The 69,833-nt window shown below is 46.6% G+C and overlaps 5 protein-coding genes, 3 long non-coding RNA genes and 1 pseudogene across 11 annotated transcripts; 3 read left to right on the plus strand and 6 right to left on the minus strand.

Moving 5' to 3' along the window:
* Positions 1-10,060: 10,060 nt before the first annotated feature.
* LOC133927407 (uncharacterized) lies at positions 10,061-11,134 on the plus strand. Its single transcript, XR_009911333.1, has 4 exons — positions 10,061-10,241; positions 10,621-10,716; positions 10,814-10,883; positions 10,973-11,134. It is a non-coding gene; the product is annotated as an uncharacterized LOC133927407 (long non-coding RNA).
* Positions 11,135-11,411: 277 nt separating this feature from the next.
* Positions 11,412-13,119, plus strand: LOC133927408 (uncharacterized). The gene is made up of 2 exons (XR_009911334.1): positions 11,412-12,372; positions 12,929-13,119. It is a non-coding gene; the product is annotated as an uncharacterized LOC133927408 (long non-coding RNA).
* Positions 13,120-18,126: 5,007 nt separating this feature from the next.
* On the plus strand, positions 18,127-19,834 carry LOC133927409 (uncharacterized). Its single transcript, XR_009911335.1, has 2 exons — positions 18,127-19,087; positions 19,644-19,834. It is a non-coding gene; the product is annotated as an uncharacterized LOC133927409 (long non-coding RNA).
* A 7,160-nt stretch (positions 19,835-26,994) lies between these two features.
* On the minus strand, positions 26,995-32,718 carry LOC133927410 (endoplasmin homolog). Its single transcript, XM_062373868.1, has 15 exons — positions 32,573-32,718; positions 31,687-31,807; positions 31,444-31,597; positions 31,285-31,365; positions 31,077-31,188; positions 30,784-30,910; positions 30,549-30,687; positions 29,787-29,904; positions 29,514-29,695; positions 29,191-29,406; positions 28,943-29,108; positions 28,719-28,857; positions 28,479-28,629; positions 27,534-27,938; positions 26,995-27,435 (listed from the first exon to the last, which is right to left on the minus strand). The coding sequence occupies exons 1-15, from the start codon at positions 32,637-32,639 to the stop codon at positions 27,187-27,189; spliced, it is 2,427 nt and encodes an 808-aa protein (XP_062229852.1). The 5' UTR covers positions 32,640-32,718; the 3' UTR covers positions 26,995-27,186.
* Positions 32,719-35,869: 3,151 nt separating this feature from the next.
* LOC133927411 (basic leucine zipper 19-like) lies at positions 35,870-39,636 on the minus strand. Of its 3 annotated transcripts, XM_062373871.1 has the most exons (4): positions 39,397-39,636; positions 38,254-39,086; positions 36,508-36,544; positions 35,870-36,361 (listed from the first exon to the last, which is right to left on the minus strand). In XM_062373871.1, exon 2 carries the CDS (start codon positions 39,057-39,059, stop codon positions 38,256-38,258), a length of 804 nt encoding a protein of 267 aa, XP_062229855.1. In that variant the 5' UTR covers positions 39,060-39,086; positions 39,397-39,636; the 3' UTR covers positions 35,870-36,361; positions 36,508-36,544; positions 38,254-38,255. The 3 variants fall into 3 exon arrangements, with proteins under 3 accessions (XP_062229855.1, XP_062229854.1, XP_062229853.1); XM_062373870.1 differs by lacking the exon at positions 36,508-36,544 and having other exon boundaries at positions 39,472-39,634; XM_062373869.1 differs by lacking the exon at positions 36,508-36,544 and having other exon boundaries at positions 39,397-39,634.
* A 1,457-nt stretch (positions 39,637-41,093) lies between these two features.
* Positions 41,094-44,514, minus strand: LOC133927813 (protein EARLY-RESPONSIVE TO DEHYDRATION 7, chloroplastic-like; annotated as a pseudogene).
* A 6,396-nt stretch (positions 44,515-50,910) lies between these two features.
* Positions 50,911-51,864, minus strand: LOC133927815 (uncharacterized). Its single transcript, XM_062374200.1, has one exon. It carries the CDS (start codon positions 51,862-51,864, stop codon positions 50,911-50,913), a length of 954 nt encoding a protein of 317 aa, XP_062230184.1.
* Positions 51,865-56,893: 5,029 nt separating this feature from the next.
* LOC133927816 (leucine-rich repeat receptor-like kinase protein FLORAL ORGAN NUMBER1) lies at positions 56,894-59,134 on the minus strand. The gene has a single exon (XM_062374201.1). It carries the CDS (start codon positions 59,132-59,134, stop codon positions 56,894-56,896), a length of 2,241 nt encoding a protein of 746 aa, XP_062230185.1.
* A 4,862-nt stretch (positions 59,135-63,996) lies between these two features.
* Positions 63,997-67,187, minus strand: LOC133927412 (RNA pseudouridine synthase 2, chloroplastic-like). 2 transcript variants are annotated; one of them, XM_062373873.1, is made up of 6 exons: positions 66,786-67,175; positions 66,042-66,449; positions 65,659-65,858; positions 65,056-65,134; positions 64,615-64,790; positions 63,997-64,543 (listed from the first exon to the last, which is right to left on the minus strand). In XM_062373873.1, exons 1-6 carry the CDS (start codon positions 67,092-67,094, stop codon positions 64,411-64,413), a joined length of 1,305 nt encoding a protein of 434 aa, XP_062229857.1. In that variant the 5' UTR covers positions 67,095-67,175; the 3' UTR covers positions 63,997-64,410. The 2 variants fall into 2 exon arrangements, with proteins under 2 accessions (XP_062229857.1, XP_062229858.1); XM_062373874.1 differs by lacking the exon at positions 63,997-64,543 and having other exon boundaries at positions 64,643-64,874; positions 66,786-67,187.
* Positions 67,188-69,833: the final 2,646 nt, after the last annotated feature.

The following is a 69,833-nucleotide window of genomic DNA, read 5'->3' on the forward strand; positions in this document are numbered from 1 at the left end:
CGTCGAGAGATAGACAGCACTGATATTGTCGCAGAAAACAATAGTGGCGCGCTGGAGAGGAATATGCAACTCCTGAAGAAGCTGGCGTAACCAAGTCGTCTCGGCAACAGCATTAGCAACCGCACGATACTCAGCCTCAGCACTGGAACGAGAGACAGTAGGTTGGCGCTTCGAAGACCAGGAGACGAGATTATTACCAAGAAAAACTGCGTACCCAGAAGTAGAGCGGCGAGTGTCAGGACAACCAGCCCAATCTGCGTCAGAGTAAGCAACCAGATTGGAGACATCTGTGCGACGAAGCTGTAAGCCATGATCCAATGTGCCGTGCAGATAACGAAGAATGCGCTTGATGAGAGCATAGTGTGGCTCCCGGGGGTCATGCATGTGAAGACACACCTGCTGGACAGCATAAGAAATATCTGGACGAGTGAAGGTGAGGTACTGTAAGGCACCGGCCAGCCCGCGATAGTGAGTCGGATCAGCAACGGGATTCCCCTCGGTGCCAGAAACCTTGTTGCATGTGTCAACAGGGGTGGAGCATGGTTTGCAATCGGCCATACCGGCGCGCTCAAGAATCTCAAGAATATACTGGCGCTGAGAAAGATGAAATCCATCGTCCTGACGAGTAACGGTAAGGCCTAAAAAATGGTGCAGAGGACCAAGATCCTTCATAGAAAACTCATGCTGTAGTGCTGCAATAACCCGCTGAAGGAGAGACACTGAGGAAGCCGTCAGAACAATATCATCAACATAGAGGAGCAAGTAGACTGTATCACTGCCACGCTGATATATGAATAGGGATGTGTCGGACTTGGCACTCACGAAACCAAGCGAGAAAAGATGAGTGGCAAAGCGACTGTACCAGGCACGGGGAGCTTGCTTCAAACCATAGAGGGATTTGTTCAGGCGGCATACGTGGTCAGGGCGAGAAGTGTCAACAAAACCAGCAGGCTGCACACAATAAACAGTCTCATCAAGAGTGCCATGCAAGAACGCATTCTTCACATCGAGCTGATGAACGGGCCAGATATGAGAGAGAGCAACTGTGAGCACGGTGCGAATAGTGGCGGGTTTAACCACCGGGCTGAAGGTCTCATCAAAATCAAACCCAGGGCGTTGTGTGAAGCCACGAAGGACCCAACGGGCCTTGTATCGCTCAAGCGAACCATCTGGACGAAGCTTGTGACGATAAACCCATTTTCCAGTCACGATATTGGTGCCAGAAGGACGAGGAACCAAGTCCCAAGTGTTATTATCCAGTAGAGCAGAGAACTCCTCAGACATAGCCGCCCTCCAATTTGGATCTGCCAAGGCCCCACGATAGGACTTTGGTATTGGAGACAGGGCAGCAGTGTGTAGATCAAACGGCACCTTTGGTTGACGAAAACCGCGCTTCCCGCGCGTTATCATGACGTGCTCATTGTCCTCAGGTGGAACAAGCACGGCATTGGGAGGCGGTGGACGTTCAGTAAGCGGAGGGGAGGACGCGCCAGACGGTGGCGCGGGCATTCCGGGCGCGCCGGCTGTGCGAAGCCCACTGCTGGAGGCGGGGCCCAGCCTAGCAGTACTGAGCCCAGGAGACAGGACGGCACCAGTCCTGCCCGCGTGGGCCACGCCAGGGTCAGGAGAAGCAGCGCCAAGCCTGCCTGCGTGGGCCGTGCCAGGCCTGCCTGCCTGGGCCGCGCCAGGTCCAGGGGAAGCAGCCGCGCAGGGAGCTCCGCAGGCCGCGCTAGGCCCAGAGGAGGAGGCTGCGCTGGGAGCCTCACAGGCCGTGGCAAGCCCAGGAGTCACGGGTATTGTGCTGGAGATGGGCGTCGAGGCACCGCTGGCAGCAACCTGTGGCGAGGTGCCAACAGGGGCAGCGGTGCGAGCGTCAGTACCTGGAGCACATGAGGGACCAATAGGAATAATAGGTGCAACATTAAACTCCGATAAGAACTCAAAGTCGGATGAAGGGGGTGAGGAAACCTCGGAGAAAGGAAATGAGGTCTCATCGAAGGTCACATGACGGGAGATGATGATCCTATTAGTGGAGAGATCAAGACAGCGATACCCCTTGTGCTCAGAGGGATACCCAAGAAATACACAGGCAACAGAACGAGGAGCCAATTTATGATCCGTAGTCGAGGAGAGATTGGGGTAACAACGGCACCCAAAGACTCGAAGGTGGGTATATGATGGTTGGGTCTTGTAGAGCGCATAGAAAGGCGTGGAAGAAGCTAAGGTCTTAGTGGGGTGGCGGTTGAGGAGGTAGGTGGCTGTGTGAAGGGCCTCAACCCAGTAAGACGAGGGCATGCTAGCCTGAAAAAGGAGGGAGCGAATGATATTGTTTGTGGTACGAATGATGCGCTCGGCTTTACCGTTCTGTGGCGAGGTGTATGGGCAGGACATGCGAAGGGTAGCACCATGGGTGAGAAAGAGCGTGCGGGTGGAGGAGTTGTCAAACTCACGTCCATTGTCGCACTGAACACTCTTAATGGTGGCACCAAACTGAGTGGAGACATAAGTAAAGAATTGAGTGAGGGTAGAGAAAGTGTCAGATTTTAGGCGTAAAGGAAAAGTCCAAAGGTAATGGGAGCAATCATCAAGAATGACTAAATAATATTTGTAACCAGAGATGCTAAGAACTGGAGAGGTCCAAAGGTCACAATGTATTAAATCAAAAATATTGGTTGCTCGCGAACTAGAAGTACTAAAGGGGAGACGCACGTGGCGGCCCAACTGACAAGCATGACACAAATGTTCAGACTCGCTCTTAATACAAGAAATAGCAGATGATGAAACCAAACGAGATAAAGCCTCATGACCGGGATGTCCAAGACGCCGATGCCAAAGAGTGGGGGTGATGCCGGCTGCGAGGGCCAAAGGTCGAAAGACCGATGGCAGGAGGGGGTATAGCGGGCCGGAACTATTGCACCTGACGATCACGCTCTGGGTTTTGAGGTCCTTTACAGAGAAACCATAAGGGTCAAATTCAACAGAACATCTATTTTCAATGGTGAATTGACGAACGGAAACAAGGTTTTTAATAAGTTGTGGAGAGACAAGAACATTATTTAAGTGAAGTGAACCCTGAGCGGTGGGAAAGGTTACGGAGCCAGTGTGAGTAACAGGTAAAAGAGAACCATCACCGACAACAATGTTGGATGGGGTAGAAAAAGAGGGTGGTTGGGAAGCACAAAGATTACCGGAGTTTGATGTCATGTGAGTCTCAGCACCAGTATCCATGTACCATTCAGAGGTCGGCGGCGGTTGCAGTGTCATCGTGTGGAAGGTGGAGGCCAAAGTATTCGGGTCCCACGAAATGCCACCAGGATGGCTGACCCAGCCAAGAGGAGAAGACGGGCCAGTGAGACTCGGTGAGGGCTGCTGAAGTGGAGCAGCAGGCGGCAGCATGCCGTGGGCTGGTCCGGGGAGCGGAGCCAGCGGGGGCAGCCCAGGAACCGGAGTCAGCGGGGGCGGCCCAGGCAGCGGGGGCTGGCCTGCGTAGAAGGCTTGCGGCCGCTGTGGGCCGGGCGCGCGCTGGGGAGCACCTGGTGGGCCGGCCCAGTACGCCTGAAAGGTGCCGAAGGCAGGCTGCCACCCCGGCGGTGCAGTAGCGGGCCGCGACGGGAAGCCGGCCCAGGGAGCGCTCGGGGGCGTCGGACCAGAGGCGCCGCCGCCGTTCTTCTTGCCACCGCGCCGGGTTTGCTTGCGACCAAAGTTGGCCCCGGCGGTAGGATTGTAGGGTGGTGGCGTGGGAGCGCGAGGAGCCGAGGCGGCGAGGGCCTGGGGCGAGTGTCCCTGCTTGGCATTCATGTTGATCTCGACAAGGCGGAGGTCAGACTTCACCTCGGCGAACGTCGGGAATGGCCGTTGACGCTGGATCAGGGCGCCCATGTAGGCGAACCGATCGTTGAGACCGCGGAGGACGTTGAGAACCAGTGTGCGATCACGAACAGGTTCACCGAGGTCGGCGAGTTGGTCGGCCATGGATTTAAGACGGTGACAATAGTCGGAGATCGACAAACTGCCTTGGACGAAGGTGCGAAATTCGGCGTCGAGAAGGAGAGCACGGGTCTCCTTGTTCCCGAGGAACTGCTGCTCGAGCCCCAGCCATACAATGCGAGCGGTGGGAGGGCCTTCCTCACGGTTCATGACGACCTCAAGGAGCTCCGGGGTGATAGTGCCATAGAGCCACGAGAGGACGGTGCAGTTCATGCGCTTCCACGAGGCATCGTTGGAGCGATCGTCGTCCGAGAGCACGTGATCGGCGAGCGCATAACGCTCGAGAGTGTTGAGGAAGAGACCGCGCCATCTGTTGAAGTAGGGCGACGTGAAGTCGAGGATGATGGGTACGAGAGACTTGATGTTGAGAATCGCCGCCGCTTGAGCGTGGAGGGCGGCGGTGGCCGCAGCAACCTCACCGGCAACGATCAAGGCACGGGCGTTGGCATCACGACGTTCTTGCTCCAGGCGCTCAGCCTCCAGGCGCTCAGCCTCGATGTGCGCGGCCTCCAGGCGCGCAGCTTCTTGGCGAGCAGCCTCGCGGCGCTCTTCGGGAGTAAACGCAGCGACGCGCTGCTCCAGGGTGAGGCGGGCGACGTCGTCGGCCATGAGGTGGGGCGGCGCAGCTAGAAGATGCGGAAGCGGTGGTTTGGATCGAGCCAAACTGATACCATGATAGACGATAATAATCGTTGTTGTATTGATCGGAGGATCGACCGTTTACATATAAGGGCGAGCCTCCCTTCCGTATCTAAACTGACTCATGGAAACAACGTTCGGCAAAATAGGAAGGAGATCAACCGATCAGGACTATCCAAACATTAGCATGCATGGCTAAGAGCAAGGATAACTATCCATCTAATAATAGCAGTCTAACACCCCCCCCCGCAGTCGGAGCGTGACTAGCCGCAAGGAAGAACGTTCAGACTGAACCTGAACTCAGTGAATATCGACGACGGTAGTCCCTTGGTGAAGATATCAGCATACTGGGAGGAGGTAGGAACATGCAACACTCGAACCGCTCCAGCTGCTACTCGTTCTCGGACAAAGTGAAGATCAATCTCGATGTGTTTGGTGCGCTGATGCTGCACCGGGTTCGTCGAGAGATAGACAGCACTGATATTGTCGCAGAAAACAATAGTGGCGCGCTGGAGAGGAATATGCAACTCCTGAAGAAGCTGGCGTAACCAAGTCGTCTCGGCAACAGCATTAGCAACCGCACGATACTCAGCCTCAGCACTAGAACGAGAGACAGTAGGTTGGCGCTTCGAAGACCAGGAGACGAGATTATTACCAAGAAAAACTGCGTACCCAGAAGTAGAGCGGCGAGTGTCAGGACAACCAGCCCAATCTGCGTCAGAGTAAGCAACCAGATTGGAGACATCTGTGCGATGAAGCTGTAAGCCATGATCCAATGTGCCGTGCAGATAACGAAGAATGCGCTTGATGAGAGCATAGTGTGGCTCCCGGGGGTCATGCATGTGAAGACACACCTGCTGGACAGCATAAGAAATATCTGGACGAGTGAAGGTGAGGTACTGTAAGGCACCGGCCAGCCCGCGATAGTGAGTCGGATCAGCAACGGGATTCCCCTCGGTGCCAGAAACCTTGTTGCATGTGTCAACAGGGGTGGAGCATGGTTTGCAATCGGCCATACCGGCGCGCTCAAGAATCTCAAGAATATACTGGCGCTGAGAAAGATGAAATCCATCGTCCTGACGAGTAACGGTAAGGCCTAAAAAATGGTGCAGAGGACCAAGATCCTTCATAGAAAACTCATGCTGTAGTGCTGCAATAACCCGCTGAAGGAGAGACACTGAGGAAGCCGTCAGAACAATATCATCAACATAGAGGAGCAAGTAGACTGTATCACTGCCACGCTGATATATGAATAGGGATGTGTCGGACTTGGCACTCACGAAACCAAGCGAGAAAAGATGAGTGGCAAAGCGACTGTACCAGGCACGGGGAGCTTGCTTCAAACCATAGAGGGATTTGTTCAGGCGGCATACGTGGTCAGGGCGAGAAGTGTCAACAAAACCAGCAGGCTGCACACAATAAACAGTCTCATCAAGAGTGCCATGCAAGAACGCATTCTTCACATCGAGCTGATGAACGGGCCAGATATGAGAGAGAGCAACTGTGAGCACGGTGCGAATAGTGGCGGGTTTAACCACCGGGCTGAAGGTCTCATCAAAATCAAACCCAGGGCGTTGTGTGAAGCCACGAAGGACCCAACGGGCCTTGTATCGCTCAAGCGAACCATCTGGACGAAGCTTGTGACGATAAACCCATTTTCCAGTCACGATATTGGTGCCAGAAGGACGAGGAACCAAGTCCCAAGTGTTATTATCCAGTAGAGCAGAGAACTCCTCAGACATAGCCGCCCTCCAATTTGGATCTGCCAAGGCCCCACGATAGGACTTTGGTATTGGAGACAGGGCAGCAGTGTGTAGATCAAACGGCACCTTTGGTTGACGAAAACCGCGCTTCCCGCGCGTTATCATGACGTGCTCATTGTCCTCAGGTGGAACAAGCACGGCATTGGGAGGCGGTGGACGTTCAGTAAGCGGAGGGGAGGACGCGCCAGACGGTGGCGCGGGCATTCCGGGCGCGCCGGCTGTGCGAAGCCCACTGCTGGAGGCGGGGCCCAGCCTAGCAGTACTGAGCCCAGGAGACAGGACGGCACCAGTCCTGCCCGCGTGGGCCACGCCAGGGTCAGGAGAAGCAGCGCCAAGCCTGCCTGCGTGGGCCGTGCCAGGCCTGCCTGCCTGGGCCGCGCCAGGTCCAGGGGAAGCAGCCGCGCAGGGAGCTCCGCAGGCCGCGCTAGGCCCAGAGGAGGAGGCTGCGCTGGGAGCCTCACAGGCCGTGGCAAGCCCAGGAGTCACGGGTATTGTGCTGGAGATGGGCGTCGAGGCACCGCTGGCAGCAACCTGTGGCGAGGTGCCAACAGGGGCAGCGGTGCGAGCGTCAGTACCTGGAGCACATGAGGGACCAATAGGAATAATAGGTGCAACATTAAACTCCGATAAGAACTCAAAGTCGGATGAAGGGGGTGAGGAAACCTCGGAGAAAGGAAATGAGGTCTCATCGAAGGTCACATGACGGGAGATGATGATCCTATTAGTGGAGAGATCAAGACAGCGATACCCCTTGTGCTCAGAGGGATACCCAAGAAATACACAGGCAACAGAACGAGGAGCCAATTTATGATCCGTAGTCGAGGAGAGATTGGGGTAACAACGGCACCCAAAGACTCGAAGGTGGGTATATGATGGTTGGGTCTTGTAGAGCGCATAGAAAGGCGTGGAAGAAGCTAAGGTCTTAGTGGGGTGGCGGTTGAGGAGGTAGGTGGCTGTGTGAAGGGCCTCAACCCAGTAAGACGAGGGCATGCTAGCCTGAAAAAGGAGGGAGCGAATGATATTGTTTGTGGTACGAATGATGCGCTCGGCTTTACCGTTCTGTGGCGAGGTGTATGGGCAGGACATGCGAAGGGTAGCACCATGGGTGAGAAAGAGCGTGCGGGTGGAGGAGTTGTCAAACTCACGTCCATTGTCGCACTGAACACTCTTAATGGTGGCACCAAACTGAGTGGAGACATAAGTAAAGAATTGAGTGAGGGTAGAGAAAGTGTCAGATTTTAGGCGTAAAGGAAAAGTCCAAAGGTAATGGGAGCAATCATCAAGAATGACTAAATAATATTTGTAACCAGAGATGCTAAGAACTGGAGAGGTCCAAAGGTCACAATGTATTAAATCAAAAATATTGGTTGCTCGCGAACTAGAAGTACTAAAGGGGAGACGCACGTGGCGGCCCAACTGACAAGCATGACACAAATGTTCAGACTCGCTCTTAATACAAGAAATAGCAGATGATGAAACCAAACGAGATAAAGCCTCATGACCGGGATGTCCAAGACGCCGATGCCAAAGAGTGGGGGTGATGCCGGCTGCGAGGGCCAAAGGTCGAAAGACCGATGGCAGGAGGGGGTATAGCGGGCCGGAACTATTGCACCTGACGATCACGCTCTGGGTTTTGAGGTCCTTTACAGAGAAACCATAAGGGTCAAATTCAACAGAACATCTATTTTCAATGGTGAATTGACGAACGGAAACAAGGTTTTTAATAAGTTGTGGAGAGACAAGAACATTATTTAAGTGAAGTGAACCCTGAGCGGTGGGAAAGGTTACGGAGCCAGTGTGAGTAACAGGTAAAAGAGAACCATCACCGACAACAATGTTGGATGGGGTAGAAAAAGAGGGTGGTTGGGAAGCACAAAGATTACCGGAGTTTGATGTCATGTGAGTCTCAGCACCAGTATCCATGTACCATTCAGAGGTCGGCGGCGGTTGCAGTGTCATCGTGTGGAAGGTGGAGGCCAAAGTATTCGGGTCCCACGAAATGCCACCAGGATGGCTGACCCAGCCAAGAGGAGAAGACGGGCCAGTGAGACTCGGTGAGGGCTGCTGAAGTGGAGCAGCAGGCGGCAGCATGCCGTGGGCTGGTCCGGGGAGCGGAGCCAGCGGGGGCAGCCCAGGAACCGGAGTCAGCGGGGGCGGCCCAGGCAGCGGGGGCTGGCCTGCGTAGAAGGCTTGCGGCCGCTGTGGGCCGGGCGCGCGCTGGGGAGCACCTGGTGGGCCGGCCCAGTACGCCTGAAAGGTGCCGAAGGCAGGCTGCCACCCCGGCGGTGCAGTAGCGGGCCGCGACGGGAAGCCGGCCCAGGGAGCGCTCGGGGGCGTCGGACCAGAGGCGCCGCCGCCGTTCTTCTTGCCACCGCGCCGGGTTTGCTTGCGACCAAAGTTGGCCCCGGCGGTAGGATTGTAGGGTGGTGGCGTGGGAGCGCGAGGAGCCGAGGCGGCGAGGGCCTGGGGCGAGTGTCCCTGCTTGGCATTCATGTTGATCTCGACAAGGCGGAGGTCAGACTTCACCTCGGCGAACGTCGGGAATGGCCGTTGACGCTGGATCAGGGCGCCCATGTAGGCGAACCGATCGTTGAGACCGCGGAGGACGTTGAGAACCAGTGTGCGATCACGAACAGGTTCACCGAGGTCGGCGAGTTGGTCGGCCATGGATTTAAGACGGTGACAATAGTCGGAGATCGACAAACTGCCTTGGATGAAGGTGCGAAATTCGGCGTCGAGAAGGAGAGCACGGGTCTCCTTGTTCCCGAGGAACTGCTGCTCGAGCCCCAGCCATACAATGCGAGCGGTGGGAGGGCCTTCCTCACGGTTCATGATGACCTCAAGGAGCTCCGGGGTGATAGTGCCATAGAGCCACGAGAGGACGGTGCAGTTCATGCGCTTCCACGAGGCATCGTCGGAGCGATCGTCGTCCGAGAGCACGTGATCGGCGAGCGCATAACGCTCGAGAGTGTTGAGGAAGAGACCGCGCCATCTGTTGAAGTAGGGCGACGTGAAGTCGAGGATGATGGGTACGAGAGACTTGACGTTGAGAATCGCCGCCGCTTGAGCGTGGAGGGCGGCGGTGGCCGCAGCAACCTCACCGGCAACGATCAAGGCACGGGCGTTGGCATCACGACGTTCTTGCTCCAGGCGCTCAGCCTCCAGGCGCTCAGCCTCGATGTGCGCGGCCTCCAGGCGCGCAGCTTCTTGGCGAGCAGCCTCGCGGCGCTCTTCGGGAGTAAACGCAGCGACGCGCTGCTCCAGGGTGAGGCGGGCGACGTCGTCGGCCATGAGGTGGGGCGGCGCAGCTAGAAGATGCGGAAGCGGTGGTTTGGATCGAGCCAAACTGATACCATGATAGACGATAATAATCGTTGTTGTATTGATCGGAGGATCGACCGTTTACATATAAGGGCGAGCCTCCCTTCCGTATCTAAACCGACTCATGGAAACAACGTTCGGCAAAATAGGAAGGAGATCAACCGATCAGGACTATCCAAACATTAGCATGCATGGCTAAGAGCAAGGATAACTATCCATCTAATAATAGCAGTCTAACACTCAAGGATATACGAATTAGCGATTGCGGCAATCTAGAAGTCCTATCAGGCCAGCTGGATGCACTCATTACACTAATTATTTATGAGTGCCCGAGGTTGAGGTCCCTGGAATCATGCTTGGGAGATCTTCGGAAATGTGAAAGCCTGACATCCTTGCCCAATGGGCTACCAGCATACTCATCTCTTTGTGCTCTTACAATTCTAGATTGTCCTGGTATAAAGTTGCTTCCTTCAGCCCTGCGTCAACGTCTGGACAGCCTCGAGGAGAAAAATCTAGATGCTCGTCACGAAGGTACCCACCAAACTCAAATCTTCGCAGTTTCAGCAACAATTGCATAAATCTGTTCATATGTATTATCCTCTTCGAGCTGCATCAACGTCTAGATTGTATTAATTGTTTCTCTGCCTAAACGACGAAATTTGGACTAGCTGAAATTGAGGGAACCAATAGATTTTTCAAAGGTGTTCCTTGCAAACTTCACCGCGGATGCACAAACTACAAAGTTTACATTTTTGTGTTTTTGTTTCAGAAAGAATTTGGCAAATATTTGGTTAGTTTAGTAACCATTGTGCCATATACTTTATGACGCTATACTAGATTTTGTTTGCAGTACAAGTTTTCATGGTACTCTTAATTTGTATGGATAAATCCTAACATCGGTTATGACCAGGTGCCAAGCTATTGAAACCAAAGACATGAAAATACGCCGTCTGTAGAAATTAGTGAGCTAACAATAACCCGAAGTATCAGGAAAGTTACTAAGCAGGTTTGTAACATCGACATTTATCTAAATCCCTCCGTTTTAGATTTGAATGGCTTCAATTGATGCATCTGATGCTGACTGTGTATCCTATCTATTGTAGGAGGTGGTTTATTACACACATATTTCCCTCTTACGGTGCACAGGGCCTGAATTACCATATAGGCTCTGATGTAAGTTGTTGAATTTCTCTTTGATATATCACTATTTATTCTTTCATGTTTCTTCTGTTGACGGTTGATTGTGTACGTCTTTCTTGCAGAATTGTTCCAAGACTAACAAATGGCGATGGGATCAAATGGAATGGAGATGTAGAATATATTGCTCACTGGCATGGAGAGAACATCTCGACAAAGATTTCCCCCCATCCTGAGACATAATCAGACAAATTTAAAACATATAACATGTAAGTTACAGTCAAAAGACCACTTGTAATACCAAATTTTTGGAGAAAAAAAAATAAAAATAAAAGGAATTTGACTACTTTTTTTTGACTTTTTGATCCGAGGCTCGTATGGACGATCGGAGACCGCGGTTGCGTTCATCTCGTCGAGACGAACCCATTTTACTATTCATATATCCGATCCGGGCACTTTGAGACCCGTAGCGAGCTCAATAAATTTAGACCGTTTGTTTTTTTAAAAAAAAAATAAAAAAAGAAGAAGAGATAAGTACTGAACCATCCACACTCTTCTCGTGCTGCGCGCCGCTGGCACTCGCCGCCGTGCGCTGCTGCTGAGTGCGCGCCGCTGTCGTGCGCCGTCGTCGCTGCCGCGAGCCGCCGTGTGCCTGCGAGCCGGGCCGCCGCCGTTGCTCTCTCTGTGTCGCTGCTAGCTGCTGCACAGAAGAAGCAAGCAAGAACTAGCAAAGAAGAAAGCCAGGGAAGAAGAGAGAAAAGAAAAAAGGAGAAGAGAAAAGAAAAGAAGAAGAGAAGAAGAAAGAAGAAAGAAGAAAGAAGAAAGAAAAGAGCCGGCCGGGAGAGAAGCCAGGAAGAAGAAGGAAGAAAGGAAAAAAAAAAGAGAAAAGGAAAGAGAAAAGAAAAAAAAAAAGGAAAAGTTGGAAATTTCGGGATTTCGTCGGATTCGTCATCAATCTTTCGAAGGCGATTTCTCAGTAATTTCTGGATATTTGTGATTTGATTAAATCAAATCAATCAATTCCTGTCGTATTATTTCATGTGATCAATAGTCTGTTTCGTTTCGATAATCATTATTGATTCGAAGATACGATATCCGAGTCGAAGTATTTATTTCGATCATCAGAGCGAAGTCTAATTAGTGAGATTTTAGTTCGACTCTGAATTGAAAATAGTGTATCATTTCATGTGATACAATTGTCTGTTCAGTTTTTCGGAATGTAGGCGTATACGTGACGTTTTCAGACGTAGAATTGACGCTTCATATTTTATGTGTTTTAAATGTGTTTTAGTTCTAATAGTATGCCTGTACAGGTGGTACTATTTCCGGACGTTCTTGATCGAATTTTCTTCATCGTCGGTAAAGGCAAGTGAATGTATTGTATGACTATGCTTTAACCTAATATTGGGTTGCCTACATTCTTTAATTACAGTGCATTCATCTAATCTGAATGACTGATTCTGAGCTGTGTACTATGTTGTTTACGTTTCCAGAAGTTTACTCGATGATTGATTTATGAAGTGCAGTAGGCACGATATGCCATTCTGCAGTTGTTCATTAGTGTTGTATGCAATGTTTTTTTTGAAGTCTCAAGCATATTCCGGAAGTTATGTTGGTTATGCTTGAAGCACGTCATACATATACATCTCATGCATTGGAAGTTCGTCGTCGTCTTCTGACCGCGACCGTACCGGTACAGTACCGTATGTCACCCGAGGAGGGGTACGGTGCACACCCTTACGTTACCCGAGGAGGGGTAAGGGTGAGGAGAGCATATCATGTGCATGGTTATGTTTTTTTATGAAATTCAATGAATCATTCGCATCAAATCTTATTTCCTTTAGTTAGCTTGTATATAGATATATATGCGGCTCTGAAGGCTTATACCAACCGAATGTTAAAATTTTAATGTTATCGTTGGACTTGCTTAGTCATAATTGTTTCTCCTAGTGTTGCCGGTCTGTTTCATTACTAGTTTCTATTTAGAATTGTTAGCACATTCAACTGTGGCTAAATAGCTTTTTGTTAAAGTACCTTTCACTTGCTGAGATTTTTGAATCTCACCCGTGCTTTCTTTACAGGTATGTTTAGATGTTGACGTGCATTTTGGGGATGGATCTTGGTAGCTGCACACACTACCTCATCACCATGTTGATAGCTCAACCGGTGTTATAAATGGTGGTTTTGGTGGTCTGTCATTTGCTTGGTTTATGTCGTGGTACGACGCTGGTAGCGTCGTGAAGGTTTATATATATATATGCCGGTTATGTCATATACTGTCTGCCTGTGATCTCTTTTGGTCAGTTATACCGTCCTATAGAGGAAATGCCGTCAAAATTTTCTGTTTTCATATAATTAGGCTTAGTGGTAAAGTAGGGTGTTACAGCTTGGTATCAGAGCCAGGTTTTAGGTCCTAGGTAATTGAATGATGAACCTGACACACTTGCACAAATAGAATGGGTATGGGATGCATTGCATTGCATACGTCTTTCTTATCTTTGTTTGCTTATGTTCACTATCTCAAATAAGCATTATTGAAGTTACTTGTTTGATAATCCACATATTCTTTAGTGTTTTATCATTGATCTATATTGTTAAGTTGTTGGAGTCAGTTTCGTTGGAACGGTGGAATTGTCAGGGCGTTAAAATGGTTACCTTGGTCATTAGAACCTGAGAAGCTTCAGAGGATCAATAGCATAACTATTGTATGGCACTGCAGATGGGTTAAGTGGAGGGCCCCCATGATGCCTTTTCTGTATTGTCAGGTGAGGTTGACCAAGAGTTAGGTTTGCGATCCAACTATCCACATACAGAGCGAATATTTTGGGTACGAGATGGACTGGCCCCCATGTCGTTGACCCTAACTATTCGTTCTCGAAATGTCGGATAAATGGATCGATGTGTGCCTTACCATATAAGATAAGGTGATAATGTTTTCAACCTAACCATTAGAATGGTGTAGGATTTCTTTTCCCCATGGAGTCGGGGCAATCTTTTTGCCGATTGTGTGAAAATGTGTTGATAGTGAGATCCTAATAGGGGTCTGGGAGTTTTTCTAATCTTTTGCTAGACTTGTACCCTAGTTGTTGATGTTTTGAGGATTAGTTAACACCTCGTGTTTAATTTGAAATGTTTACATACCTTATGTGTCGGTTTCTTTAATATCTGAGAGTAATCTTTTATGGTTGGAATATCTATGCATGTTTTGAAATAATTATTTGAGGTAGTTATTTTGTTAAGTTAGCCTTTGTGGAAGAGTCCACTGGCTATGGGAGTTGGAGTCATCGATTGCGTTGCAGCGACTGATTCGCGTCATAGTGACGCTAGTGGAGTGACGCCTAGGGCGTTGGTGTTGTTTAGAGGTTGTCGGAAAAATTGTGGCCTATAACATCATTATGAGGTGCTATGTTGGCGTGTCATTATGGGAGTTGGTAGTTGAGTCTGATAAATTCTACTCGCCGAGTAGATTCCGAAGATAAGGGTTATTTGAATCTTTCCTGGCTAAGTAATCGGAGGTATCACTAGAGCCTGTTGTAGCAATTCTTCGAGTGGTTTTTGGTATGTGGTTTGCTTTGAGACTTTCTTTCTTAGATTTCATGAATTGAGTGGATCTGAAGAAGTGGCTAGATCCTGGCTTAAGATTTTCCCGCAATGGAGCAGGTTTGTGTTTGTTGCTCCAGTTTATCCTCTAAGCTGAAGTTTTAGCCAGGAAGTGTCTGGGTAGGTTTGCATACTGGAAGTTTGTTCCTATTGGGAGTAAATATCTGCTGTTACATAAAGCGATACTCTACGTACTTGGTCGCTAAGATGTCAATACGTGTTTTGAGAATAGCTTAAGATCAGTTTTATCTAAACTTCGGTTTGAGGGAAGAGCATTGTAAATAGTGGAGTTTATTCCAGAATTTAAGTGCTGAGATTAAAGTTATGTTTGGGAGCTAAGGGTTGCTCTCCTGTTTAAAGGAGTGTTGTGAAAGAGGATGAACCATTGGGGTGTATCTTTGTAGTTTTGTTGTTGTTTAGGAGAGGGTATGCCTTCTAAGGACCCGGAGAGAAGCATTGTATACTAACGCTCAACCCGTTGACGGTAAACTGGTGTTGCAAATGGTGTTTTCTAAACTAAATTGGAGTTGGATTAACAAGGTTGAGTTTGTAGAAGTCATATTTTCAACCCTCTTCATGAGCATTCCGCAGTGATTATCTTGTCGGCTAGATTAACTGATGTCTTTTCAACTTTCGAGGAGGATGTGTCTTTGCATGCAATTCTACTTTGAAGAAGTTGTGGTGTGGTTACCGATAGTATGACTGGCCTGGGAACGTGAGCAAGATGTGAAGTTCTTTAGTATGCTAGTTTGGCATGTTTCTGAACGTACCGGTCAACACAATTTATCTATTGGTCCAACTGCCTTTGAATGGAAGTGTTCTGGTATTCAAGTTGGAAAGTGCAAGTCTAAACTTGTACCATGAAGGATGAGTCGTCCGATGTTTGGAAGGATTGAGTTAGGCAAGTGGTTGTAATCTCCTGTTCACCCCTTCTAGACTTGGTGATATATCGGGATGAGAATAACCAACTGGAGGTTTATATCTTAACGTTGTGACTGTCTCTTGTGTAGATTTACCCGCACTCGTATTTTTGGAGTTAGTGATGTTGGTAGAAAAGGTGAAGTGTTGATGTTTCTTTAATCCTGAACCATAAAGGTTTTAAATTGATCCTCCCTGTGAAAGAGTTGAAGTTGAAGCGAAGAAGGTTTATATTCTTATTGGGGGTTTTGGCCTGAGTTTGTGGAGTTAGCCAAACAATATTTTTGGTGTGATTGCATCCACTAAGATGTTTCTAGACAACTAATGCCTTGGTTTTAGAACTAGTCGAAGAGAGTGTCTCATAATTGGCTGGTATAGTATTAACAAAAATGTTGTGTGTTTTTGGATTCGTTTTCCCTTCTAAAAGTAAGAAGGCAACGAAATGATAAAGATCATTCAATGTAACAGAGATTCAAAGTTTTCTTGGATTCGCTGGCCAGTATCGACATTTTATACAAGGTTTTCTTTTATTGCAAAGCCTATGATTAGATTTACCGAGAAGTGTGTTTCATTTGTATGGACTGATGAATGTGAGGTCAGTTTTCAAACATTAAAGAATAAGTTGGTGAACGTTCCTATTTTGGCTTTGCTCGAGAGTGGTAAGCGTTTCATAGTTTACACTGATGTTTCTCGAATTAGACTTGGCTGTGTCCTTATGCAAGAAGGTCGGGTAATTGCATATGCTTCTAGACAATTGAAAACTCATGAACAGAATTATCCCACTCATGATTTAGAATTGGCTGTAGTGGTTTTTGCCTTGAAGAGTTGGAGGCATTACCTGTATGGTGAGTCATGTGATATTTTCACTGATCATAAGAGTCTCAAGTACATTTTCACTCAAAGAGATCTGAATTTGAGACAACGAAGATGGTTAGAATTAATCGAAGACTATGATCTGACGATTCAGTATCATCCCAGAAAGACAAATGTGGTAGCTGACGCCCTTAGTAGAACAGGTGTACCTAAAGCAATAATGTCTTTATATTCAGACTTGGATCGGATGGGGATATCTTATGTTTTGCTGGCACTGTGCAAATAGAAACTCAAATGATCATCCAATCTGCTATACCTGAACGTGTACGTGAAGCTCAACAGCATGATCATCTTCTTTTAGAAGTTCGAAAGAGAATTTCAGCAGGAGGATCAAAAGAGTTTAGTGTGGATGAGCATGGTGCAATACGTTTTAGAGGACGTCTCTGTGTACCACAGAAGACAGATGTGAAAATGGATATATTGAGAAAAGCTCACCGGACTCCTTATACAATTCATCCGGGGGGAACCAAAATGTATCGAGATCTAAAGCAAAATTTTCGGTGGAAAAGGATGAAAGTGGATATTGCTAAGTATGTTGCAGCTTGTGGTTTCTGCCAACAGGTAAAGGCTGAGCATAAAAGACCTGCGGGATTAATGCAATCCTTAGAAATTCCAGAATGAAAATAGGAACATATCACTATGGACTTTGTTGTTGGGTTTCCTCATTCACCTCGAGGCAGAGATGCTATTTGGGTTGTCGTGGATAGGCTTACAAAAAACTACACATTTCATTCCAATGAAGACAACCAGTTCGGCACATGATTTGGCTCCCTTGTATATCAGGGAAATAGTGAGGTTGCATGGTGTGCCAAATTCGATCATTTCAGATCGGGATTAAAAATTTGTATCCCAGTTTTAGCAGAGTTTGCTTATAATAATAGCTATTAAGCTAGTATTCGGATGGCTCCTTTTGAGGCCCTGTATGGCCGAATGTGTGTTTCCCCTTTGTGTTGGGACTCTGTCGGAGAGAGATCACTACTTGGTCCAAATTTGATCCAGCAAACCTCAGAGAAGGTATACCAAATACGTCAGAACATGTTGGCTGCTCAAAGTCAACAGAAGAGCTATGCAGATATCCGGAGATGAGACCTAGAATTTACAGTTTGTGACTATGTTCTTCACAGAGTGTCGCCAACCAAAGGTGTTGTACGTTTTGGTATCTCTGGGAAGCTTAACCCGAGATACATTGGTCCTTTTCTAATCACAGACCGAGTAGGCAGTTTGGAATACCGTCTTGAGTTACCAGACTCAATGAGTGGAGTACATAATGTCTTCTATGTTTCTATGCTAAGAAAATATCTGAGAGACCCTAAGCATAAAATTGATGTGGAATCAATCATGATAGAGAAAGATCTGACCGTAAAGTACCACCCGATACGTATTCTGGGCTCCTCGGAGCGAGTTATGAGGAGGAGGACTATCCAGTTTGTGAGAGTCCTTTGGACAAATCAAACAGAACGAGAAGCAACTTGGGAACTTGAAGAATAAATGCGCAAGAAGTATCCTGAGCTCTTTGAGACTGGTGAGTCATAAGTTTTGAAATATTTTTACCTCTGTTTCATAGTTGCTATGGAAGCGGCAGAATTCGGGGACGAATTCCTTTAAGGGGGGAAGAATGTAATACCAAATTTTTGGAGGAAAAAAAATAAAAATAAAAGGAATTTGACTACTTTTTTTTGACTTTTTGATCCGAGGCTCGTATAGACGATCGGAGACCGCGGTTGCGTTCATCTCGTCGAGACGAACCCATTTTACTATTCATATGTCCGATCCGGACACTTTGAGACCCGTAGCGAGCTCAATAAATTTAGACCGTTTGTTTTTTTAAAATAAAAAATAAAAAAAAAAGAAGAGATAAGTACTGAACCATCCACACTCTTCTCGTGCTGCGCGCCGCTGGCACTCGCCGCCGTGCGCTGCTGCTGAGTGCGCGCCGCTGTCGTGCGCCGTCGTCGCTGCCGCGAGCCGCCGTGTGCCTGCGAGTCGGGCCGCCGCCGTTGCTCTCTCTGTGTCGCTGCTAGCTGCTGCACAGAAGAAGCAAGCAAGAACTAGCAAAGAAGAAAGCCAGGGAAGAAGAGAGAAAAGAAAAAAGGAGAAGAGAAAAGAAAAGAAAAAGAGAAGAAGAAAGAAGAAAGAAGAAAGAAGAAAGAAAAGAGCCGGCCGGGAGAGAAGCCAGGAAGAAGAAGGAAGAAAGGAAAAAAAAAAAGAGAAAAGGAAAGAGAAAAGAAAAAAAAAAGGAAAAGTTGGAAATTTCGGGATTTCGTCGGATTCGTCATCAATCTTTCGAAGGCGATTTCTCAGTAATTTCTGGATATTTGTGATTTGATTAAATCAAATCAATCAATTCCTGTCGTATTATTTCATGTGATCAATAGTCTGTTTCGTTTCGATAATCATTATTGATTCGAAGATACGATATCCGAGTCAAAGTATTTATTTCGATCATCAGAGCGAAGTCTAATTAGTGAGATTTTAGTTCGACTCTGAATTGAAAATAGTGTATCATTTCATGTGATACAATTGTCTGTTCAGTTTTTCGGAATGTAGGCGTATACGTGACGTTTTCAGACGTAGAATTGACGCTTCATATTTTATGTGTTTTAAATGTGTTTTAGTTCTAATAGTATGCCTGTACAGGTGGTACTATTTCCGGACGTTCTTGATCGAATTTTCTTCATCGTCGGTAAAGGCAAGTGAATGTATTGTATGACTATGCTTTAACCTAATATTGGGTTGCCTACATTCTTTAATTACAGTGCATTCATCTAATCTGAATGACTGATTCTGAGCTGTGTACTATGTTGTTTACGTTTCCAGAAGTTTACTCGATGATTGATTTATGAAGTGCAGTAGGCACGATATGCCATTCTGCAGTTGTTCATTAGTGTTGTATGCAATGTTTTTTTTGAAGTCTCAAGCATATTCCGGAAGTTATGTTGGTTATGCTTGAAGCACGTCATACATATACATCTCATGCATTGGAAGTTCGTCGTCGTCTTCTGACCGCGACCGTACCGGTACAGTACCGTATGTCACCCGAGGAGGGGTACGGTGCACACCCTTACGTTACCCGAGGAGGGGTAAGGGTGAGGAGAGCATATCATGTGCATGGTTATGTTTTTTTATGAAATTCAATGAATCATTCGCATCAAATCTTATTTCCTTTAGTTAGCTTGTATATAGATATATATGCGGCTCTGAAGGCTTATACCAACCGAATGTTAAAATTTTAATGTTATCGTTGGACTTGCTTAGTCATAATTGTTTCTCCTAGTGTTGCCGGTCTGTTTCATTACTAGTTTCTATTTAGAATTGTTAGCACATTCAACTGTGGCTAAATAGCTTTTTGTTAAAGTACCTTTCACTTGCTGAGATTTTTGAATCTCACCCGTGCTTTCTTTACAGGTATGTTTAGATGTTGACGTGCATTTTGGGGATGGATCTTGGTAGCTGCACACACTACCTCATCACCATGTTGATAGCTCAACCGGTGTTATAAATGGTGGTTTTGGTGGTCTGTCATTTGCTTGGTTTATGTCGTGGTACGACGCTGGTAGCGTCGTGAAGGTTTATATATATATATGCCGGTTATGTCATATACTGTCTGCCTGTGATCTCTTTTGGTCAGTTATACCGTCCTATAGAGGAAATGCCGTCAAAATTTTCTGTTTTCATATAATTAGGCTTAGTGGTAAAGTAGGGTGTTACACCACTAGAGATTTATTTGTGCAAAACAAGTGCATCCAAAAGAAACATATTTAGATATCTGCCACGAATTTTGAACCAGTTAGCTATATATGTTGTTTTATCCCCATGATTTGGAGCGTTGTTATGCATTTTGCATATGTGCTGTGATGTAAGTATCATGATGTTTCTTTGTAACTGAGCTTGGAGAAAGATTATAGTATCATATTTGTGGCTATTTACTTCTATTATGTTATTCCCTATTATTTGACTCCTTGTTTGTCCTTCCTAAGCGAACCGAATTGTGGCACCTGACTTTTTTTCTCTCGAACAGCTATTTTCCTTTTCTGACAACACCTCAGCCGCTATTTTCAACTCTGCGATAGTTTTCCCTTAACATGATTGGAATCACAAGAACATGCCTTTCTTTCGTTTGAAAAGGAGGCTGGAGTGCTGCCAATCGATCAAAGAACATGCCTTTCCATGTTCAGACTAACTTACCTTGGTTTTAGTTGTAGTTGCTTTGCTACAATTTTCAATTAGTCTTCTATGCAATTTTTAGTGGATCTAACGTTGGTTTCTATTGATCAATTAGTACTATATGCAATTTAAGTGGCTCAAAGGCCAAAGCATTTTGTGGTGAAGGCAATCAAATTGTGCTGATTAATTCCCTTGCGAGCACGCGGTGTTGTTTAACATGGAAATTTTAGTACTGTAAAAGTGTCTGTTTGAACTACCCAGCTAAGTGAAAAACGAAAAAGATTATTTTTTTTTCCAAACATGTAGAGGACTGTGAGTCACTATATTAAGAAGAGAAAAAGTCCGAATACAAAGCCGAACCGACAGGAAACAAAGAAACGAAAAAGATTATGAAACAAAGAAGAACTAATGACTAGACAACACCTAGACAATACATTCGCGCCACAGAAAGAAACGAAAAGGATTATGAACGAATAATACTAATGAAACAAAGTTTACTTTGGAGTAGAACGATGACAAAGTGCGACACTTTGTACAGAGATGATGACCTACTTCCAGGTAACTGAGATGCCCTGCAGATGCCTTTCAAATTCCATGGAACATGCCCTGTGATGAATAGTTCATGGCAGTACGTCATATGATGAGCATTGTAGTGTACTAAAGTGCAGCCACTGCATTCTGCTCAAGAACAGAACGCATCCATAAAAAGAAAAAAATCATTCTCTCATGATGAAATGTACTGTCAAGAACAACTTTACCTGAATACTTCATCAAAGGTAAACAAACAAACAAATTAAACAATTCAGAAAGCACAAAAGAAAATCTTGACCAAATTAAAATTACAGAAATTACTTGATCATAAGATGATGTAAATCTGGAGAGATGTCTCTACTCTCTGCAACAGGTTTAAATAGTGGGGTCTTTTACGGTACACCCGCATACCTCTAAGAGGTAAGAGGTGTAATAAATCTAGGCTGTTGATTTTTTAGACAGAAAGTAATTAAGAGATTAAATAATCTATTAACCGGCTATTTCCGGCTAGCATTGGATCCCAAAATCTCGTGTTTTGCTGCGCCAGGCGCTCGCTTCGATCCCCTTCCTTGGCTGAGCGCCGAGCGCATGCTTCGATCCAAAGCAGTAGTAGGCGCCATCAAGTATTCTGCTCCAACACTTGGTCACCCGATATGGTCTGTACGAGTTTACGGTGATGTCTTTTGGATTGATCAACGCTCCAGCCTACTTCATGTATCTCATGAATAAGATTTTCATGGATTATCTGGACAATTTTGTGGTGGTGTTCATCGATGATATCCTGGTCTTCTCGAAGAACGAGAAGGAACACGAGGAGCACTTGAGAATGGTCCTGCAGAAACTCAGGGAGAATCAGTTATATACCAAGATGAGTAAATGTGAGTTTTGGTTGACAGAAGTGTCCTTCTTGGGACATATCATCTCGTCAGGAGGAGTAGCCGTGGACCCTAATAAGGTAACAGAAGTTCTAAATTGGAAGTCATCACAGACCGTCTCGGAGATTCGGAGCTTTTTGGGTTTGGCGGGATACTATCGCCGTTTCATAGAAGGATTCTCCAAGACCGCCAAACCAATGACGGAGTTGTTGGAGAAAGGAAAGGAATTCAAATGGGCCACTGCACGAGAGGCCAGCTTCAGTAAACTTAAGAAGAGACTAACCACTGCCCCAGTGTTAATTATGCCCGACACCCAGAAGTCATTCTCGGTATACTGTGATGCCTTGCGGCAAGGGTTAGGGTGTGTGCTAATGCAAGAGGGCCATGTAATAGCCTATGCCTCAAGGCAACTGAGGAAGCACGAGGAGAACTACCCTACCCATGATTTGGAACTAGCAGCTGTGGTTCATGCACTCAAGATTTGGAGACACTATCTGATCGGGCAGAGGTGTGAGATCTTCTCTGATCATAAAAGTCTGAAGTATATCTTCACCTAACCTGACCTCAACCTTAGACAGCGTAGATGGTTGGAACTTATTAAGGATTACAACTTGGGAATCAACTATCACCCAGAAAAGGTAAATGTGGTAGCAGACGCCCTGAGCAGAAAGGCTTATGTTAGGATGATGACCCTACGGGAAAGGCAGCCTGGACTGTGTAGCGAGTTTGAAAAACTTAACTTGGGTATTGTGTCTAACACAGAAGCAGTTGTGATGGAAATGGATTCTACACTAGACCAGGACATAAGAAGAGGTCAAAAGGAAGACGAGAAAAATTTGGAGATCAAACAACTGATTAAAAGGGACAAGGCCCCAGGATTTACGGAGGATGAGCAGGGAGTGGTGTGGTACAAGGGAAGGATATGTGTTCCGAATATTAAAGCTATTCGAGAAACAATTTTAAGAGAAGCCCATGACTCAGCCTATTCTATTCACCCAGGAAGCATTAAGATTGACCTCAAGGATCAATATTGGTGGTACGGAATGAAACGTGAAGTAGCAGAATATGTGGCCCTGTGTGATACCTGCCAGTGAGTCAAAGCTGAACATCAGAGGCCTGCCGGGTTACTCCAACCATTAAGAGTACCAGAATGGAAGTGGGAGGAGATCGGTATGGATTTTATAGTGGGATTACCCCGAACCCAATTCGGGTACGATTCTATATGGGTTATAGTGGACCGGCTAACAAAGGTCGCTCACTTTATACCAGTCAAGGAGACGTACAAGGGGCAAAAGCTCGCAGAATTGTACATGTCTAGAATCATGTGTTTGCATGGAGTACCCAAGAGGATAGTATCTGATCGTGGTACCCAGTTCACCTCACGATTTTGGCAACGACTGCATAAGTCTATGGACACCAGATTGGACTTTAGCTCTGCCTACCATCCACAGACCGATGGGCAGACAGAAAGAACCAACCAGATTCTAGAGGATATGCTGAGGGCATGCGCCTTGAAGAACGGGAAGAGTTGGGATAAGAACCTCCCTTATGCAGGATTCTTATATAATAATAGTTACCAAGCCAGCCTGAAGATGGCCCCTTTTGAGGCACTATACGAGAGAAAATGCAGGACCCCACTATTTTGGAATCAAACCGGGGAGAGCCAAATGTTTGGCCCGGAAGTCTTAAGGGATGCAGAAAGGCAAGTACAGGAAATTTGGGACAACTTGCGGACCGCACAATCTAGGCAAAAGAGTTATGTCGACAATCGACGTCGAGAGATGATCTTTGTGGTGGGAGACTTCGTGTATCTTAGGTTTCTCCGATCAGAGGTCTTCGCAGATTCAAAGTCAAGGGTAAGCTAGCACCTCGATACATTGGACCCTTCCAAATATTGGAAAGGAGAGAGGAAGTGGCCTATCAACTGAATCTACCACTTCAGCTCTCAGGTGTGCACAATGTCTTTCATATCTCGCAACTGAAGAAATGCCTGAGAGTCCCGGAAGAGCAGTTGCCCATGGAGGAACTGAATATTCAGGAAGATCTGTCCTATTCAGAATACCCGGTCAAGATTCTCGAAACATCTGAACGTGTTACCCGGAATAAAAGGCTCCGAATGTGTAAAGTACAATGGAAATATCACTTAGAAGCAGAAGCTACCTGGGAAAGAGAAGATGATCTTAAAGCAGAGTTTCCCGGCCTCTTTCCCGATCTTTCCGAATCTCGAGGACGAGATTCATCCTAGGGGGGTAGGTTTGTGACGCCCGTTTAAAATCGCCTCGGCCCAGCCCAGCTTCCGCCTGATTTCGACCCAACGCGCGCATGCGCCGCTGACCAGAGGGGCCCGCCCATCAGCTCCGTCGTCCCCGCCGTGCCCGCATCGCCCGCGCCGAGTCCGCACCTGCGCAACCGCCGCTCCAAATCCGCTGCGCCGCCCGTCCTTCGCGCCCGCGCTTGTGCAACCAACGTGCCTGCCTCGCCTATAAAGCCCTGTAGCGCCGCCTTTTCTTCCCCCCCCCCCCTTCACCGCACTGAGCAGCGCCATAGCCGCCGCCGTCGCTGAGCCCAATCCGCCGCGTTGAGCTTTCCCCCTCGCGTCCAAGCTCGTCGCCAGCTTCGCCAAGCCGTGGGGAGTCCATTTTGCTGCTCGCCGAAGCTCCTCCGTCGTCGGAATCAAGCTCTCTCCGCTCGCCGGTAAGCGCCGCCGCCCCTCACCGTCGCTAGCAGCGCCCGAAGATCCCCGCGGCCAACAAACCCCCCCTCCGGCACCATATGTCTCCCAAGAAGCTTCTGCGCCCATCGATTTCGCTTCTCCGCCGTCGCAGCCGGGTCCCCGTCGAGTTCCGAGCGCCGCCACCCGCCATTGCCGTTGCCGACCGCCACTAGAGGCTCCCCGGCCGTCGACAAAGCTCCCTGTGAGTTCCCCGTGCTCTCCCCGTTCGTTTGCGCCTTTTCCCGAAGAGTTTGGCGGCCGGTAGCGCTAGATCGCATGTCTCCGGCGAACCTCCGGCGAGATCCGAGGCGGCGCCACCGTTTTTCGATCGCCGTCGGCCTGTTTTTCCCCCAATCAACCTCGGCCGTCGGATCTATTTTGAATGCCCCGATTAGATCGCAATAATACCCCTTCGCTAGCCGCCCAGATTGTGCCACGTGTCCCCTTTAATCCAGTCAGCGCGCCACGTGGGCGTTCCTGTCCTACATGGCAGAGCCATGTCAGCCCTGGAGCCCAGTCAGCTGCCCCGTCAGCCTTGCGCATTAAATAGGATTTTCAGTATAAAAATAATTCAATCTATTCTATGAAATTAGGGAAATTTACAGATAGACCACTAGGCTTCACTGTTTTCACATAAAAGCCCTTAGATAGTTCTGAATAATTGCAATTAGGCCACTGGACTTTAGGATAATTGCAATTAGGCCCCTGGACTTTAGGATAATTGCATTTAGACCCCTAAATTTTAGGATAATTATGGTTAGGTCCCTGAACTTTACACATAAGCCCCTAGACCTTTCTATTTTTACAATTTAGTCCATGCAATCTTTCAAAAAAGCCCCTGTAGAGTAGAATTAGTGTAACTTTTCCATACGAACTCCGATTTAGGTGATTTTTGCGCCCCTGAGATCGTAGCAGCGTGTACTTTCCTTTTATAGCTTTTTTAGAGTTAATTTCTCCTGTTTAGTGTGAAGTATTTAGCTATTTTGTTATTTCTTTCCGGTGTGTGCTTCGACTTTAGGAGGAGAGCAGAGTGTCAGTATTCAGGACCAAGTTTTTGAAGATTCCGAGCAGCCAACTTACGAAGGCAAGTGTCCTTGATCACCTTGATTTCACCATAGATCATTATAGTTTTACTTTTCCTTAGTTGAATGCTTGTCTAATTTTGAAATCCCATGAATAGGGTTTACTAGAATTTGTGTGGCCATTCCTTGTAGCCTCTTTTGGGGTCTTGGGTCATGTAAAGGGTAGTCATGCGAGTGCAGTCAGGGATTAGAATTATTATGAAATTTGATTAACAACTATGAAACAAGTACTTGGGAGAAATGATAATCTTGTAGTAACTTGAATTTAGGGATCCCAACTGGATGGCTAGTATGTGGTGGAGCTACACAGCAGGATTTGTGTACGTTCTTGTGTGGGATCCTAAGGACCGGTTCTTGAAGCCTGTATGTAACCTGGCGAAACAGCACAACCATGAGGCCTATATGGGTACGGCCTGGCTAAGTAATTAGTGTTCTTCACATTCTGTACACACCAATGGTTGGTTCGGTGGCACAAGGGGGCATCTGCAGTGGATGGAATCCCTGTTAGCGGTGAAACCTCAGTGGGTGCTTATAGATGTGGAGATACTTTGTAACAGCCTTGTAGTGAGACCCCGGCCATACACCCCGGAAGTGTAAGGCAAAAAGGGAATCACGACTCGTGGGTAAAGTGTGCAAACTCTGCAGAGTGAAGAAACTGATCGATCAGCCGTGCTCGCGGTCAAGAACGGCTTGGACTTCTTCAGGATTAGATGGGAATTTTAAGGGTTGGTTTGGGTAGTCAGGAGGTGGCACTCCCGATGAGTCGGTAGCTGGATATGGTGTATCCGGTGAGTCTGGTAGTCGGATGAAATCTGATGAGTTATGTTCTTTAATTACTGGAATAATAATATAGTAAATAGGTTGCTAGGTTGTTTGAGTCTGATATAGCTGAGCATAGTCGCAGTAATCCCCAAGTTGACTTTTACTTGTCAATAGTCTGCATGTCATATTTTTCCTCCACTTGCTGAGTACTCTATGTACTCACGTTTGCCTTTTTCCCTACTTTCGGATGCTGCTCAGAAGGTGAAGTTTTCGAGGAAGTCCCGGATAAGGATGCTGAGTTCTAGAAGGAAGGAGGCGTCGATTGAAGACCATATCCTAAGCTGGTGCTTCCCCCGGACAACACCTGTGGATAGATGGATGCTTCGCTGCCGTTTGAAGTTTTTTAGTATTTTCTTTCAGACCTTCAGATCCTTTTATAAGGAATGTTTACGTTATTTAAGACACAATTTTTGTGTTATCACTAATGATGTCGTAAAATTTGATCTTAACATACATGTGAAATACATCTGGTTATTTTTTTTAAAACCAGATGTGACAACCCTGTTCTGTGTTCTCCCAGTAGAAGAAATAAAAAAAAAAAACCGGCAGCTCAGATTGGCGCTTCGGGATGATCGACGTAAACCACAGTTAATTCGAACTAGAGTTTGTATAGGTACAAAGACAGAATCCCATATCATGATGCATTTTAGCATGGAAAAATGGGCGTCCCTCAAAACGATCACAGTCCTAACACCATAGAGCGAGCGAGTTCCCCTTCACCTAATCGGAGCTAAATTTTAAACAGTCCAGAAAAGAGATCACTACAGCTCGTCCTTGTCATACTGCGACGACGACGGCTCGGACTCATCTTTGGCGGACTCCTCTTCGACCTCCGGCTGCTCCTCCGCCTCGTCTTCCTCCTCGACGGTCGCGTCGGGGCTCAGGTCCAGGCTCTTCTGCACCGACTTGTAGATGCTGGAGGCGAACTCCTTGGGGTCGGGGAGGTTGAACCCGCTCTCCATCAGGGCGGTCTGGTATACCAGCCTCGCCGTCTGCTTCAAGCCCTCGCTCTGTTGCGTCGAGATTCAAGAAAGAAACACATCAATTACCATGGCTCCACTGCATTCGATTCTTCGCAAGCCTAGCCTTTGGAGGCAAATGTAGGTACCTCGCTGTCCTGGGCGACTTTGTCGCGGAGCTCCTTGACGATGGGGTGCCTGGAGTTGATCTCGAGCACCCTCTTGCCGCGCATGTACGCCTGCTTGCTGGAGTCCGACAGGGTCTGCGCCTGCATGATCTTCTCCATGTTGGCGCTCCAGCCGTACTTGGAGGTGACCACCACGCAGGGGGTGTCGTGCAGCCGGTTGCTGATCTTCACGGAGTCCACGTTCTCGCTCTCAAGGGCCTTCTTCCACCAGTCCGTCAACTCCTTGAAGGACTCCTTGAGGTCCTTGAGATTTGAGTCCTTGCCGAGCCTCAGGCCCTCCTTGGACACGTTCTGGAACTTCTTGTCCTCGTAGTCCATGAGGTATTGCATCAAGTACTCATCAACAGGGTCAGTGAAGAAGATAACCTGCAAAAGACGGATAAGTGCAACGTTAATTCACAAACTGTATCAGAATTCCAGATTACAGACTGAAGCCATATCGGAAGGCAAGCTAAAAGGGTTAAAGCATGTGATGCAGTGTCCCCATCCTTATTCCTGGATGGATGATTATTTTGATTTTATCCTTGTCGATGCTGTGTGTTTAGTGTAACTGATTAGAAAGGGCATGGGGGCTTATCCATGATTTAGAAGGTGATTAGAACGGGCCCGGGGGGGGGGTCTATCCTATATATGTACACGTGCAGACTGGCTTCAAATCAAAATTTCTGAATGCAAAATCTTTGTGGCCTACAAACTCTAATCATCAGTGTAGGTTAAAGTACAGAACGCTCATTACGAAACATTGTGTACATGAAATAAACCTAGTGCCATCTGAAATGTGAAGATCAGCATACAGAAATGAAATTAGATTGGACATCACAATGAGAACCCTCGGAACACAGGGCACTACTGAACTTGGCTGTATGAGACAAAGGAAAGGGGCACTGCAATAATTCAATATCATACCTCATAGTTCTTCTTGGTTAGCCTCTCAAGGAACGGAGACTTCTCCAGCTGTTCTTTGCTGCTTCCTGTGATGTAAAAGATGTCTTTCTGCCCTGGCTTCATCCTTGAAATGTACTCATCAAGAGAGGCGAGTTTGCCATCCGACTTGGTACTGAAACAAACAAATACAAGATCAGTTTTTTTTGCCCAATACATAGAACAAAAGTTCCAATGAATGGAAGACAGTAGTACAGAACGAACCTTTCAAATCTAAGAAGCTTAGCAAGGCGGTTCCTGTTAGTTGCATCTTCAATGATTCCCAGCTTAATTGATTTGCCAAACTCGTTCCAGAACTTGGCATACTGGCCCTTTTTCTCCTCCATTGCACTTTTTTCTTCATCTGCTTACAAAAGATGTTTTATGAGTATCATCATCACAAATATAGAGTATGAAACTGATCTGACATTCACAGCAATCCCAGTTACCTGTCTTATCTTTGTTGCTGTACTCATCCGGATCTTCTTCAGCAATTTTCCTAATCATGTCGAGAGCTTTGCGGATCAGTTTCTTCTTGATGGTCTTCAGACTGCTATGTTGTTGAAGCATTTCTCGTGATACATTCAGAGGCAATGTGTCTGAGTCAACAATACCCTACAGAGAAAAGCGCATTATAAGATGTAGTCTGCTGCATCGATAAACAGAATATGCCATTCTTGAAACAGCAATCGAGTACCTTCAAAAAGCTGAGATACTTCGGAAGAAGCTCATCAAATTCATCAGAGATAAAAACTCTTCTAACATACAACTTGAGGTTTGATTTGTTAGTGTTGTAGTAACTCTCATAGAGATCATGTGGAGCTTTCGGGGGAACAAAGAGCAAAGCTTTGAACTCAACATCTCCCTCAGCATTGAAGTGGCTCCAAGCCAAAGGCTTGTCATCACCGAAGTCCTACAAGAAAAATGTGAAGTTATACAAGGTTTCTTCAACAAGGCACACACACAAAATTTTATTTTGGAAATTTGTTTTTTCCTATAAATTCATACTAAAGTCTTTACCTTAGCAAGTGAATGGTAAAACTTTGAGTATTCTTCTTCAGTAACCTCCTTGGGGCTACGAAGCCATACAGCCTTCACATCATTCAGAAGCTCCCATTCAGAAGTAGTCTCCTTTATTGTCTTTGTCTTGGGCTTTTTATCTTCACTTTCTTCTGACTCTTCTTCCTCCGTGGTTTCTGGGGCTATTAAAAGACACATGGTGTGTTAGCACTCCACATACACACAATATGGCTGTCATCTAAGAAAAATAAACAACATTGACTGAAGACTTACTCGATTCCTCTTCTTCAGTTGATTCGTCCTCATCAGCTGGCACTTCAACATCAACCTCCTTGGTTGTCCACAAATAAATGGGGAAATTGATGAACTCAGAGTACTTCTTCACCAAATCCTGCAAAATGGAGTATTCAAGTTAAACACTGATAACATGAGATGCACAAAATAACAGATATATTCTGCCCTACAATGTCTATAACAGATGTGTTTCGTGTTATAATGTGTCCAGCCCAACTAGTCGACAGGAAAAAAAGTATGTTTCACTTTCCCTTGGGCAGTAACATGAAAATTATCCAATGAAAACAGATGAATGCGCTCAGTGAAAATGGAATATTCTGGTCAGGGACAGTTGCTCAATAATTTTCCCTTGCTGTGAAGACAAAACAAATTTGCCACTGTGAAACCATGGGTTTTGAGAAGGTCAAGTTTAAAATCCTAGTCAGTATTATCAATATGAGTCTCAAAAATAGTACTGTCAGTAATTATTTCGTGGCTAGTGAAAAGGCAGCTGTGCTTTCCTATTTATAAGGGATGATAGACCTATAACTTCAACACGGAGGCAGTAGACGTACAAATGCATTTGAAGCATTTGACTATGAGACACTGATAAATAAGAATATTGTACCATTAAAAGCGTAATCACATTATTCATTACAAGTCTACTAAAAGATAACAGATAACTAACTCTGTGCACACTGTATATTTGCAGCAGAAGTCAATTAATTAACCCTAATAAAAGACACAGTAATACAGTAGTACCTTTAGCTTATCTTCTTCCAAGTACTCCTTGGCCTCATCTCGCAGATGTAGTCTTATCTCAGTTCCACGGCCAAGGGGTTCGTTCCACGTATCCTCGGAGATAGCAAATGATCCATCAGCTTTTGACTCCCACACATATCTATAACAGAAGTACAACAACAACAACATGAAGCAAATTGAAAAGACAAAGCAAGAAATGGACCAAAGACACAATACAAGGACAGCAATGACTTACTGTTTGTCATCATTGTGCTTGCTGACCACTTCAACATAGTCAGCAACCAAGTATACTGAATAGAAGCCAACACCAAACTGCCCAATCAGATTGAGGTCACCTCCAGTCTGCATCTTTTCCACAAAAGCTGCAAAAATTGCAAGCAATTAACATTATTTGGGAGGATCCAAGGTCTTAAAAGTTAAATGGCATTTGGGTGCAATATTCTTTAACAACAAATAGATAACGCTTATTTTTCCTTAGATATTTAACATAACTTGGAGTGCTACAATCAGTAAAAAAAAGAGCAGTACCTGAAGTCCCAGATTTTGCAATGGTTCCCAGGTTCTTAATCAGATCTTCCTTGGTCATACCAATACCCCTATCCCGAATGGAGAGGATCTTCTTCTCTTTGTCCAACTTAATCTACATGTGCACAGACCAGATGACTTAAGGTCCAATTCTAAAGCAAGATATGATCTCAAACAAAAAAAAGGCTCTCAAAATTGCAGTCCACCTTACCTGGATTTCAAGCTTAGCAGTGTCACCTTCACCCAGAACCTCCTTATCAGTGAGGGAAAGGAACCTAATCTTATCCAAGGCCTACAAACATGAAAAACACCACTGTTAGTCTCCAACACCCAGAATGTAGCCTAAACAGGGGGCAAAAGTTATACATACATCAGAGGCATTGGATATGAGCTCCCTCAGGAAGATGTCCTTGTTGCTGTAGAGTGAGTTGATGATGATGTCCATGAGTCTGGACACCTCAGCTTGGAACTCAAACTTCTCCGCCGAGCTCCTGAGGGTCTTCCTAGAGATGGACTCCGCTTCCCTGCACACATCAAAATCACATTGTTCACACAAATATCATCAACATGGCAAGGTGGTAACGACAATCATTGATCCGAATATGGTGCACACCTCTGGGCAACCTCGGAGTCGGTGGACAGGCCATGGGGAACGGCACCAAGCTTCTCCTCTACCTTCGGCGGGTTGGCCAAGTCATCACTGCTCTCCTCGGCATTCACTTGAAGCTTCTTACCTGCAGCATAGGTAGGGTCAGACCGAGATAAAGTAATTCGAATTCGGTGCAGATTTTAGGTATTCAAGTACTGTACAGTACATGGAAATCAGAGCAGAGACTAGAGAGTCCTTCAAATTCACTAGGAATAGTAATAGTATGAGAGAACGCTAGATCGGTCACAGTGAGCACTAGATTTACCTTAAACAAGCACTGGTTGGTAAAAATAGATGTACAGGTCTAAACCCTGTTAAAACCCCAGATGGAATTACCCACGTATTCACCGAAAAAAGTATAAATCGCCGTACTAAATGACGGATCTAAGAACGAAGTAAATCAGTAGCCTCTAACTCAAAACGAACCCTGTCATTGTATCAGATCGGAGTAGCCACGAGCTCGCCTCAACACAAAGCCATAATTTCAAACGCGAGATCCAGCAACGAATCGAAATTAAAATACAAGCAGGGATCGCACCTAGTAGCAGTCGCCTCTGCACCAATGGGTCGAGCAACTAGAAGCGATTTTTTGGGAGAAAATTACTGCACAGTCCATCACACCGAATGCTAACGCAGATGAATTATACCGATAGCCCCTCGAAAAAAATCTTAAAAAATCAACTGAAGGGCGAAGAAGTTATCGAGTGAGATTAGAATCTGTCACTACTCGCCTCCCAAACAACCGGATCGACAAATCACCACCGAAATGCGCTAAAACCCACGAAAAAAATCACCCAAAATTCGCAAAAAAAAAAAAGAGGCAGGAAAAATTCCAGTGGCAGGGGCATGCCTGGATCGGGGAGGGTGGTGAGGAGGAAGAGGAGGAGAAGCGCGGAGGAGAGCGCCCACTTGCGCATCGTCGCTTCACTCTGGTGATGAAGTTGTTCGTCGCGAGGCTCTGGCTGGGAGCCGAAGCCCCTTTAAACGGCCCGCGCCCGGAGACCCGAGCGCCCGGTCCACGCGGGCACGACCTGGCCACGTGGACAAACGGACGGTGCCGATTGGAGGGTCTCCACGTGGCAGGCTGTCACTGGGAGATGCGGCGAACTTGACGTGGAGCGCGAGCGAGGGGATGGTCTGGCCGTCCGATGAGGAGATCTGGGTTCCTGAAGGGCTGGGATCTCTCGTACGCGGTGGACACGTGGAGCGGTATGATTGGTCGGAGGCCGGGGCATCGACGTCGATCTGCTAGAATGTTCGGAGCGGACGTGCTTAGTGGATAGTAATTAGTTCAGGGAAAGGGATTTGTGGTGGGACCAGGGCTGCGGAGTTTGGTGCGGTCCCACCCGTCAGCCAACGGGTGTTGACCAGTGACTGGTCTACGGCCGTGCTTAGTATTTGCGTTGATCGGGACACCAAGCAATTCACCAGCCTACGAAGAATACTGAATTCCGGCAGGAGGAAAAAACAGTCGAACGAAGATTCGGGTGTCTAATTCGGTAAAAAAAATTGATCACAGGTGTTAGATAACAATGGATTTTAGTGACTTACTCAAGGTCAGATATCAATCGAATTCACATTAGTAACTTCTGCTCCGCAATGATAACGTAATACCGAATGAATTAAAGAAAAAGGAAAACTAGAATTGATTGATAATTGACTTTTTGATCCGTTGCTCGTATGAATGATCGGAGACCGTAGTCGCGCAGATCTCATCGAGACGAACCCATTTTTGCTATTCAAACGTCAGTTTCGATCACTGAGATCCATGGCAAGTCCAATAAATTTAGACCGTTGTTTTGTTAAAAAAAATTTAGATAAAGCTCCGGATGGATCGGTCCTCAACCCAATCCATCCAGTTTCTTCTCACTCCCGCCGCCACTACTCTCTCTCTCTCTCTCTGCACCGCGCGTCTCCTACGCACCCCGTCCGCCAGTCGTCTACCCTCGCCACTGCCTCACCGCCGTGCGTCGGCCGTCGCGCTGCGCTGTGCGCCGCCGACCGTGCGCCGACCTCCATCGCGCACTGAGCGCCACCGTCGCCCACCAGCTGTCGTCGAGTGACATGCTACCTCGCCGCTGCCTGCCGCTGCCGCGCCGCGCCAAGCTTCGCCATGCTGCTGGCTGCCGCCGCCCGACCGAGCCGAGAGATAGAGCCGAGCCAATCGAGGCTAGAAGAAGAAGCCAGGAGAAAGAAAGAAAAGAAAAGAAAAGAAAAGGAAGGAAAAAGAGAAAAAGGAAAAAAAAAAGAAAAGGAGAAGGATTGGGAAATTTTCTAGTTTTGCTGGATTTGTCGTCAATCCTTCAAAGGTGATTCCTAAGTAATCCCTAGGTGTTTGTTGTCGAATTAAATCAATTAATTATCGTCGAATATGCGATGGATAATCTGATTCGTTTGCAATAGCCGTTATTTGAGATGAAGATGTGACCTCCAGAGTGAAATATATTTTCTTTTAAATGAACAAGATCTAGTTAATATGGGAGAATCTAATTTGATCTTGAAGTAGAGATGTTATATCCGATTTGCTTATGATAACTGTCGATTGAGGCGAAGATATGACATCTGAATTGATATATCCATTCCTTTTAATTAAACAAGGTTTAATTAGTAAGAAAACTCTAATTCGACTTTGAAGTGGAGATGTCACTTCAGCTCATGTTTTATGAGTTTCTTTTCGGCATGATCCGAAGTATTGTCGTGTTTGCGACGTTTTCAGGCAAGATGAATGGTTTCATGACATATGTATTTCCGATGTGTTTTAGCACTAAAATGTACTTGTGCAGGTGGTATTACTTCCGAGCGTACTTAAGCGAAGTTCTTTCGTCACCTTCGGTAAAAGGCAAGTAACGTGGGGTGACTTCAGTGTTATGTTTATATTCATGTCTTACTTATTTGCAAATAAAATTGAAGTATTCAATATTCTCTAATATATTCCGAGCATGGATGATATTACATTCCGTCGAACTTAAATTCAGTCTTTTATATCGATTTTGAATATGTTGTGGCGACCTGAATCATTTGCAATGTTATTCAACATGAGTTATCAAAAGAAGAGTATAAGAATTGACGTCAATTCACATGCATACATATGCATTTATGCATTTCATATGGTGATAAAGGCCGGTCACTGTCATCGTGCGTGACTCGTACCGGTACATGGAGTTGCATAAGAGGTTGGCATCGTCCAGCGCAAAACTCTCAAATGGAGTTGCATCATAACATTCTTACATTTATATGATATTTGAAGAATGCAGAATCCTGAAAGTTAAATGCTATGATTTTGTGAGACACTGTGTTGGAGATTGTCGTTGTTGTTCTCTTGACAAATACTTCGTCAAGTGGAAAGATATTCTCTTTAAACTCATGTGTTTTGACTTTCTATAGTGAGTAAAATGGTTGTTTCTAAAATACTCTTAACCAAGTAAGATATATATTTATTCATAGCTATTACTTTCTGAGCTTGTCTCACCCCCGTTAAATCTTTTACAGGTACGCTTAGGTTATCGACGTGCATTTTGGAGGATGAAACTTGGTAGTTGCACGCACCACCTCATCATAACATCAATAATCTAAACTTGTGTTTGAAAACCATGTATTTTTGGCAGTATGTCGTTCGTGCTGTAATAAGATTTGTACTTGAATAAGTAATCTTGTATATGGTGTAGATAAGTATATGTTATGGTTACGTTGTTTATATCATATATTGTCTACCTGCGATTTGTATGGTCAGTTATACCGAAACTATAGAGGAAATACTGCTAAAATTTTCTATATTCGAATAAAATATGTTTAGTTGTAAAGTAAGGTGTTACAGATAACAAACAGATCAAGCAGTTATTTCCACAAGTTAATCCTTCGGAAAGTTGTTGCAAAACTTTTGTTTCAGATAATGATTTCTGAACTCAGTGATTATGCCCTCCATGAACATGCCATGCAGAGTATAATTCGCAAGTCCATCGTGCTTAAGGTGAGAGCACCTCGAAGCAGGAGTGTGAACATTCAGAAATGGGAGTTTTTTAATTAAAAAAAAGGGCATCCCAAAACCAAATCTGTTAGTATCTGGTCGGTGGCCTCAAACACCACAGGAGTACCATATAGAATATCTGATGCCACAGCAAATGATCAGAGCAGAGTTGCAGACTTCCTGTGCAAGTTCCAAACGATGCATTATATTATTATTCACTGACGAATGAAATGGTGAAACATCCAAATAATAATCGAATCCATGGACTTGAATCACGGACATAACAGCAAGCAGACATAGCACCTACACAAAAGATTCCACGCACGATGCATCTACATAGGATTGGATTCACATCCAACTTGAGGTCTCTACCAAATCTGAATAAGTGTCTAAAACATGGATGCCAAGTCTGATCCAGTCCAGTTCCGCACTTCATCAGAGAGCATCTGGAAACTACGCAAAATAGAGGAGGATGTCTTGTCAGCATTAGAGCTAACAAACTTGACTCGCCTCAGGCACCATAGAAGCATCATCGGCGACAAACTCACACACATAACAGTTTGAACCAGATGCGGCCCTACAGATAGAAGCTAGCAATTTATACAGCGTTCCTTGGACGCGGAACGCAGAACCCAATAGTCTCTGCCACGGAGACTATAAGCACCATCAGAAGTCCTGAAAAAGAGCAGTAGGTGTTACCTGGTCTTGAACATAGTTTGCAGAGGTAGAAAAGATAGCAAAGAATAAAATGCCATAAGTTCAACTAGATAGAAAATGGATATCGACTACTAAGGTGCATATAAGAAATGGATACAACTAACCACTACTTGAAAAATAAGGCACCATCTCTTCTTTTTCCTAGAATAAGTTCCATGGCCAGAGACGAGCAATAGTTAGATTCAACAAATGATTCATATGACTTCAATACAACCGTTATTGCATAGTGTTGCCAATTGAAGAGTCAAAAGCACATACCACAGAAAGCAATGCATCCAAATTAATAATAAAAACAGCCAAAACAAAGTAAATCATCTCCGGAAAGGCAGAGGCACTGCAAAGTACACATTTCCACTACTTAAAAGAACTACCTTCGAAACTGAAAACAAACTAAGTTTACATGGACAAATCCCTACTAGTTTTTTAGAAAAATACCCGACCAAAAAACTACTGTTCTACAATCTCCAAAAGCTAGTCCTGCTAATACAAAATCTACTATGAACAAAATTATCTACATGATTAGCAAAATTTGGAGATGTTGATATATACACAACTGCTATATGGTAGCATGAGATCTTGAATCAGATGTGCACCATGTACTATAAACGATGTAATATCTAAGTATTATTTTTGTCGAGTACACAATGTGGTGTCCTACTTTACTATGTTCTGGCAACATAAGTCAGACATAAACATGGTTCACAAGGAGCAGCTCTGAAGCCGGAACGTATAGGAAAAAGGTATCAGTATTGTAGAAGGAAACATTTCTAGCAAGATAAAATATGTTGAAACGGGCAACCGCAGATGCTGAATTTTATAAACACCAACAGGTGCAGATCTTGATGAAATTCCTTGTTTCTTTAATGTTGTTTAGTATAATTCCATTCACTAGCATTGAACAAAAGAATATGGACGTATGACTAGCAGACTAGTCTTATGTGGGGTTATGCCCAGCTTATGATAAGGCAAGCAAAACCTTACAAAGTAATGAACTGTTCATTGTCCCTTTAAAGAACCTGTTATTTATCAAAAAAAAAGCCCCCCCCCCCCCCAAAGAAAAACAAAAAAAGGAGGCAGAGGAGAAAAAAAGACTCGATATTTTCATTTATCCTTGCCTCCTTGCTGCTTATTTCAGCGGTCTCACTTAGTATTTGTTGCAATGATTGGGTAATTTCAGGCGCTTCAAAAAATCTAAGGAAATATAATGAAAAAAAGGGAAATAGTATTAACCTGACGCAGATGATTTATAAAGGTTTATGGATTTTTCCCAAAGAAATAACCAGCCTGCTATTTGGTCCATACGTAGCATTTAGATTTTCAGTGCCAATCAGGCTTACAATGCTTTTAGACTTTAAAGAGGTAGCAGATATCCATCTGAAAATATACCACTAGAACTCTAGATATGGGTTGACAACAACAACAACAGCCTCTGTCCCAAGCAAGTTGGGGTAGGCTAGAGATGAAACCCACAAGATCTAACTAAAAAGATGATGAAAAAAACAATAATGATAATAAAGGTACTAGTGATAGTAAAAAATAAAAGAAAATGACATCCTCAGCCAGAATAAGATGCCAATTCACTAAACATGCATCTGACCAGACTGCAGCAAATCAAATACCCTACAAAATAACGTCTCAATAACACGAAAGTTGATTTATGCTCTTCAAAGAAGGCTATAGACAACAAAAGCTTCTAAATGTTACCATCATGAGTTTACATGCTTGAATTGAATGCTAACAAACTGAAAGGCATAAAAAGTGCTATACAATTAAAATTTAAATTTAATCTAGCTACAAGCAAGAAAGGAGTTTATTTACAAAAAAATGTGAAGGAAAGTAAAACAACTAACCTTCACTTCTTTTCAACATTTGGCAAACAGCCAGCGAGCATAGTATCCATACCCCCACAGTCTGGAAGCTTTGATAAAGATTTTTCACTTCCCATGCATTGTATATTTGCCATATCACAGGCACCTTGGCCCAACACCTGAGCACTCATAGCATCATTCTCACCCATTGTTCTCAGCTGCATTCTTGGATTGCAATACGTCTGATCATTGCATCTGAAATCACAGGAGTTGGTAACCTGGGCACCACCAAGAAAACTTCCCTGGTCAACACTAGACACCAAATTGATGTTCTTGACTGGCCTCTGATAAGGGAAAGCACCAATCTCCCCTTCAATCCTCCCTCTAATATCAACAAGCAGACAGCGCAGCCTTGCTACCTCCGCCTCAAGTGCCGCATGATTCTGAAGCTTCTTCATGAGCTGCTGGTTCAAAGCCCTCAAATGAACCACCTCTTCCTCCAACGAGGCCGTGAGGGCTTTCTTCTTTTCCCGGTACTTCCTCACGGCAGCTCGATTACCACCTGGGCGCTTCTTGGAGGCGTTGTTCTCAGATGGCGACTCAGAAGTCTCAGCAGTGTCTGGTGAAGCAGCGACGATCTTGGTGTGGACATGGACGCAGGTGTGGGAGTGTGAAAGATCATGAACAGGCGGGTTGCAAGTGTGGGTGTGGGTGCAAGCATGGTGCTCTGTATCCTTCAAGATGTCATCGAAGTAGCTGTCCATGGAGCAGCTGCTGGGGGGATCGTTGCCGATGGCTGGGCATAGGTATGTGTCTGGGTTTGAGAAATCGAGGTCCCCGTCATCCATTGTTGCAGCTAGCAATCAAGAACACACCTGGTAACAAAAGGATCAGATGCTTTAGCACTCGAATTGGATGCAACAAAGAAAGCAAATCCGCAATAATTAAACAGGGGTATGATTCGGTACTGCTCTTTTAGAAATGTCAAGGAATCTTGAACCAGATTGATTAGTTAATACTACGGTGGCGGCAATCTTTTTCAACCTAAACAGGGGCGAATCTAGCGTGGGGCATGGGGGTTCACAAGAACCCAATTTTTTTTGGAAAATATACTGGTATTAGTCTACAAGGTGCAGATTAATCTACAAGCTGCAAGAAACCGGACGGACTGGAGAAAATTCATACCAGAAAGAAAGAAAGTCAACAGGTTCCGGGGAACAAGACGAGCAATCCGTTGAAGCAAAGCAAGGGCTTCCTTACCTGGCAAACGAAGAAGTCAATCCAAGCGCGGATGGATCTCCGCTGTGCGGCAGTCCAGGGGGTGGCGGCGGCGAGAGAAGGAAGAGACGAGACGAGGGTGGTGGGTGGGAATGCGGCGGATGGATCTGGTCATCTGGAGACGTGTTGGGGCAAACGAGCGGTGCTGGACGCCTGGACTCGGCCCGGTTGGTGGGTGGACACGATTCGCCCTCACAATGATGTTTCTTTTTACCAAAATGTTATTCCCTCCGCCCATCTATCATCTGCGCATTTTATAATGAAAAAAGTATTTAAAAGTAAGTTTTGTTCGGCACGGTTGAAATTTATAGGATTTTACTGAAAAGCTGATTACGGTTTCTGAGAAAATTGGTTAGTTTATAGGTTTAATTTTTAGGCTCTCAGTTTAGCAGTTTTTAAGAAAAGCTGTTCTTAGCTATAAGTCAGTTTTTAATTTATTTCACCATAAGTCAGTTTATCAGAAAAGTCATAAACCAGTAATAAATTTTGCGTTTAATTCAGCTTATCAGCTTTTTTAGAAGCAGAAACTGAAAAGCTGGTGTGCCAAACATAGCCAATATATTGCCTATTGCTACAAAATTAATATCATATTGATAATAAGTAGTATAAAACTATAATATACTATTGTTCTATACATATATAGATCCTCTAGAATTTCCTATATTCTTGCAGCATACGTTCGTATCTGGAAAAGAAATCCTTAGACGTATGAAAACTGACCGTAGGTACCGGGTATCTTGTAAACAAGAAAATCTATCTCTAAGGATAACAGAATCATACTCAAAAAGGAGTCTACATACTACACAACAACTCCCATATATATACACGGTGCCAGGAGACCTATGGAGTACAAGACACAGCAAACCAAACGGAAGCTACAAGCGCTCCACGAGCCTCGAACCTTTTGCAATCCTGATCTACGTCAATATCTCACAGAGACTACACACGAGGAGGCCTCAACTAGGTTCAGATCCCATCCAAACTAGCCAAAAACCCAATGTAATATATCTCGAAGATCAATAAAAGAACATATGACATAGAGCTATTATCCTTCGGGACGTCTGAACATGTTTAAATCTCTATCTTCCGGTGTACGATTTGGTATAAGGGAGTATCCCATACTCTAATTTTGTATTCGTAAGATCGGCGATTTACTAATCATCAACACATATTAAAAGCACTTTGAAATACGAATCCATAATTTGACTAAAGATACATATAATTTGGCTAATTACTAGCTAAATCTTACAAATTTTGACTTTTTCAAATAAAAATTCGCATGTTTTCGAAAATTAAAATATATGGGTGATAAAGCTGCTCACAAGTTAGCACAATTAACTATTAGAACGGTGGAACTACAGGCAACAGAGTGTGCTAGGGAGCTAGTGCGTACTGGTTGCAAATTTCCTAATCCTTGATCATTAAATCGATCTCTCTCTTTAAACGAAAAAAGAACACGACTGAGGGTGGTGCGCGCATACTATCAAATCCTGTGCAAACTCACCTCAGAACAGATATTTTGAATTTGAAACCAAAAAGATCCTCCAAATATCACATTTTCCCCCCGAATGAGATGCCACTTTCTTAATCCCCCTTCACGCCAAAACAATCCAATCACCGCTTACGCCTTCAGCATCAGAACCAATGATTGTCCCCAGGTCAGCAATTAACAAACACCCGAGTACATCAGAACAATGAACAAATGATTCTCCTCTTGATTAACTAACACAATCCATAACCAAAACAAACAAAAGATTACAACCCCGCAACTATGGTGTGGTGCGGAAGGCAAAAATAAGAAGAAAAGAAACCATTGCAACTGTCACCGGTGTTGAGTAGCTTACATCGGCATGAAAAGGGCACCATCAGCACACAATATCAGTTGCTTTCATTTCCACCACACGTGATTACAAGCGAACGCAACAAGTTACACTACACCCGTGTGTCGTGAGAAAACGAAAGCAAAAGCATTCTCAAAGCTAGCTGGGATTGGAACGAGCTTCTGTTCGCGAGCACTAAAGATCAGTACACTTGACGACCGAAGATCACGAGTGCTCGTGGCAAAAGGGTGTAACTGAGCTGAACTGAACTGAGCTACTTGCTGTGCTTTGCGCGAAGCTCAGCAACATTCGCCTTAATGGTGGGCTTGAAGAGCGTCGTGGGTTTGAGAACACTCTTGGGATTCAAGGCCTGGCGGATCTTGAACAAGGCCCACGCCGTCCCGATGGCGTGGCCGGCAGCGTCCAGCCCTTCGTTGGTTGCAGCGGCAGCTTTGTCTCCGTACCCGCAGGACAGATTCAGTGTAAAGGATAAAGGATAAGAATGTGCGTGCGTGTGATGCAGGATATGGATTTTAGGTAAAGAATGCCACATACTTGTGAGATACAAGCCCAGTTGTTACAGTTGATGATGTAGATAGGACATTCTTTCCAGCCACTTCTACCGCGTCACAAATCTTCCCTGTTTAATACCAGCAGCAGAGAAGATGTAAGCCAAACAGTGCAGTTAAGAGCTTTGCCCAAATAAGCTGAGTTGATTCCGAAATAGATAACAACAATGTTGGCAACTTATCATACAGCAGTAATTTGTAACTGTGACAATAGGCAAACTGTAAATCATATCAAACACGTGATTCAGCAAGGACTATTAACTTCTTGTGATACTATCACCTAACTAAATAGTAGTATCAGGTGCAACCAACAACTCTTCCTGAATTTGAATTTATGAAGCATTATCCTATCAGAAAGCTTGGTGGCAAGCAAAAAACAGAGCATTCAGAGTGAAAAATAGCCAAGTTCTGTCTACAAAGCGTGATGTTGAATACAAAGGATCACCAAGGTGTGGCTGTATTGAAGCTAATACGCACTGGCAGTGACTTCATTAACCATTAGACTGTAGCAGCTGATTGATATCACCATATGAACCATCAGAAGCAGCAGCACTGATTCACCATTTGTATTGCAGTAACATGACTACTGTGTGTCATGTGCAGAACAACAAGAACTGTCGCCACCTGATTCTTGAAATCAAGTAATCCTCACAACTATGTCTACCAGTGAGACTTTTCTCCATAAAAAAGTTGGGACATAAGGTGGACACTAAAAGGCACTCAAGCCATCTTTCTATTTACTGATTTGTTTACTTATTGGGATAGAAACTAGTAAAATTGACATAGACATCCACATAAGAGATAGGGGTAAACAAGAATTTCTGGTGCCATATCAGACAAATGCAGTCTAGGCATAGTCAGCGATGCATAGTTCAGAACAATGATAATTTGTTAACTGATACAGTGCAGGTGTCATGTTTGCATCAATATAAACATGCCATGAAATAAGATCAATAATGCCACACAGATACATAATGTTACTACAAAAGATAAAACAGATACAATCGAATAGTAACAACACGCACCGAATCCATCAAGCGAAGCAAGAACAATCTCCAGGAAATAGGCTGAAAAACTTCTTGCCAGCTTTTGAGCTGGCTACTGAGCTTGTAAAATAGCCAGTGACCTTCACAACTCCAGACAAAATTCCAGTTGCCACTTTCTCAGACATTTTGGTCACCTTCTTAGCCCTGCGAGCAATGATAAGCATGAACTCTTTGAAAAAGAAGGTACCTTAAATATTTGTCTGAAATCATGAAATTCAAACAGAAAATTCTCATTGTATGTACCCAAATTATCTACGTCCAAATTTGTGAACTTAACCTAAGGAAAAATGTAAATCATCAAAATTTGTAAGACAAGGTACCGAGAAATGAGATAATACATTCAGCTGAACCAAACATTACTTGAACATCCAGAGACCATGTGCTGGACTTGGTGATAAGCACTTGTAGCAATGCTCACAAAGCAGTTTCAACACCTTATATTAGACTATTACAGTACAAGCACATTTAATATGTCAAAAATCTTAACACGTTGTCAATATAATGTACTCCGCACTAAAGCAATTACAGGTTCAGAAACAGCACTATCATGGTAACATCAAAATATACAGATGTCCATCAGTATAGTCCATTTGCAAAATCCATTCCAAAACACCGATTTTAATGACAATTTCATTGGGCATCGCTACAGAAACATTTGGGAATTGGGAGCATTCCTATAGGACAAAAACAAGGAATCAAGCGACAGCTAGAATACACCATACGAAAGTGCTGAATCAAACCAACATTAGGCTAGAATGCATCCTTAATAACATTGCATAAATAGGGCAGAATGATATTTAGTAAGAGAAACAGAGAAAGCCATTACCTTTTGATCCGCCTCAGCATCTCGGGGCTGACCTCGGCGTTGGCGTCGACGGGCTGCATCCTCTTCTTGAGGACCTCATTTCCCAAATGGAGCCTCTCCACCGTCACCACCCCGCACCAAAATATGCCCTTAGCCAAGTGACCGGTGCCCGTCGCGATCGCCCTGGCCACCGCACCGCCGTATTCCTCCACATTCGGTGCCACCGCGGTCCAGTACGCCGCCGCCTCGACCTCGTTGCGCACCCTATTCTCCAACTCCTTGGTGCCGACCACGGAATGGACGGAGAAGTTGGTGAACGTGGCGAGGAGGCCGTCGAGGCGCGGGTGGGGGCGGGAGAGTGTGAGGCCGTAGTGAAGCGGCTCGGGGTTAGGATCGTCGGAGGAGGCCCGCACGGTGAGGGAGGAGCAGTGGCAGGGATCGAGCTTGACCGCGGCCACGTCGCGCGCGAGAGGCCACTGGACCGGGTCCAGGAGGGCGATGGCGGCAAGGGAGGTGTCGGAGCGGATGCGGAGGAGGGAGAGGTCACCGGCGGCGAGCGGGTGGCTGCGGCTGCGGTCGATAAGGTGGAGCTGCGCGCCGGGGACGCGGAGGAGAACGTCGTTAGAGGGTGGAGGGGCATTGTCTTCGTCGGCGGCTGTCGGCGATGAGGTGGTACCTATCGCGACGGGCGCGAGGTCGGCCATGGAGAGCGTCGGGTGCAGCGGCGGGGCGGAGGGGGTGGGGCTAGGGTTAGGGTTCGAGGTTGAGGAGTTGTGTGATGCCATGGGATCGTGTCGCCGGGAAATTTAAGCTGAGAGGAGAAGGTGTCGTGAAGAAGGCGGCGACGGCGAGCCGGCGACGTGGCGCTTGTATAGGGTGCTCCGGTCGCGTACGTGGCGACGGGAAGGATGGAGGAAGGTGGTGTAGTCCACGTGTTTGAGGAGGGTGGCCCCGTTGCGGTCGTTGGCTAGTTTTCGTGTGTGTGTGTTTTGATGTTAATGACTGGTGGGCCCCGAAGCAGCGTTGCTTGGGGTTACGATCTTGAGTTTCTATGTAAAATAAGTGATTTAAGTCTTTATTTTTAAATAAAATAAAGTAGATCATTCAAAAATTGTTATATCTAGAGCTCTACTAAACATACTTTAAATGAACTTCTCTGTATCGATCGGGTGGAGGAGGCCGACAGTGGGGGAGGGAGGGGTGGTGAGAGGAAAAGGGCGGATGGAGTTTGGGGAGGTGAGAGGAACAAGCAATGGGGGGAGTCATAGGAGTCACAGCCAATAGGTATACAGCGGTGGGGGAGGTGAGTCTTTAGAACATGTTGTCAAGAGTTTGATCACTCAGCTCTAAGAAGAATTTGATGTGAAGGACTTTGGACATCTTCATTACTTTTTGGGACTTAAGGTCTAATTCACTGCCACAGGTATACTGCTCACCCAAGGCAAATACATTAATGATTTACTGTATCGAGCCAATATATCTCATTGCAAACCGATCAGTACACCAATGGCTACATCAGAAAAGCTGTCCAAGGTTGAAGGAGAATTGTTGTTGGCTGATGATACTTTCATATACAGAAGCGTGGTAGGGGCACTTTAATATCTAACTCTCACTCGTCCTAATATCGCCTTTGATGTGAATCGTGTTTGTCAATTTCTATCTGCACCAACCACCATTCACTGGGGAGCTAGTAAGCTAATTCTCAGGTACTTGAAGTCTACACCGACAATAGGACTAGCCATGAACCGATTCAAGTCTGTACTAGTCAGTGCATTTTTGGATGCGGATTGGGCAGGCTGTCCCGATGATCGGAGGTCTACAAGCGGGTTTGATGTCTATTTTGGAACTGTAAGACTATGTTGAGCGAGAGAGAAAATACATAACAATACTTGGTGCTACTTGTTCAAATACATCCATTGCATGTATTTCAAATATAAAAGATCCATGTAAAACTTCCACCTAGTCAAGTTCAAAGATGAAAGAATCGTCCATAGTTTCCATACACTCCAAGCATCACATACTCACATGGTTTTCAAAATATAAGATGATACACATTCTAGCACAGGGCACTGTAGAACTCCAAGCACTTGGTTGTACTGTATGCCAAGACAATGCACTTTGCTTTCTGTGGCATCCAATTTCTCTGTTGGTAAACATTACATAATTTTCATGGTTGAAAACTATTACGAACCATATTGAGGTCCTAATAGTACAGCTCTTTTATGATGCACTTCCAATGTGGATTCACATAAACTTCAATAGTCAATATGTGTAACTATGTAAATACAAATAGATGCATATGATCACTTTAGTGTTTGTATGAATTGATACATGGAGCTATACTAAGCCGTAAATTGAATAACCAGAATGACTCACACAATTCAAGAAACAATCATCAAGGTGAAGGATGACAACTATTAACTTTTGAATTGTATCCGAATGCCTAGCTAAAGTTCACAGTATTAATATTGGTATGCAAACAATGACTGTCACCGTCTAGGGGGAGGATGACAACAATTCTCTTATGAGTTATACCAAGTTCCTAGCTCAAGTTAACAGCAACATATTTTGGTGGTGATGAAAGACTTCATTGCACCAGAAAATTTTGAAAAGAATAAGAGGGAGTAAGGGACACTGGAAGGACTTACTTAGACCAAGGATGACCAGGCCGCCCAAAGGGGTGTGCACAGGCTGATTTGTATGGAGACCCAAAAACCAAGTTGTTGTGCATAGCTTTTTCTGACAAATCATGTGGAAGGAACAGACTAGGTGTATCAGGTGGCAATTGCTGGAGGGTGCTTCTTGTTCCACTATTCAAAAAATTGGCACCATGGTTAAATTGATTTGTGTTTGGTAGAAGCCATTGATTCTGAGGACCTTGCAGGCATAAACTTTCCTGAACCAATGGCGTGCTCCGCATTTTCCATGTGCCTTGTTCACTGCTAGCCTCAGGCAAAATGGAACCATCAGGCTCTTTTGTAACTGATGACTGTGGAGGCTCAATAGGCTTTTCTTCAACCGAACGTGGTCTTGAGAGAGGAGAGATTTACAACACTGATTTGTGTTGATAACCAGGTGTGGTTTAAATAGATGTACAACCAGATGAAAGAGTCAGCTATGTGCGTAACTAACAGCTAGCTAATCTGGCTACGAAGGTGGGCAGTTAGCATGGTGTGCAAAAAGAGTCAAGCATATAAATAGGTGAAGTTACATCGCTAACACCCCCCACAGTGTGTGCGTCGAACGGAGCGATGCACAGACTGGAGCGGAATTCTTGAAAGCTCGCCGTTGGTAGTCCTTTTGTCATAACGTCGGTGAATTGTTGACTGGTGGGCACGTGCAGCACACGAAGCTGTCCAACGGCAACCCTCTCTCGCACAAAGTGCACGTCAAGCTCGATGTGCTTGGTACGCCGGTGATGCATAGGATTAACGCTCGTGTAGGTTGCTGACACATTGTCGCAGTAGACGAGGTGGCACGTTCTGTAGGACATTGAAGTTCACCGAGAAGCTATTGTAACCAGGTGCATTCAGCCACAATGTTTGCCACAACGCGGTACTCGGCTTCCGCGCTAGAACAGGACACAGTAGCCTAGCGTTTGGAGGACCAGGAGACGAGTGCGTCGCCGAGGAAGACGCAGTAGCCTGAGGTGGAGCGCCGGGTATCGAGACACCCAGCCCAATCGGCGTCGAATGACATCAAGCTTGGAGGATCCACGAAGAACGAGACCGAGCTCGGTGGTGCCACGGACGTAACGTAGGATGCGTTTGACCAAGGCAAGGTGTTCATCAGTGGGAGCATGCATATGCAGGCAAGCTTGTTGCACGCCGTAGGTGATGTCTGGCCTTGTCAGCGTCAAGTACTGCAGAGCTCCCACCAGACTGCGATAGGCGGAGGGATCCTGAAGTGGCACGCCTGAGGTGCCGGAGAGCTTGGCCTTCGTGTTGACAGGCGTGGCGCATGGCCAACAATCCGTCATACCAGCACGTTCCAGGAGCTCTTGAGTGTACTTTCGCTGGGAGAGGAAGAAACCGACTAGAGATGGCAATGGGGTCCCGAAACCCGAAACCCGACGGGTAATTACTCCATTAGGGGCCAGTTATGGAGCACTTCTCATACCCGCGGGTCTATTAATGAGAAAAATCGTCACCCGTTGGGTGGAGCGGGTACTACGGGTCCGTTCTCCTACTACCCGTACCCGTGTACCCATGGGTCCTCAATCTCCCAAGCCACCAGCAAATCTGGCCCACCTAACCCAATTAGCCCACATTACCCTCCTGGCCACCCCTCCCAGCCGTCTCTAAGCCCCTCTCACCCGTCGTCCACCCCTCCCAGCCGCCTCTCTCGGTCGCCGCCCCTCCCAGCCGTCTTCACCCCTCCTGAGCATCACCGTCGTCGCCCCTCTTCACCGTTGATGCTGCCTCCTCCATCACCCTCCTCGACCGTAGCCCCCTCTGCCGCCCATCCAGGCCACCGCCTCCTCCTCCATCGACCAACCCCGCCGCTGCCTCTTCTGCCACCTCCTCCTCTTCTGTTGACTCCCCCGACAGCCACCACTCCTGCCTCCTCCTCCACTGCCCCCTCTGCTGCCCCTTTCGGTCACCACCTCTTTCGTCGCCCCTCCCGACCGCTGGCGGCGTCGCCTCCTCCATCACCCTTCCTGGCCGCCGCCGCCTCCTCCTCTTCCGTCGCCCCTCCCAGTGGCTTTCGCCGTCGTCGCCTCCTCCTCCGTCACCCCTCCCTGCCGCCACCGTCGCCTCACCCTCTATCGCCCCTCCCGATCGTTGAGGGTGTGGGTAACCCGTCGGGTACCCGTTACCCTCACGGGTACGGGTACGGGTAAATATTATACCCGTGTGGGGGTATGGGTATTGTAGCGGGCGTAATTTTTTCACACGGGTATGGATACGGGGTGGTACAACCCGATGGGTCTAGACCCATTGTCATCCCTAAAACTGACTGGAGAACGTGAGACCTGGATGCCGAGGAAATAGTGAAGGGGCCCAAGGTCCTTGAGTTTGAACTCACGGTGTATGGTGGATATGACATGCCACAGCAAAGAGGTCGAGGACACTGTGAGAACAATGTCATCGACATAGAGGAGGAGATATACTGCCTTGGTGCCTTGCCGCAGGATGAACAGAGATGTGTCTAAGCGGGTGACGGTGAAGCCAAGCTGAAGGATGTAAGCCGCGAACCAAGTGTACCAAGCCCTCGGTGCCTGTTTCAAGCCGTACAACGACTTGGACAAGCGACATACATGATCAGGCTTGGACACGTCGATGAAGCCGAAGGGTTGCTTGTCGTAGATTTCTTCATCGAGGAACCCATGCAAGAAGGCACTGTTGACATCTAGCTGATGCATCGGCCAGCTATGGCGGCGGCTAGTGTTAGCACAGTACGGATAGTCGCCGACTTGACCATAGGGCTGTAGGTTTCGCTGTAGTCGATGTCGGCCCATTGCGTGTACTCGCGGACCACCCAACGCTCCTTGTAGTGCTCTAGGGTTCCATCCTCCTTTAGTTTGTGCTTGAACACCCATTTGCCAATAATGAGATTGGCACGATGTGGGCGAGGCATGAGCTCCCAAGTCCGGTTGGCTAGGAGGGCGTTGAACTCGGCCTGCATCGCGGCGCACCACACAGGATCCCGAAGGGCGACGTTGACTGACTTGGGTAGCGGTGATACACCAGCAGTGACAACGATGGGCGTGTAGCGAGGGTTCGGCTTGTGAACGCTGAGTTAACTCCGTGTGACCATCGGGTGCACCGCCATGGTGGGTGGAGCGATACGAGGAGGAGAGGAAGAGTGAGCATCGGAGGAGGCGGTAGAGTTAGCAAAGACAGGTGCGCCTGGTGACGTGCGAGCAGGACGAGTGAATGGGAGTGAGGCAGTAGCGGTGGACACGACAGGTGCAGGCAAAGCAGCGGCAGGCGACACGGGCAAAGCACATGGAGCGGGCGTGGCGCGTGGCGAGTGTGGGCATGTGGGCGTGGCGATTGACTCGGGGAACGCAGGCAATGTGGGCAATGCACACAACCCGTGTGCGCTATGTGTAGGTGGCGAACAGGGCAGCTCGTTCCATGGTGACAAAACGCTAGACTCAGGTAGAGTCGTTGGCTCGGGCGTAACTAGCGATCCACGGGAGGCGGGCGCGGTGCACCAATCGGGCAGAGTAGGGTAGTGGGCAACACCGGAGGCTTGTGGAGGAGGCGGTGTGGATGGAGTAGGTGCAAAGGGGAACACCAGCTTGTCGAAGTAGACATGGCGCAAGGTAAGGACAAGCCGTGTAGTACAGTCGTAGCACTAGTAACCGCGATGGTCTAGGGAGTACCCGAGGAATACACAAGGAACTGACCGAGACACCAATTTGTGGGTAGTTGTGGATGCAGTGTTAGGGAAACACAGACAACTGAGCATGCGGAGAGGACTGTAATCGGGCGGTGCATCGTACAAAAGCTCGTATGGGGTGACGAGAGCTTTGGGCTTGCATGGACGTCGGTTGAGGAGATAGGTGGAGGTGGACAGTGGTTCAACCCAGAAGGAGGGTGTCATGGAGGCATGGAAGAGCAAAGCGCGGAGGACTTCATTTATGGTGCGTAGGATGCGCTCTGCTTTGCCGTTCTACGGCGCAGTATATGGGCAGGAAAGTCACAGAAGAGTGCCATGAGAAGTGAGGAAGGTGCGCATGGCAATGTTATCAAATTCACGCTTGTTATCTGTTTGCTGGGCAAGAATGAGGTGAGAGAACTGCGTGCGAGTGTAGGCATGAAAGGCTGTGAGAGTTGGCAAGACATCGGACTTGCGACGGAGCAGAAAAGTCCAGACATAATGCGTAATATCATCCAAAATAGCAAGATAGTATTGGCAGCCCGAAATGCTTACAACTGGCAACGTCCAAACATCGCAATGAACAAGTTGAAAAGGGAAACTAGTGTGGGAGGTAGAGGTGCTGAAGGGTAGGCGAACATGCTTCCCTACGCGACAAGCATGGTAGGAACTACTTGTTTCTTTATTACAAGTGAAATCAAAAGAACGAAGAACACGAAGAAAAGATTCGCAGCCAGGATGTCCAAGCCGTTGGTGCCAAAGGTCGGCGGTGGTAGTGATGAGGCAGCTACGTGGAGATGATGAGGTGCTGCGGAGTGGGTAGAGTTCACCGTGGTTGTCACATCGGAAAATCACCTTCTTGGTTCCAGACCCTTAACAAAAAACCCAGACGGATCAAATTCAACATAGACAAAATTATCACGTGTGAGAGAGCGGATGGAAATCAGATTTTTAATAAGATGTGGTGAGACGAGAATATCATGAAGATGCAAAGGGGAATGATTTGTAGGAATACACATGGAGCCAGTGTGAGTAACAGGTAGAGAATGCCCATTACCGACAACAATCCAAGAGGAAGAAGAATGAGGGGAGAGGGAGGAGAGTTTACCAGAGCCCAAGGCCATGTGAGAAGAGGCACCCGTGTCCAGGTACCAATCGCCGCCCGATGAAGATGGTGGGTTGGTGGAGAGATCAGAGAGCGCCGTAAGGAGCTGAGGGTCGAGCTGCGTTGGGTACGAAAGCAGGGCCTGGGCGGTGTGGGCTTGATATGGAGGAGTGATAGGCCACGGACCGAGGACGCCAGCACCGGGAGCGAGAGGCAATGGCATCGGAGGCATGGGCATAGGCCATGCCTGGACCATGCCAGTCCATGGATTAAACCCTGGTTGCCAGAAGGTCGTCACCGCGGGCGCCGAGGAGGACGCGTGCTGGTTCCCTAAAGTGGAGGCCACGTCGCCAGAGGACATTGCCGCCTTCTTGTTCTTCTTCTTGACACCATTATCTACGCGGGTGGTGTTACCGGAGGATGGCCAGCTGGATGGAGGCGTGGGGGTGCCGGAAGAAGGAGGACATGCATTGGAGCGGGCTTGACTGAAGAACACGGCCACGGCTTGAACCTTGGTCGTCTCGTCGAGGCAAAATTCCTCTAACATGAGGAAGGAGCGAGCCTTTAGGAAGGACATCATCTTCCATTTGGTGATGTGCGGGATGGCTGGGTGCGGGTGGGGGTTGAGTCCGCGGAGAAGGTTGTAGACAAGGTCTTTGTCCTGGACAGGAGCTCTGAGATCGCCGAGTCGATCCGCCATGGCTTTCATGCGTGTACAATATTCGATGACAGGGAGATCACCTTGGAAGAAGTTGCAAAATTCAGCGCCAAGGTACACGGAATGTGTGTCGCGGTTGTCGTGGAAGATCTTCTTGATGGCGCGCCACAAGGAGTATGACGTGTCTGTCTCTGCGGAGATAGTGTGAAGAAGCTCGGGGGAGACACGGTTGTAGATCCAGCCCACGATTGCAAAATCATTTTGGACCCATTCCGCGTCACCCGGTGCCAGCGATCCATCAACGTGGTCGGCGAGACCATACTGGCTGAACAAGGCATGAAAGTAGCGACACCACGGAGTATAACTGGACTCATCGAAATCCAGAACAATGGGGACACGGGATTGGATGTTGGTGCTTTGAGGAGCAAGGGCGTGGTGACTTGCAGGCTTGTAGCACGAGGGGATCCCGCGTCGGAGGAGGAGGAGGAAGAAGAAGATAAGCTCATGGTGGCGAGAGGAAGAAGAAAGAGAGAGCAGTGGAAGCGGCAAGAATCGTCACAATCCTGATACCATGTAAGACTCTCTTGAGCGAGAGAGAAAGAGAGATTTGCAACACTGATTTGTGTTGATAACCAGGTGTGGTTTAAATAGATGTACAACCTGCCGAAAGAGTCAGCTATGTGCGTAACTAACAGCTAGCTAATCTGGCTACAAAGGTGGGCAGTTAGCATCAAGAACGGTGGGCAGTTAACATCTTATATTTACTAATTGGAGGCTCCTTTTGGTGCCTCCATATTAATCCTAGAAAAATCCTAGAAATTCTCATAAAAAAGCAAAACATCCGACCGTCGAATTGATTGATTGACTAACTGTAACCATAGATCAACAATCAAAAGAAACCAAAGATTAAAAAATAAATCATAGAGTCCAACTCCAAGACTACTTCTTGCCTTGCTTTTCCTTCCTTTTTTTTGTTATAGATACCCTTTGTCCAACAAGGTTACATTAGCAAACTCCAACTTAGTTACGTTAGCAATCAATATACTTTTCCAAATCAATTAAAATATACCAATTAAATATACGTATAATCAAACATTACAAAATTAAAATAACAGAACGCAAACATATTACGGATTCTCACATAAAAATAATATCAAAGAATTTATAATGTATTTAAAATAATAATATGAGATTCGGTGACGACATTAAAAATAATAATAATTTCAAAAAATCAAGAAACAAATAAAATCAATTTGCATAACACATAAAATGAAAATTATAAATTAGATCTATTCACAAATAATAAACATGATTCCAATATTATAAACAAAAATTACATTTATATTTTACATTCTAATATTTAAATATAAATAACTGATGTATCTTAGCATACAACCATTATTAACACAAATATCTAGAATTCAGCTGTAAGCTAAATTTCTAGCATGTGCAGTCGCACAGGTTGATGCGCTAGTGGTTTGCAGAAAGAGTCAAGCACATAAACAGGTGAAGTTACATCGCTAACAGGAACCAATCTTGTCTCTTGGAGCTCCAAAAAGCAAGCCACGGTATCGCGATCCAGCACTGAGTCCGAATACAAAGGATTGGCAAATGCTACCGTAGAAATCGTCTAGGTACAATCCTTGCTTGGAGAACTTGGTGTTCATCAAGATCGGGTACTTGTCTGTGGTGTGACAACTTAGGAGCCACATATCTTTCAACCAATCCAGTTTTTCATACTAGAACAAAGCACGTCAAAGTTGATTTTCACTTTGTCCATGAACGTGTTGCAAGGAATGCTCTGGAGATCCGGTTTATACCTAGTCGTGACCAAGCTGCTGACGTGTCACACCCGGTTTTAAAGGAAACAACCAGATGTATTCCACATGTATGCCAGGATCAAGTTTACATACATGCAGCGACGTCATTAGTGATAACATAAACTGTGTCTCAAATAACGTAAACAATCCTTACAAAAGGACCCGTAGGTCTGAAAGAAAATACTAATGAATCTTCAATTGGCAGCGGAACACCCATCCATCCACAGGCGTTGTCCGGGGGAAACACCAGCCTAGGACATGGTCTTCAATCAACGCCTTCTTCCTTCTAGAAATCAGCGTCCTCGCCCGGGACTTCCTCGAAGACTTCACCTTCTGAGCAGCATCCGAGGGTAGGGAAAAGGCAAGCGTGAGTACATAAAGTACTCAGCAAGTGGAGGAAAAAATATGACATGCAGGCTATTGACAAGGAAAAGTCAACTTGGGGATTTACTGCGACTATGCTCAGCTAAAACAGACTCAAACAACCTAGCAATCCTATTTACTAGATTTTATTCCATCAATATAAGAACATAACTCATCGGATCCCATCCGACTACCAGACTCACCAGATATCCCATATCCGGCTACCGACTCATCGGGAGTACCACCACCCGACTACCCATACCAACCCTTAAAGTTCCCATCTAATCCTGAAGAAGTCCAAGCCGCTCTTGACCGTGAGCACGGCTGATCGATCAGTTATTTACTCTGCAGAGTTTGCACACTTTACCCACGAGTCGTGATTCCCTTTTTGCCTTACACTTCCGGGGTGTATGGCCGGGGTCTCACTACAAGGCTGTTACAAAGTATCTCCACATCTATAAGCACCCACTGAGGTTTCACCGCTAACAGGGATCCCATCCACTGCAGAGGCCCCCTCTTGTGCCACCGAACCAACCATTGGTGCGTACAGAATGCGAAGAACACTAGTTACTTAGCCAGGCCGTACCCATATAGGCCTCATGGTTGTGCTGTTTTGCCAGGTTACAGGCTCCAAGAACCGGTCCTTAGGATCCCACACAAGAACATACACAAACCCTGCTGTGTAGCTCCACCACATACTAGCCATCCAGTTGGGATCCCTAAATTCAAGTTACTACAAGATTATCAACTCTCCCAAGTACTTGTTCCATAGTTATTAATCAAAGTTCATAATAATTCTAATCCATGACTGCACTAGCATGACTACCCTTTTACAGGACCAAAAACCCCAAAAGAGGCTACAAGGAATGGCCATACAAATTCTAGTAAACCCTATTCATGGGATTCAAAATTAGACAAGCATGCAACTAAGGAAAAGTAAACTATAATGATCTATGGTTAAATCAAGGTGATCAAGGACACTTGCCTTCGTAAGTTGGCTCCTCAGAATCTTCAAAAACTTGGTCTTGAATGCTGGCACTCTGCTCTCCTCCTAAGCCGAAGAACACACCGGAAAGAAATAACAAAACAGCTAAGTACAACACACTAAACAGGAGAAACTAACTCTAAAAAGGCTAAGAACGGAAAGTACACGCTGCTACGATCTCGGGGGCGCAAAAATCACCTAAATCGGAGGTCGTATGGAAAAGTTACACTAATTCTACTCTACAGGGGCTTTTCTGAAAGTTTGCAGGGACTAACTTGTAAAACAGATAGTTCTAGGGGCTTAAGTGCAAAGTTCAGGGACCTAAACATAATTACCCTAAAATCCAGGGGCCTAATTACAATTATCCTATAGTCCAGGGGCCAAATTGCAATTATCCAGAACTATCTAAGGGCCTATATGCAAAAACAGTGAAGCCTAGGGGTTTCCTTGCAAATCTCCCTATTTTCCGAGAATAGGTGGAATTCTTTTTATACTGAAAATCCTAATTAATGCGCAATGCTGACGTCACAGGCTGACTGGGCTGCTGACTGGGCATCCATTGCTGACTGGGCTCTGCCACGTAGGACAGGGGCATCCACGTGGCGCACTGACGTGTCTCTGCTGCTGACTGGGTTTAAGAGGGACACGTGGCGCAATCTGGACGGCTAGCGAAGGGGTATTCTGCGATCTAATCAGGAGCGCTCAAAATAGATCCGACGGCTGAGGTTGATTGGGGGGGGGGGGGGGAAACAGGCCGGCGGCGATCGGAACACGGCGGCGCAGCCTCGGATCTCGCCGGAGGATAGCCGGAGACACGCGATCTTGCGCTACCGACCGCCAAATCCTTCGGGAAAAGGTGCAACCGAACGAGGAGAGCACGGGGAAACTCACCGGAGGCTTGTCGACGGCCGGGGAGGTCTTGACAGCGGTTGACGACGACAATGGCGGGCGGCGGCGCTCTGAAGTCGACGGGGACCCGGCTGCGATGGCGGAGAGGCCAAATCGACGGGCGCGGAAGCTTCCTGGGAGACATATGGCGCCGGAGGAGGGGTTAGTTGGCCGCGGGGAGCTTCGGGTGCTGCTAGCGACGGTGAAGGGCGACGGCGCTTACCGGCGAGCGGAGAGAGCTCGGTCCGACGACGGAGGAGCGTCGGCGAGTCGCAAAACGGGCTCCTCCCGCTACTGCGAAGCTGGCGGCGAGCTCAGACGCGGCGGGGAGGTTCGGGCGCGGAGGATTGCTCGGCGACAGCAGCGGCTATGGCGCTCGGCGAGCTCGGGTTCTTGCGCGTGTGCAGGGGGGAAAAGGCGGCGCTGCTGGGGATATATAGGCGAGGGCGGCGCAGGCTGTTGCGGGGCGCAGCGCGTAGGGCGGACGGCGCGACGAAATTGGACTCGGCGTGCGGCAGTTCGGGATCGGTTTGGATACGGGCGCGGGTTGTTGCGGGGCGCGGCGGAGACGACAGAGCTGACGGACGGGCCCCTCTGGCAGCGACGCGCGCGCGGGGTGGGCTGGGCTGGAAGCAGACGGCGCTGGGCTGGGCTGCGGAGAGAAAACGGGCGTCACATGACGGCCTCACGAAGCCCTTGGCTGCAAGGTAGTTGGCACTACTGAGGAACAATCTCAACCTAACAAAACACGGCTCAGATTGAGAGAGGCTGTTAAAAATATAGATGAAGTGGTCAGCTACCGAGTCTTCAGGCCACGATAGTTAGACCTCAACTCATGATACTCCTGTCCCCTTAATTCTAGCGCTATCTGTGTAACGTGCATCCTATAATATCTGAAGATCGTTGTGACAGCTGTGTACTGAACGAATACTGTAGCCGGTCTTGCACTCTATAAATGAAACGATCGCCACTGATTCAGTGTGGCGTTTTCCTTCCAATTCAATCTCATTTGCTTTTACACCGTGGTCACCTCGGCCGTGAACCCGCTGTCGTGGTGGTCACCGCAGCCTCGGCCGACGAGACGCTTGATCGCCAGCTCCGTGCCGCTGTGCGTCACTCCGTGGTACACGGTCCCGGCGCCGCCCTTGCCGATGATGTTGTCCTCCTTGAGGCACTCGACCACGTCGTCCGCCGAGAAGTCTAGCTTCTGGAACGCCGTCATCTTCCATGCGACCGACCGTCTCCTCGCCGCCTCCAGCCACGCCTCGCACCCCTTCCTCGCGCCGAAGAACGCGATGATCAATACAGCAAACATGACCACGAGCCACACCAGCATCTTCTTGGAGTCACACCGCCGCAAGGAGAACGGCGAGCCCGCCCCGGCAGCCGTAGGAGAGCAAGCGTCGGCTAAAGGCGCACCGCACAGGCCGGGGTTGCCGACGAACGAGCTCTCGTTGAACACCAAGAACTGGCCCTGCATAGGCACGGGGCCGGACAGGAGGTTGTAGGAGACGTCCAGCGTGGTGAGGCTCGTCATGTTGGACATCTCCGAGGGAAGCTCGCCGGATAGCCTGTTCCTAGACACGTTCAGCGTGCACAGGATCTTCAGCGACGTGATGGTGTCTGGTATCTCACCGGAGAGGTCGTTGCGGCTAAGGTCGATGGCGGCGAGGGAGCCGCAGCCCATGAGCTCCCGCGGGATCGTGCCGGTGAGTGAGTTGCCGCTGATGTTGAGCCTGGTGAGGTTCTTCAGCCTGCCGATCCCCGGCGGCAATGCCCCGGAGAAATTGTTGGACTCCAGTGATAAGGTCTGCAGCGCAGGGAGGTTGCCGATGGCCGGAGGAATCCGCCCACCAATCCCATTGTTCCCTAGCAGCAGCATGCCAATTTTTTCACCTCCGATCACTTCCGGGAGCTCGCCGGTGAGAAGGTTGTCGGTGAGCTCCAGCATGTCTGCCTGGGGGAGGTCGAAGAGGCCAGCCGGCACGGGGCCGCTGAGGAAGTTCTTGCCAAGGCGGACGCGCGTGAGCGTCTTGCAGTCGCCGAGCGACTCGGGAATGGTCCCGAACAGCCCGTTCTCCATGAGCACGAGTACCTCCAGCTTCCGGCCGGCGCAGAGGTCCGGCGGTATCGGACCGATTAGGTGGTTGCCAGCCACGTCCAACCTCTTGAGCCGGCCGTTCCTTCCGAGCCCGGGCGGGAGGTTGCCCGTGAAGTTGTTCTCCCACACTTGCAACACCTCCAGGTGCGAGAAGTCGGCCACGAACTCCGGTATGTTGCCGCGGAGGTGGTTCCGGAAGAGGTTGAGCAGCTCGAGGTTGATGAGGTTGGCGAGGCTAGCCGGTATCTCGCCGGTGAGCTCGTTCATGGATAGGTCGAGCGACTTGAGATTCTTGAGGTTGCCGAGCTGCGGTGGTATCTCCCCGGAGAGGCGGTTCATGAGCAGGAAGAGCGTGTCGAGGCGCGCGAGCCTGCCGAGCTCCGGCGGGATGGGGCCCGTGAGGTTGCAGCTGCTCATGTCGAGGCGGACGAGCGACTCGAGCTCGCTGAACTCGGGTGGGACGCCGCCGTCGTACTTGTTGAAGTAGCCGATGTACATCTCCCGCAGGCGCTTGAGGCGCGCAAGCGAGGCGGGCACGCGGCCGGAGAGCGCGTTGCCGTTGAGACCGAGGTACTCGAGGGCCGCGAGGTCGGCGAAGCTCTCCGGTATGCCGCCGGAGAAGTAGTTCCCGCCGAGGTGGATGTAGCTGAGCCGCGCGTGCGCGGCGCCGAACGGCGGGAGCGGGCCGGTGAGGTTGTTGTTGTAGACGTCAACGACCTCCAGCGAAGGAAAGTAGGGCTCGGCCCCCGCGGCGGGGACCGGGAAGGGGCCGGTGAGGTTGTTGTCAGAGAGGTTGAGATGGCGGAGCGCGGGCATCGACGCGAGCGACGCCGGGACGTGGCCGGGCAGCGAGCATGCGGCGACGGTGAGGTTGGCGAGCGCGTCGAGCAGCGCGACCTCGGGCGGCAGGGAGCCCCCGTGGAGCGGGACTGCCTTGAGGTTGATCGCGACGACGCGCGAGTCCGCGTCGCACGCCACGCCTGAGAAGGAGCAGTGCTCGGGCGGCGAGGCGGCCGTGTCCCAGTCGGCGAGCGCGGGGGAGAGGGGACCCGAGGCGGGGACGAGCGCGGCCTTGAGCTTGCCGAGCGCGTACACGTCCCGCTCCGGCGACGCGGAGGCGGAGGCGAGGAGGACGAGGACGAGGAGGGGAGGCATTGTGGCTGCGGTTGCGGCGTGGTGGCGAGGGAGACGTGGGAATAAAATGGCGCGAGGAGGCGGAGGCGGTGGCTGGAGATGGGGGAACGGAATGAGCATATGGAATCGATCTGCCGGCGTGTAGTGCACTCACTGGTCAATCCGAGTGGGCGATGCCGGCCGGCAGGGAGCTGCGCCTCGCCGCCGTTAGCAAGTTACCGCCGTGGTTGTAGCTCCAGTCACTCGCTCTGCTTCCCGTTCATTGGACTGCCGGCAGTGCAGATGCAAGTGACACCAAATTTGAATATATTTGACCTTCTTGCTAATTTAGCTGCCTTCTCAAAATCTAGTTGACAACTTTACATTTTGCATGACCGAATTAAGCTTTCTAAATAGAACTTTGGTATACATAGAGGGAGTAAAATATGTTTTTTTTTCCTTCTAAAAAAAATCCTATAGCTAAGTTACCCTTCAACTACGGTTCATGTCTTTTAGGTGCTACCTCGCAAACACCTAAAAGATCTCGTCAAAGTACCGTTTCTTTGTGGTCATTGAATCCATTCAACTCATAAATTTATACTGAATTGATTTGGCTACGTTGGTTGGGAACGATATGACTTAACAAATTCAGGTCCAAACGCGAAACTGATAACCTAGAATGACTGTACATGCTTCATAGGATATGTTCTCCTTCCTCGGTGATAAGATTATTATGCTGCTGAAGAGAACAGTAGGAGAATGGTCTGCTGTTGGAACATCACATGAGTATCTGCATAGCTTGCTGATACAGAGAGAGGATGATACAGGACCTGTATAGCATTTCTCCCTCCCTTTGGTCCATTGCCTCCTTCCATCCGATCTCCCTAGATAATAGTGCCCAGCCAAGATGAAAGGAAAGGTAGTAAAAGGTCTTCTTTTCCAATCTACCTGCAGCATGCTGCATGTGCTCCATCAACACACTGTGCGACGGCCATGAGACAAAGAAAGCCTGACGGAGCACTGCCGGCCTTTTCAGGAAATGTAACTCAGGCATGCCTTTTATATTCATGTCTATTGATTATTTTATATATTTTATGATTTTTTTTATCTATTCTTCTAACACGAATCTCAATATAAATAAACGGTTACGATAAACCATACATCCATATGTCCTCAGTGGAATTTTTGTGTTTGCCTGTCCCCTGAACTGACACGATGCAGGGGCGTTGCTTTTGTACAGGTTGACCTGGCAGCAAAACAAGTGTTACTTTGAGGCAAAAGAACTGTTGACCGTCCGTCAAGATCATGTTTTGCTATTACGAGTATTTTTTTAGGAGATCATGTTTTGCTATTACGAGTATTTTTTTAGGAGATCATGTTTTGATTTTGAGCATCTTGTCCTTCAGCTCATCGGTTAGAGATAGTTCTTTTAGTGCATTCCAAAATAGTATACTTGCTGGTGCTGCTTAATTGGGCATTTCAATCATGCATCAGCGCCATGGTATGGTGAAGAGTGCCGATGATCTTAATTTCATTAAACCTGGAGAATTTAACCTTGACGCTGCAGAATTACATTATACCATGGCCGATGATCTCGTAACAATGTTACTGTACTATATATAACTGTCCTCCTAGGCTCTTCTGATCTGTGTTGACTGGCACCTGAAGTTATCAGCATTATAAATTGCATCTTTCCGGGGTCATGCACTCATGTTGATCTTTGATTCTTGGCTCTTGAGAAAGAGAAGATATACAGTACGTAGCTGATTTAGTGGAAGAATATCAATCAGACGGGACAATGGTAGCCTACCAAAGCGCATAATGGCAATGAGAATCAACATCCGTGTCACCTGCATATTAGCAGCTGAAAATTCAAACGACAAAGTTTAATGCGCCACTCATCCACGAAACTATTAGCTCCATAGTTAGGTTTAACCATGGCAAGGAATAGCTTAATCAGCATTTTTGCATCGTGCAAAGAAAATACCGCTGCACTAGCTAGATACTGCATTTTTTTAACCTCAAGAACATATATTCCCCTCCCACTTGTTTTTGCTCGATCGAATTTACAAACCAAGATTATTCTTTCAGCATCTCGACGCATGTGTCAGTAATGCGCACGATCATCCACTTCCACAGGCGACCAAGCAAAGGCTAGGTGCTCATTGCTCGCCATGTTCTGTTCGTTTCACGGCCAGGCAGCTTTGCATGCGGCTTTTGTTGCTCTCAAATTACATTGGCCAGCAGCAGCAAACAACAGCAGTTTCTGGTAGAATAGAATAGGATAAGAACCACACTAGCTCGGATCTTAATTATTAATCGCAAGAGAACGGCGTCCATCCGTTGCAGGAGAAAGGGGGAAAAGCGACCGGGGAGCGATTGATTGATCGGAGCTTAATTTCTGGACATGGAAGAGAGAAGAAGAGGAGGATGAAGAGAGAGCGCTCCTTACTTGTTGATGCTGGATATGCCACTAGGTGACATAGAATCTACTGGGATCGATGACGGTGAGAGAGAAGACACTGCTGGATGCTTTGTTAGTTAGCTAGGCTGCCCTGGCCTTGCTGAATTGCTGATGTGTACGTCGACATCGAATCTACTGAAACTGCTCGGATCAGAATGCGTTCGTTGTTCATGTAGTGGTAGCAGGAATCGGTTCTAAAGCGAGTAAGCCGAGGACCAATAATACCGGTAAAATAAGTGTGTCTGGTCGTCTCATGGCCAACTCCTTTTCTTTTTCATCTCTTTTTTTAGGAGAACCCTTGCCATCTTCTGGAAGCCATTGCCCGGACTCTGGAGTAGATGTTTTTGGGTGTGTTTATTTGGTTTCTTGTATCTTCTTCGTCTCAGATCCATCGAATATGTAGAATTAAAAAAGAAACCTACTTCATTGTCTATATCTACTCATGCAACTTAATTTGACATATATAAATATACGATATTATTATGATCCGATAGATACAAGCTCGTTCAAACAGACTTACTTATCAGTGTCATAAAATTATCTTCGTACGAGTAACAATTACAATCTTAATTTTTACCTCCACTCGTACAACTTCAAAATTAATCAATCAAACATAAACACTTTATTTATACGATAACTCTATAAAACTAGTCACGAACCAAACACACCCTTTATGTCATAAACGGGCCGTCTAGCCAGAACGGGCTAGGGAGACCATCGTTGTTGGAAGCCCAGCCGTGCGCGACGCCGCAAGATTTCGTGGCTGGAGGAGCGAGCTGCCCTGCCCTAACGCGCGCACGCCGGCCGGCAATCGGCTCGCCGTCTCTCCCCGATTCCCTGCCGGCTGGAGACGAACCCAAGGTCTGAAGATCTCTCGGTACTCCCGTTCTCTATTGCGCGCTGGTGCAGTTTTTTACTGCGTGTAGGGCTTAGGGTTTACAAGTTACAGCTCCTCCCCGAGCCTTGGTCGGGACTCGGGAGGCTCGAGATTGACCCAAATCTCCGCTCCTCTTTCCCTTCTTGGGGCGTTGGTGTGACCGAATTGTAGCTGACTACAGCTTCAGGATGTAGCTGCTGATGGCGAGCTGCTCGAGTCTTGGTTCACGTTCCAGCACAATTCAAACGACTAGTGGTGTGGTGATTGGGTTCTCACTGCACAGATGTGCCGTGCGCTGAGCAATTCAATGAACTGTAGTATTTCTTTGCATCAGCAACGTTCATTCAGTTATTAATAAGGGGAAAACCTGTATACTTGTCCAATTTCAGCTATGCATAGCACCATAGTGGAGTCCCAAGGTCCTAAATTCTGCATCGATGACTTTATGTCACCTTACCTCCTTGTCTAAATTTATTGTTAAGTCATCTAGCTTCTGCAGCTGGGTAGCTCTATGCTGTGTTCATGCTTGATGTTACAAATCGTTTGTGTTGACCTGCCATGCTTATCACAATTTCCGCTATCTTTTGGTCCAAATCTTGTCTGCAGAGGCCTTTGGTGATGGAAGGCCAGGCAAACACTGCGACACCGAGTCTTGATCCAAGAGTGAAAGCAAACCTGGTTCTTGGTACGGAATCATTTGCTATCAGTTCCGAGTCTGGTGTCCTGTCGGAGCAGCTGGCTGCAATGAAGGAGAAGAGCATGGGGATCCTCAAGGAGTACATCACCAAACATAATGCCCCAAATGACGTCCCTGATGAGTCCATTGATGGCTTATCCGATGACGAGGGTGAAACACTTGTCAGCAACCCGCCAAAGAAATCTAAGAAGCAGAAGTGATCATCCTGATTTCATCAGATTCATCGGGCTTCTTGCTTAAAAATAATTCATTGGGATTCCTGTAGTTCATTTGCAGTTCTACTGCTGAAGATAGAACATGCCGTGATGTCTTTTAGCTATGTTTTTCACACATAAAGACCAGATTAGTGTTAGGCACATCTTGCTAGTGCATGATCAGATTGGTGTTATGCTCAACCTGCCGGTGTAAAAACTTGCTGCTCGGATATGTGCAACTTCCCAAACAATTCTACCGTTAATATGCTGATCTGTTCATATTCCCTTGTACTAGACACTATAAATGGTTTGCTTTCTCCTTTGTCGAATGCATTACTTTGACATGTTTTAGCTGCCCATATGGAATACATGTTTATGCAGTTCCAATCCACTACGAACATACCATCCCAACTTTATTTTGAAGATTATCTACTTCTCTACACAGCAGTTCAGAATTGGAGCTTGTTTGCATCCCTGAGCATTTCCGAAAAACCCCATTGAAACCTGATTTAGGCACCAGTATCAGGTCAAAAGACAACGGTAGAACAATTTTGTTACAACAAAACAATGGAGCTGCTGTAAAATATCCATGTGGTAAGTAGGGTACCAACTGCTTGTAAGCCAAAAGGCACCAGGTCAGGTAGCAGGATCTTTTTTTTTCCACACAGCATATCATGTCAAACTATTTTCTTCGTGCATTTTCCATCATGAAGATTAATCAAAGTCTTAGCAATACATGGCTTCAGATATCCAGGACCGTTCTACCAAATGCTTTGAACATTAAATTGCCAGTTCTTGGTTACCACCATAACCCAAAAAAAAAACCAAAATTAATTAACCATACAAAAGTGCCAAAACCCTGTTTTCTAGGTCCCTAAAAAATGCTCAAGTCTTTCTCATGGTTGGTTCACCATTCCCAGATTCTTCCCGTCCCTCACTGAAGATGTTGATAAACGTGAGGGGCCCGTCGGCAGTTCTGCCCCTAGCTCAATCAATGATCGCCTCAGAACTCGGATAAAAGACCTCACATCAGACATACCACATACTAAGCTGTTTCTGGCCCACTTTGCATTAAGCACACAATTGTTATTGAACAACAACATCACCATTTTGGCCATCACTTGGTGTCACACGTCGCAGTTCATCAAGTACCTCAGCAAAATCGTCTGGTGGGGGGCATGAGAATTCAAGTATCTTCCCTGAATGTGGATGCTTGAATCTGAAGAGAAAAAGATAATCACACAACAAAGCAAAAAAAAAAAAAAAAGATACGTATGGTACAATACCCACCCAAGCAATGCAGCATGGAGGCACGGTCTGTCTACTTTTGATATCAGATTCGAAAGATCATTATGATATCTTGAAGGAGTTCTTGATCTCAAAAATGACAAAGCCATGCTTTTGGTACCTCCGTATGTTTCATCACCAAGAAGAGGGATCCCTAGATACTTTGCATGCGCTCGGATCTAAAAATCATCATCTCAAGATAAAAACTAAATAAGCGAACTGTTCATATTTAAATAGCATTTCCTGTCTCCTGAAATTGAGAACTGCAGTACATGGAAATCAAAGTTAACGGTTGTAATATTTTCTATTGCTAGAACACAAAAACACAGATGCAATCCAAACAATATATACACATTAGTAAAGAATTAAAGATCACGAAAGTGTTTATTTCTTTAGTTCTGACACTTCCCTTTTAAAAATGGGGCTATCTTGGGACGCAATTACCTGGTGAGTGCGGCCCGTCTCCAATCTCCATTCTACTAGTGCTGATCCACCACCGGCAAAGACCTCTCTTACTTTGTACCTGTAGAATTTTTTGAAATAACATATGTTTCCTAAGTGAGCTGACTTACATTTGAGGATACGAAACTAAAAGCAGGTTTGGAGTCTGAAAAATACTTTACTTTAACTGTTTTCTGTTTAATCCAAAATTTGTAGCTAAAACCTTTAGTTATTGTCACACAACCATGACGACCTACTAGATACTAGTATGGTACAGGAAATTGTGGAAATCAATTAAACGAGTGTAAATATAAACTCATTGTTATGACCGGATTTAACGCATCAGCAGAGCCTTTGTGACTATTTTGCCTGGAGCTTCCAGGCTATCACTCTCATCACTATATGCAGAGGCAGTAATAATTAAGAAGTTGAAATGGACTGGTTCTGCTAATTGTGCACTTTTCTGGCAACAAGACAAATAGTTTATATCTACATAAATAATATTGTTGGTCAAGACCTGAGTGTTGTTTTAACTCAAGTAAAACAGCCTGGAGAAGCAACATCATATATGGAATCAAATGAAAAGGGCGGACAAGCATGAATCACCTACTAGCAGCATGCCGTGCATATCTGTGGCCTGATCCAGCAATAGCAATCATACGAATCCGATTGTTAGGATCACGAGCAATAGACGCTTCGACCCTGCCAGAATTTGGATTAGGTACCCCACAAGAAAGACTGATGTATACCCTACGAATTGTATGCAGCTTGAACTGTTCTGCTAATTGAGCATGAGAATGCTCATCCTGTCAAAAAGGGGAGAGTTCAGCATAAGTATGGATTATATTCTGCTAGCACTAAAGGAAACAAGAATTTAACAGAGTAACATCTAGCAATTACAATCATGAGCAAACTTCATCAAACTTATTGAAGATTTGAAGTGCCGGATTATTATTTTCATTTTGGTGTTAGGACTGATAAGTCAGTACCTTTGCGACAACAAGAAGTCCACTTGTACCCTTATCAAGCCTATGTACAATACCAGGACGCACAAGAGCTTCCCGGACCTCTGAACTTACTTCATCGGTAGTAAATTGATCAACATCAAATACATCAAAATCGTCATCTGAAGAATCTGGGCATTCATCGCCACTTGAATTGCGTGCTAAGCAGGTAAATGTGGAAATCCTGCAGTGGTGAAGTATAGCATTGACTAAGGTGCCATTTGCATTCCCTGGTGCTGGGTGAACAACCATATGAGCCGGTTTGTTCACAACAAGAACATAGTCATCCTCGTAAACGATGTCTAGCGGAATGTCCTCCGCCTCTGCTCTCAGTGGTTGTAGCTCCGACACCGTGCAACTGACCAGGTCCCCTCCCTTCACCATATACGAAACCTACTAGCACAAAGCGAAGCATGGCAACCTAAGACTCGACAAAAACTCAAGGGCAAGAATAGACAAACAAGAACTATAAAAAGTTAATAACTTAACATGCAACTGCAATTAACAGTGTGGCTTATGTACTACTCCTGGATAGTAGCCACTAATACAACTGCTGCCTCATGACCTCATATGTCTAGTGAATTATTCAGTCTGTCAGTCTTTACAACATAAGAAGTTATAGTTTAAGCTACCAATTAACCCGTGTTTAAGCAGTAGTATTGTAATGGTCTACTAACACAGAGATGAAACTTTTCAGGAGGCAAACCAGGTTAAGGTGAACCGCGACACCTTGGAGACCGGACGGCCATTGACGGCGACGAGGCCGGCGCGGATACTGGCCTGCACGCGCGCGCGGCTGACGCCCCCGCTGCCCAGCCGCGCCGCGATCCACGCGTCGAGCCGCGAGCGCGCCTCCCCGGCGGGCACAGCCTCTTCCAGGCGCGTCCCTCCGTGGCCTCCCCTCCGGCTCCCCAGCTCCGCCGCCTCGATGCTCGCGTCAGAGGAAAGACATCTCGGGTAGGAAGAAGCTCGAAGGGTGTGGCGGCGCAGGAGGGCGGAGAGGATCGCCGGCGGCGGCGGCACCGTCGCAGCTGCCATTGGGCTGAGTGGCGAGCACTGAAGAGAGGAGGATAGCGTTTGGGTAATTCGGCTTTGAGTGGGCCCATATTGTTAACGAATGGACCCATATTCTTTTTTTCCGTTCCTTCTTTTAGCCTAGTTGATTCTTTCTCTCTTCTCTTGATGAAAAAAGAAGAGAGAATTTTTGGATTATTCGCTTTGCAGCTGAAAATCTCTTCTATCTCTGCTATATAAAATACGGATAAATTCTGGTATCATATCTTTCCTTATTCTCCTCCTATCTATTAAAAAACTCTAAAATTTGAATAATTTATTCACTTTTATCATCTAGCTTTGTTACCGACAATGGATATGAGACATATTTTATTAATAAAAATAAATAAAAAATTAAGAGGAAAATTAGTGAATAATCTCCTTCTCATTTTTTAGATTCCATCTGAAATCAAACTACGGTATCACTCCTGATATATTTGTTTAGCGGCGCTCCTATAGCACATCCATATCTCAATATCTTGAGTTTGTGATTAATATTACTACATCCAATGTTTATGTATTCGTTGCAACACACATGTATTTAGCTGATTTATGTAATTTACTCTTACGTTGGGTGTTATATTGTTCCTTATTGAGATTTTTTTTCCTCAAAACGATGTTTTCTCTCTAAACAGTAATTTTTTTTAAAGAAAAGGAAGTGTAATGGAAAATGGAGCCTCATTTTGTAATAATAGCTTAACATATAGAAACCTTAAGCGAATCTCTAATCTAAACCCTTGATATATATACTCTATTGGTCAAAACAAGTGGCTTGATATTAATTCATCAGGATCCAAAAATTGGACTTTTTGTGCACCTCCTCCCTGATTTTGTTGTTAGAGCTCCACGATGAGGAGCCATTCCATTCCATTCAATCGATGAACATCATCCTAGCAGCAGCCAATCTTGAAAGGACCGAAATCAATGTGGTGGGCGCATCACCATTTACTCTCGCTGCCGCACTTGTACTTGGAAAACTTTGGATTTCCTTTCTTTCTTCAGAGACAACACTGAAACATAGATCTCCTTGCATTTCATTTCACATCTTCTTATCTTACTCTTTTTTTTCTCCTGCGTGAAAAAAAAGAGATGGAATTTCCGTTCAGCCGCAGCCTAATCTTCAGTTTCCATGTGGCTTTTGTGTTAGTTCTGTTATGCTGCTTGCTGGTCTGTTTGAACTCTATATAGCTCTAGTTTTTCTGGTTAACGTTGCTATGGTCTATCGCACATTTCAGTACCTTAGTTGCTGTAATGACTCTCTGTATGAACTGAATTCCGTTATGATATATAAAGGAGATGGGGTTACCCCGTGTCAAAAAAAGATGAATTTCCATTCATTTTTAATCATCTCTAGCCAACAAAGATTGCAAGTATTTTTTTAACTGAACCGACAAAAGATCCCCATATCTCTCCTACTTAAAAAGTAGGTAATGAGTCCTACACACACCTGAATCCCACGCCCCCGAAATCCCTCGCTCCCGACATGTGGGTCACCTTCTCTTTGCGTCCATCCAACAATTTCTCCCCTCGCTCGTCCCACCCCATCTGCAGCCTTTTTTCACGTCCTCCTCCCTCCTCTCTCTGCATGCGCCCTGCCGCCTCATCCTGCTCCTCCTCCCTCTCTGCCTCTCCTCCGCTGCCGCATCCGCACTCTCAATGCCTTCCCGCCGCAACCGCGTATGCCTCTCTCCTCCTCCCTCATCTAAACCCTTTCGAATTTTAAGGGGCACCACTCACCCTTTTTTTTTCTCTCCTCCACGCAGACCCAACCCCCGCCCGTAAGTGGAAGCCCAAGGCCACTAGGGGCTCCTCGTCCTCCACCTCCGTCGTGGCCGAGATCACCGAGCCCGTTGAGAGGATGTGCATCGCCTCGCAATCGGAGGCGCCAGTGTGGCTGGGGCTGACGCAACTATGGGTGCCCAGGGGCTACACGAACTTTGTGGCAAACGCCAGCGTGGCCTCCTCCTCCTCCACCTTGACTGCAGCTGAAAGTGCCTAGAGGGGGGGGGGGGGTGAATAGGTTTTTCTGAAAATTAAAACTAAACAGCGGATTAAAAGCTGCTGGATACTCCGGTGAAAGTCGGATACTCCGGTCAGTCCAGAGTATCCGGTCTAGTCCGGAGTCTCCAGTCTATACAGGAAATTAAGAATAACTAAGAATTAAAGCGAGCAGCTAGAATCTAAAGGTGATACTAAGTCTACTAGATATCATAAAGCTTAAACAACAATAAATACTAGCAAGATAATCACTAAGACAATTTATATGTAAATTTTTAAATCCACACGATTAAGTAAATTACACAAATAAAAATACAAGAGATTATCCCAGAGTTCGGCCACCTCACAAAGAAGTGCCTAAGTCTCCGTTGAGGAGCTCACAAAGAGCCGGGTCTTTTCCAACCCTATCCTCTTCTAGCGACCACAAAGATCAAGCTAGAATTTCCTTACTCAATTTGAAGTCGATTACAAACTTCCCGTGGCACTCCACAAAGGTTGGGTGCTCTACGGGCGACGCCTTGCCGTCTAGAAGCATAAAGCTTTAAGAGAAAAGATCACAGCGAATGCTCGATGAAGAACTCAATGCTCAAGTACCTTAATCTCACTCCAAACCCAAACTCACTAAATTTTTGCAAAACTTAGCACTAAAGGTGGTTGGAGGGATTTTGAATACTCTTGGAAGGCTCAAGGAGTCTAGAGTTCAGCAGCAATATCAAGCATTTAATG

Source organism: Phragmites australis, chromosome 8 (assembly GCF_958298935.1).
Source record: "Phragmites australis chromosome 8, lpPhrAust1.1, whole genome shotgun sequence".
Lineage (NCBI taxonomy): Eukaryota > Viridiplantae > Streptophyta > Magnoliopsida > Poales > Poaceae > Phragmites > Phragmites australis.

Coding starts and splice junctions, on each gene's coding strand:
- LOC133927816 (XM_062374201.1), bottom strand. CDS start 59,134: ATGCCTCCCCTCCTCGTCCTCGTCCTCCTCGCCTCCGCCTCCGCGTCG.
- LOC133927411 (XM_062373871.1), bottom strand. CDS start 39,059: ATGGATGACGGGGACCTCGATTTCTCAAACCCAGACACATACCTATGC.
- LOC133927410 (XM_062373868.1), bottom strand. CDS start 32,639: ATGCGCAAGTGGGCGCTCTCCTCCGCGCTTCTCCTCCTCTTCCTCCTC. Junction 31,598..31,686: donor GACTCCGAGGTTGCCCAGAG/GTGTGCACCATA, acceptor TGATGTGTGCAG/GGAAGCGGAGTCCATCTCTA. Junction 30,911..31,076: donor TGCAAAATCTGGGACTTCAG/GTACTGCTCTTT, acceptor CAATTTTTGCAG/CTTTTGTGGAAAAGATGCAG.
- LOC133927815 (XM_062374200.1), bottom strand. CDS start 51,864: ATGGCGGATCGACTCGGCGATCTCAGAGCTCCTGTCCAGGACAAAGAC.
- LOC133927412 (XM_062373873.1), bottom strand. CDS start 67,094: ATGGCAGCTGCGACGGTGCCGCCGCCGCCGGCGATCCTCTCCGCCCTC. Junction 64,791..65,055: donor AGACGGGCCGCACTCACCAG/GTAATTGCGTCC, acceptor GATGATTTTTAG/ATCCGAGCGCATGCAAAGTA. Junction 64,544..64,614: donor CTCCATGCTGCATTGCTTGG/GTGGGTATTGTA, acceptor TTTTCTCTTCAG/ATTCAAGCATCCACATTCAG.